The following is a 72,089-nucleotide window of genomic DNA, read 5'->3' on the forward strand; positions in this document are numbered from 1 at the left end:
TTGGATAGTGAGTTTGCACTAAGTGAAGCTGCTGAGTTTTAAAATTTAATTTGTATTTCTGTTAAACACTCTGTATCTTAACCTCGAGCCTCTTGTGGCGCAGAGTGGTAAGCGGCAGAAATGCTGTCTGAAACATCAAGGGACGGGAAGATGTGGGACCTAAGGGACCAAAAGGGGAAGGAAATAGAGGCCAATAAGGAAGAGGAGGGGAGGCATGTTTGCAGAGGTTGGTATGTATAAAATACAACAGCAGGAAATTAACCTTGAGGTGTCAAACGAAAACATCTGGGTTACATCAGGGCATATGAGCCACTGCAATGCGCCTGGAATTGCTTCCAACTCAGCCCGTACCATGCAGCGGGGGCAGACAGGGGATGAGCAGCCTGATGCCAGGGCCAGATCCTGCCGAGGGGGCGGCCGATCCAGTACGAAGGATTATTGTGGACCACAGAACCTCTGTCTCTGTGCCCTACCTGGGCTCTGCCTAGATACTTCCAACACTTGTCTAAGCACACCCAAGCACCATCAGGCTGGGGGAGTGGAATTGTGCAGCTGGGGGGATGGAAGGGTACAGTCCAGTGCTCTAGCTATGGTGGGGAGCACTGATACGTCACCCCCCACTTCCCCAGCGGTTCAAGCACAAGGATTTGCCCATTCACCCCCAGCCCCCATTAGTGCAGCTCGAGCCGCTGGTACTTTAACCATTGGGGTTGAAACTCGTGGCGGGAGCCCAGTCCCCACCACAGCAGCCGCACCATCCTCCATGATGGGTCCACCCACTGGAACCCCAAGATTTTCCCTCCAGGAAACTACCACTCCTACCCAGAGGGGGCACATTGCTTTGGCTTACTTCTTGGTACAGATTAACCTCTTTATCTTAGACTGGGGGCACCTTCTGATCAAAAGTGGATGCCGTTCGCACTCTAGGGACCAACCTGGAGGGAAAAGCGGCCGAGTGGGGGGTAGACCTCCATGAGTTGCAGGTCCTGAACTTGCCAATGTTCAGTGGTTCGGGGACACCCTCTGGGCCTCCTTCACTGACTCATCCCATGGGAAAAGGGCCCAGTTGGAACGCCAAAATCCATGCCAAAAGGGCTGGCCACTGGATGAACTCATTGGCGACCTCCACCCTCTCTTCAGTCGATTCTGTGCCCTAAACGACGGTGCAAAAGTGCAGGCCTTCAAGAGGGGCCTAGACTCGGTAATCCTGGATGAAACCTACTCCTGAGGGGCCCCTCCAGAGCAGGATCTAGATGCCTGGTTTCAAATGCCCGCCCAAGTGGAGGCAGACCAACGGGATTACAAATTCTGGAAGAGAGCAATGGGTTGTGGTCGAAGGGTGGCGAGGTCTATGTCCCGGCCTCCCGATGCAGAGAAATGCTGGAGGTCTGCCATGACAGCAACAGAGCGGGGCTTTTGGGGTTCACTAAAGCCTACCATCATCTTGTGTCTTTCAACTTTTTTACTTTATAATGGGGATTTTAATGGGGTTAATTGAGATTGTTATGGTATTTTACTGTTGTAACCTGCTACGAGACAGTTTCCCAGGAGTGGTGGAAAATAAAATAAAATCATGATAATTATAATAATAATAGTTAATACTAATAATGGGGTCTGTAAGAGACTATGGGATTCACTTTCACCTGTAATCAATCTTCTTTTGAAGAAGTTTGGTCACCCGGAGGTCATCATCATTCAGCTTGGCGGGAACAACATGACTACTATTTCAAGACTGGATTTGTCATTGATGGGCATGAAGGATTCGCTTCTCCTTCAGCAGCAGTGCCCAGGGACTTCTGTTTTATGGGCTGATTTGCTGGAACATCACTCTTGGAGGGGAGCCTTGTATTCCAGAAAGGCCGACCTGGCCACGCAAAAGGTTTGCAAGGCATTTGCTGCAACTTGGATGATGGATCACAGTGCAGCATTGAGCCAAAAATCATCTCTTGGCAGGAGGCCTTGTTCCGCTCAGATAGCATTACCTACCAGATTGGAGATTGGATTGGTGGTTGAGTGATGTTAGGGCAGTTTTATTGGGGGGCTGCATTGATAATGAGCATTGGCAGGAGCAGGGGTAGGCTGCCCAATCTTGGTGGTTTCGGTTTGGAGCTGGATACTTTGGGCTGGGCTTCACCTACTTTAAGGAGCCTCCAGCATTCTATGAGAAACGTGGGAATACACTCAGGCTGAGAGAGGGCTTAAATAACAGTGGAACTTTGAAGAATAAATATTTTAATTGGGGGCTCCAAGACACATTTCATAAGTGTGGGAGTCTCTTCATTTATATTCTTATCACCTTATAGTCCCTATTATTATATCACATGACTGTATTTAAATATTAGACCACCGAAGAAGGCAGCAAGAGGAGTTCAAACGTGTTTTTGTTGTTTTTTGTCATCTGTCCATGTGTCAATATGCTTTGGATTTGTGCTTAAGTGTGTGACTAATGGCGTTTTATAATTTCAGGTGTACACATTAATTATATGTGCACTTAAATTATAAACATTTGTATGTTAATGGAGAATATATTCTTCTGCTGCTCAACCTTTTAGGTTCCCAGCTGGTGTCCAGTTTCGGTTACTTTGTTCCCTCTTTTGTTGTTCCCTTTCTTTTTCTGTGGAAGTTACTAGTCTGCTGGATCAGGGGGATGCTATCGATATCGTTTCTAGATTACAGTAAGGTTTGATAAGGTTCCCCTTATTCGTGTTGTTCCCCTCGTGTTGACAAGTTGGTAAAATATGATATGGATCCTATTACTATTAGATCTATTGATAACTGGTCGACAGAACGCACCCAAAGTGTGCTTGTGAATGGTTCCTCAGTCTCTTAGAGCAGGGGTAGTCAAACTGCGGCCCTCCAGATGTCCATGGACTACATTTCCCAGGAGCCCCTGCCAGCGAATGCCTGTCTTAGAGAGAGGTGACAAGTGACTTAAGGATCTCTCTGGGGCCCTGTGTAGTTCAACATATTCATACATGATTTGGATGAAGGAATAGAGGGGGTGCTTATTAAATGTGCAGATGATACTAAACTGGAAAGGGTAGCAAACTCAGCAGAAGACAGAATCAGGATACAGGACAATCTTGACAGGCTGGAAAACTAGGCTAAAATGAATTTCAACAGTGAAAAAAGTATTTAGATAGGAAAAATCAAATGCATCATTATAGGATGGGAGAGACCTGTCTTGACAGTAGTATGTGCAAAAATGATCTAGGGGTCTTGGTAGGCCATACACTGAACAAGAGTCAGCAGAGTGACTCTTTAGCTAAAAAGGCAAACCAGATTTGGGGCTGCATCAAAAGGAGTATAGTGTCCAAGTAATGTGAAGTGATGGTAATCCTTTACTCTTGTCTGGTTAGGTGGAGCTTGACAGGCATTTTGCTCAGACCCCACAGGCAGGGTTTCTGGTAGAATAGGGAGCAATTCAAGGTACTGCAGTCTACCGACTGCAGGATGGGGAGGGGTGGTCTTCTGGATCCACCCCCATCTTTTGTTTGCCTGTGCTAATTTTAATAACAATAAAAGCTGTGGCCTCAGTTATGCCAAACTGAAAACTTTGTGTCTTGTTACCAGAAATGCACTTACACATGTGTCCTGCAACAAAGCTGTTCAGCTTTGGGGTATAGGCTTAGCAAGAGGTGGTAACACAGTGAAATGGGTAGTTTGCCAAGGTTTATGGGGTGATTAGTCTCTTAAGAACTCAAGGCAAGCAACAGGTATATAGTAAAAATGATGACATTCTTTATTGGAAGGAAAAAATAAAATAGGCAAAAATATATCTAGCACACAAGCAATCCGTCATATAAGGAAAACTAGAGAGGGAAAAGATGTTTCAGTATAATTATCAGTCTTGAAGAGTAGAGAGGCAGAGATCAGCAACATGAACCAGCATGAAGGGTGTTTCTAATGGGTCCCAAATCAGAAAGCACAAGGTGGCTGTGTGAAGCCACTGTTTATATATGTTTTGGGGGATGGGGCTACGTGATGTAGACCAGGTGAGCACAGGATGGAATTTTCCATGGAGCAGGATGATGGGCAGGTCCAGGGATGGGCATTAATGGGCTTATACATTAATGGGTCTAAGAAAGGGAGCCATCATGTCTCAATAGGTCTAGCTGCTCAGGTTGGGGGAGAGATTTCCCCTGGCAGAGAGGCCAAGCATGAGTCATATGTGAAAGACAAAGAGGATTGCCTGGGCCAACAGATTTTAACCAGGCCACTGAATCAACAATACAATGGAGTGGGGTAGAAGGAGGAAAGCCATTCCTAAACCAAGCTGTACCAACCTATAGTGAAGGACTAGCCAAAGAGGGGGGTCCAAGATGGAGCTATTCCCAGCAGTGTCTTGTATCGTTTTTGCAGGGTCTGGCTTTGGCACAAGCCTAGACTATTGAGCGGTACTACTGGCTGAGGAAAGACAGGGTGTCGGCCTGTGAGGAAGGGGTCCTGCCATGCTTAACAGTCTGTGTATCCTTTTTGCACCAGTTCTGTCCTTCACTTACCTAGCAATAACTTATCATGTGAAGCAGTGGTCCCCAACCTGCGGGCCGCGGCCTGGTGCCGGGCTGCGAAGGCCATGGCGCCGGGCTGCGGTTCCCTCTCCCCGCCCCCTCCCCGCAGTAAAAAACTTCCCAGGCCGCAAGCTTGCGGCCCAGGAAGCTTCTTACTGTGGGGGGGGGAGAGGGAATCAGGGCCGCGGCCGCGCATGCGCACATGCGCCATGTGTGGCCGAAATCGTGCATGCGCGGCACTTTCGCGATGCGCGGGCGGGGCAGTTGCCCTGCCGGTCCCCAGCCTAAAAAAGGTTGGGGACCACTGATGTGAAGGAAATGACGTGGAGCTTTTATGGGACTAAAAGGCTTCTTAGAAATCTTTTACATAAAGGAAATGAGCAAAATTAGCAGGAATTAGCAGGAATCAAGGAATTCAAATATGTATCATGCACAAACATATGACTGTATGGTACAACAGTTGTGCTGGGATTTCCTATATATATTTATTACCTTTTGTGAGAACTTATATGTGTTAATTCGTAGGAAAGGACTCATGACAACCCATGTTTGGGCTGCAGAAACTTTGTAGGTCATTAAACATTGTGTCAATTATCAATTATTGGTCTGAAGCAGCAGAACTGAGTCCCTTAAGACCACATAAGTTCTATTCTGGGTAGAAGCATCTTCAGATCAGATATCTGAAGAGATCCGCATACATAAGAAAGCCTATATCCAGAACTCCACTTTGTTGGTCTAAATGGTGCTTTGTTTTGTATGTTTTCAGTTATAAAGATGGGCATTCATTCTTTGTCGATCGCTTGCCCTGGATGCTGATGACCTTTCATTCTGTAATTGCAAACGGGCTGCAAACTGCTTCTGTAATGGCTTTTGGGGCTTGTTTTGCAGTGAGAAACAGAATCCAGGGAATGAGTTGAAACTTTCTGCTTGTCTGTTCCACCTGATTTTCTTGCAAAAGTACATTGTGGCCTTTCTAGTGTATATTTGCACACCATGAGAAGTTATCTCTGAAGGATACCTTGAAATCCTTGTGTTTTGATTTTTTGTTTTAAGAATTTCCATCAGTTTAGGATTTAGGCCTTGGGAGCAAAGGTGACTTAGCAAGAGCAGTAAGTTCAGTGGCTCACATATTAGTTGCAAAAGGCCTACCCCTGCAGCAGGAGGGAGAAGAAGGCCCAGAACTTGGCTGAGGGAAAACTGCAATTTTCTTTGTGGGCCTAAGCCAGGGCAGAACTCCAGAGCAGCAGCAAGTCAACTCCTGAAGTATCAGAGGAGAAGCAGCCGCCCTGCACTTCTGTAAGTTCTAGTTTGGACTTTCTTCTTCCAGTGTTCGTTAGGATTGGTTCTGTTCTGAGTGCCCTTTTTGAAGGACTCTGAAGATTTTGCTCCATTAATGTCGCTATGTTCACAGCCTTTGTGGTTTTGTTCCATTTTTAGTTTTGCAGTTCTGGGGTTGATGATAGATTAAATACAGTTATATTTAAAACTATTCAATGTCTGAAATGGTTTCTTTTCTTTTGAAGCAGTTTTGCTTCTTGTCAAGCCATGATGGAGCTAAAACAGTTCCGCAGGGCCTGCAAAAAGGAGCTCTTCTGCCAGGCATTTGGTTGAGACGAAGCGTGACAAACAGGGACTGAAGGACCCCTCCCAGAAATCCACCCATGTGTTCTGCTCTGGACCTGTTTGCATTGTTACAGTCCGTTACCTCTGTTATAGTTCTACTGGTAAGGCAGCAGACATGCACTCTGAAAGCTCTGCCCATGAGGCTGGGAGTTCGATCCCAGCAGCCGGCTCAAGGTTGACTCAGCCTTCCATCCTCCCGAGGTCGGTAAAATGAGTACCCAGCTTGCTGGGGGGTAAACGGTCATGACTGGGGAAGGCACTGGCAAACCACCCAGTATTGAGTCTGCCAAGAAAATGCTGGAGGGCGTCACCCCAAGGGTCAGACATGATCCGGTGCTTGCACAGGGGATACCTATTACTGTTTTCTATGCTTTATGTAAACTTCCCTGAGCCTCAGGGGAGGACGGTATATAAATACAACAAATATAGAGGTGCTGTCATTTATTGATTTGAGCCCTCCCCATTAGAAAGGGTTGCACATGTCCATATTTACTTTCTTTAAAGCCAGCTAAACCTTTAGAACAGTCCCTGTACCGTTTTGAAAATTAGCTGTTCTCTTGATAGTCACATTAAAAGACATCTCTGTGCAAAAGAATTCCTTTGAAAATGGGCAAAGAGTTTACTGTTGGAGACTAACTAAGCTGGGAATCACAAAATATTTCAGGTCCCCCCAACTGCACATTTTATTCTAATCCTCTTTTAAACCATTTTGTGCTTATGATTTTGGGACCCCAATCTGGAGCTTACAAAATGTTCCAAGAGAGAGGAGCATTTTTTTAAAGAACCAAAAATGAAAAGTCGCCTGTATTTAAATCCTCAGAGCTATAACAAATTTTGCATTTTGCAAAAAGAATGGCTAAGCCCTAGGCACTAATCTTTTCCTCCTTGGATTTCTCTTGAGCTATCTTGACCTTGATTCTTTCCCCTACTTGCCCTCCCTCTCTCCATGCTGAACTTTTGGGGTTCCTGTATCCCACCTTCTTCCTGAGACAGGCCTCTTCAGCATCCACCTGCCCTTGTGATAATCTCACGCTGTGCTTGTTCAGGCTGTGAAGGGGCTTGTAGTTTGATATCAGCAAGATGCACCACAATGACAATACAGATGGCTTTCTTTATAAGTGTAGCATCTAACGAAGCAGGAATTATTTGAGTCATTGCACATTGTTACTAGCAAGGTACACCCACCATTCACTGAGCTGGTAACAAATCAGAAGTCTGTACCACTTAGAGGAAAGCAGGGGATTGTTCCTGTTGGCAGCAGAGGAGAGGAACTGCAACAATTGTTTTAAACAGCTTGTAGAACGATACTGCCTACAGGAAAAGGAATTCAGAGTCAGATTAGTTCAGCAGTGGACTCAAATGCCTAAAGAGGTTGTGAGCCCCCCCTCCCCCGGCAATCTTCAAGCAGCAGCTGAGCAGAGACTTATTCTGGATGCTTGAGGCTAATCCTGCCCTGAGCAGGGGGTTGGTCTAGATGGCCTTCAGCCATGGAATGGGCTGCCCTCACTGGCAGTCTTCAAGCAGCGTCTGGACAGAGACTTATCCTGGGTGCTTTAGGCTGATCCTGCACTGAGCAGGGAGCAGGACTAGATAGCCTCACTGGCCCCTTCCCACTCTGGGATTCTGTGAGTCTAGTTCAGCCATGGAATGGGCTGCCTCAGGAGGTGGGGAGCTCCCCCTCACTGGTGTTCTTCAAGCAGCAGATGCACAGATCCTTCTCCTGGATGCTTGAGGCTGATCCTGAAGGGAGTGGGTGTAGAGGGCCTGAATGGCCCCCTCCAGCTCTGATTCTGGTTGATTAACGAACTTTGAAGGATTTATGGAGATATCCACACAATACTTTGGCTCATAATATTTTTAGGAAGGCTATTACAAAACCTTCAACTGAAGGTTTTTTGTTTGTTTGTTTTTTGCTTGATATTATAATTTTTAGGCTCTCAGTGTCTTGTTTACCACAAAATAAAAAAAGAATTAAAGTAACTGTTAGATGTGGTAAAAGCCGATCCAATGAGTTAACCGGGTATTGACTCAAATAGTGCTCTGAATTTCCCGTGGAAATCTTGACGCAGTTCTAATACAACAAGCCTTGGAAACTAAACTGTTGATCCCTAGCTGACATGTCAACATTTATCTTTTATAATTAAATTGTATGGAAACATCAGAATGTACAGCTTCATCAAATTCAGCCTCTTCCATTAAATTTTGCTCTCACACGAACTAATAGTGCTACTGTCCTGAAAGTACCTCCCATGGGAGGAATGCTCTCAGCTTTCACTATTCCAACCAAAAATATCAACGTGTCTCTTTGATATGAAATGCCATTTTTACACAACTCCTTTACAGGCTATTGTTAGTTTTAAGTAGTGTGTGTGCATGGAATCTAGCATGTTCCAGTAAGCCGCGGACCTGCAAGCAGAGGGTGTGACAGTGTGCATAATCGGGGAGGACCCTGGCGGTGGCCGACGGAAGCCCAAGTGCAAATAGCATACCGGTGAAGCTCAGCCAGCAGAACGGGGGCTGAAAGTCAGCGGGGGTCCAGGATGCAGGGGGGTTATTCCCCGACTGGGGGGGGATGGCCCATGGGGTAGTGGGGGCCGGCCGGCCGATGCCAGCAGCAGCAGCTGGCCTCCGCAGACAGCATGGCAGCTGCAAACTTTATTTAAAACGGTATAAAACAGTATAAAACATTGATTCAGGAACAAATAACGAGCACAGGGCAACTGGGGCAACAAAGAAGGGGGCGGCAGAGCTTGGCTCAAAACAAGGGGAAACAGGAAAACTGAACCAACAACAACAGCTCCCCCAAAGTCCAGCCCCAGGGAGGCAGCAGCAACATCCGGAGGACTCACATCGGGGCCGTGGAAGGGCCACCACCCTCAGTGTCTGTCGGGGCATCCCCTGTAAAAGTAGGAAGACAGGGACCCCGTTAGGGCTACGGACAGAGCAGGATGGCCGATGGGACCATGGCGGCAGCACAGCACAGCCGGGCCACTGGCCCGGGACCGCACACACGGCCGCATCCGCCATACCCACCCTCCTGCCACTGCAACATCCATGTGGGCGTCCCAGCCTCCGCCCACATTAAGTCAAGGAGTTCTCCATGTGACGGGGGCGCCGCCGGGTACTCTGCTGCGATGGCGCGTAGAGCACTGAAAAATCCTCCATGCAGCCTGGCAAACTTTACACGACACTGGAGGGGTGTCCTGGAGCAAGATATTCATAACAGTTGACCAGCTCGCTGGTCATCAGGCGGCATGAGTGGCCCAGTGACAGGCAGTGGAGCAAGCAAAGCTCCACTGCCTGGTACTGCCACCAAGCCCCCTCCCACTGCTCTCTCCAGGACCACAGCATGGTCAAAAGTGACCAGCCAAGTTCAGTCCCCGCCCCTTCCTACCACGCCTCCGTGGTGCCTGGTCTCACGATGGGAACGGGGCCTACCCCCTATGCATGCCGGACGGCCAGTGTCCCATGCATGCTGGGCTGTCGGGGTGAACCGCCCCCCCCCACCGTCACGCTGCCCCATAAATGCCGGCCTTGGCGTCCAGACCCTGCTGACAGCCGGGACGGGAGTCTGCGCAACAGATATCAGGGATAGAGATGGGAGCAACCATGGCGGCGCAGTGCCCTAGGTCGGAGACCCTCACAGCCGAGGGGGTGGATGGCAGGGCAGACGACCACCTAAAGCCCAGCTCCCCGGCGACGGCCAGCACGGGTTGCCACAACGAAGTGGACGTGTGGGGGGTAGGACAACATCCAGGAGGCCCTTCACATACCGCACAGGAAGTGTGATATGTTCAAGGGCATTGCGTGGGACCTCCAGGCATGCAGGTACTAGCGCAACGCCACGGAGTGCCGCACGAAAACCAAGGCTCTGCGGAAAGTGTATTTCAGAGTCCTGGAGCATAACAACCGCATGGGAGTGGAACTGGCCACATGCCCTCACTATAGGCATCTGGCCGAGGTTCTAGGAATGAGGAGTAGCCGGCAGCCACGACGGGTGGCCTAGAGTATCAGCCTGCGGTGAGTTCCCTGGCGGGCCAGGCTGGCCGACACTGCACAGCTGGAGTGGGGCCGGGAGGCAACGAGACCCGCGCCACAGGCAAGGAGGACATGGCAGAGTTCTGGCAGTTCGAGGACGCCCTGCTGGGAGGAGGACAACTGGGACCAGCGGAAGTGGGGCAACTTCATGGCCATGAACAGGGAGACCATGGCAGGCCCAGCTGCCTCCCTAGCAGTAGTGGCGGTGGCCCTGGAGCGCATCGCCGCGGCCCTAGAGAGGCTGGTTCCCGCAGTTGCCACCCCAGCCGCCAATGACAGGCCACCAGACACCTTCCCCACACAGCCCCCAGTTGTGGGGGAGACGGGTGCCCCGGATGCCATAGCCCCACAAGAGGATGAGGGTACTCACAGGGACCCCCTGCTCAGCGCAGGGGATGGGCCCCCTCTACCAGGGCCCGGCGAGGGATGCGGGCAGGACGCACAGTGCGATGGGACTGACCTGTCAGACTGTACCGGTCTAATAAACTGTAGCCACCCGTCAGTGGGGCCCCCGACTCGTGGTCCACATCTCTCCTTCACCTGGCGGCTCCTCGCGGCCTACGGTCGTACACGTAGGCAGCTATGGCGTCCCTGACACGTTGACCCTGCTGCCGTGTGTTTGCGTGCCGCTGCCGGGTGGCCAGCTCCTCCTCCCCAACCTCGATGGCCTCCCTGGGCAGCATCTCCAGGCAGAGCTCGTGGCTGTGTGCCTCACAGAAGTTATGTAGAATGATGTAGGCAATGATCACTGGGTTGACATTCTCAATGGCGGCCTGGAGGCGGGACAGCAGGCATCGCCAGCGAGCTTTCAGGTGGTTGAACGCCCACTCGACCATGTTGCGTGCACGGCTTAGCCGTCGGTTGAAGTATGCCTACTCCCTGTTTTTTTTGGGGGGGAGGCAGTATGGCTTCATCAGCCACCGGCGTTGGGGGTAGGCTCCATCAGCGACTATCAGGGCCGGCACACGGATGCCGCCAATGGTGACAGTGGGGTTCCCAGGCACATACGCCCCGTCGTCCATGGTTTGTGGCTCGAGCAGAAAAGGGATTCCAAGTTTAAAGAGACTCCAAGTTCCTTTCTGCTCCCTGCCAAACCCCCCAAAGCAGTTGAGTGATGCTCCTCACTGCTCAACTGTTTGGGATATCTTGTGCAGTTTAAAGGGACTGCAGAAGTCAGCTGAGTGGCAAGGAATGAGCAGACTTCTCAAGCCAAATTTAAAGAGACTGTGGTCCCTTGCAATGATTTTCACAGCGCCACAAACTGCTTCAGCTCGCAAACAAACTTCCTGATGTGGTTTGTGGCTCGGTTCATGGTTTGGCAACAAAACGAAGTGAACTACATTTTCCCATGATGCAGCACTGGTGTGACAGTGCTCCCCCCCCCCCGGGGACTCCTGCCAGTTGCTGGTGCTGAGCTGCATCATTTATTAACCATTTAGATATTAAACTAGCTATTACTGTAGGTCTTCTGCTCTTAGCCTTTAATCAATAAATCGGTTTTAGAGTAGCATTTGCAGGGCCACTGCAACACCGTTGGTTAACTCCTGGTTTGCATATTTTCAGTTGGATGCTTCAGTTTTTCCTCCTTCTCAGAAAACCCAAGGTCAGCCTGATGCTAATTCTGCTCAGCATTATATTATCCCTAAATAGTGCTTCTTGGGGAGAAATATGATGTCTCTTGAAACAATTTCAGGTTATAATCAGAAAACTCCATTTAATTTGTATTAGTGGTGGAATAATAATAGAATTAACTTTTATAATCTGCCAAGCATGAATTTTTCAGGGGAGCTATTGTAGGCAAACCCATGAAGGAGGAGATTAGAAGGGATGATTTATTGTGATTCCACCACTCTTAAAAATTAATGGTGTTTTCCAATATTTTTTATACCCATTGGAAAAATGTCTAAGTTTTGTCAGAGCTTTTGAGGACTGCCTATATGTTGTATTATCTATTTATTTAAGCAGGTATATATGCATGCATGAATTCTTTTTGGCAGCTAGGCTTTATTGAAATAGAATAAATATTTCTAATATTTCCATAAAAGTTATATTTTATTGTGCCAGTAAGACAAAGATCCGTACTCTACAATATCTCCTTTGAGTCTAGAAATATCACAGAGATCAGTTCACTAAAGAAAATGACTGCTTTGGAAGGCCCCTTCCCTCTAACCCTATCTAGGTGCAGGAGTAATGCTGTCTCCTCAGCTGTGGCAAATTAACAGTTCGGGTTTGATTAACCATTACACCAAACAGATGTGAAAACCAAATGACCTTAGAATGGCTGAGATAAGACACTGATGTCTCTGTTAAGTCCTGGGGGTTCCATTGTCCTTAGTGCCATAATAACTTGTAACTCAGCAGTTTCCCATTATAGTTTGTTTCTGGAATTCCTTTGCAATAAAACAGTTCCTAATTGGGGGGGGGGGGAGCTTAGAGAGGCATGCTTTGTGCTACAACTTTGGGGATAATTTCTTTACCCTTGCCTGTACAATTGAACAACTATTCATTGCTCCAGGCAGTTCACTTGTAGAAACTCTGTTCTGCTGCTTCTGCCTCTCTCCTCACGTGGAAGCATGCACACATGCACACACGCCCCCCCCCCCCCCGCATGTGATCTGACGGGGAGATTTTCTTCAAAGGAGAGACTTTTGACGAAGACTTCTTTCTGCCATCCCCTGCATGCTTTCCCACTGGAATAGGGGGATGGGAGCAGGGGCGGGATGAGGCAGGCGCCTTGCGCATTTGAGCCTCCATACCTGTCTTTGGCCGGTGGCTGCTCTCCATTAGATAGCGCTAAAATGTTGGTGAATCCCCTTTTGGGGATTCACCAACTAGTGCTTTAAAATGGAGGAAGTAGCCGGCCAGACGCTGCCCAGACGCTGGATGTTGGCAACGTCATGAGGAGGGGCCGAAATATAACGAGTACTTAAGGTAAGCATTACACCAGGGGTAGTCAAACTGCGGCCCTCCAGATGTCCATGGACTACAATTCCCAGAAGCCCCTGCCAGCATTCGCTGGCAGGGGCTTCTGGGAATTGTAGTCCATGGACATCTGGAGGGCCGCAGTTTGACTACCCCTGCCTTACACTATATTTAAAGGGTGTGGAAATGTTCCCAGCCCCACCAGCCAAGTTGCAAGGCAAAAACAGCAGGGGCGAGGGAAGGAGAGGCAAACAGTGTTTTCTCCTGCCTCCTCTGGTTTGAAGCAGGGAAGAGCCAGTGAGTGTGGAAGGCAGGGCACTCTTATCACAGATCTGATGCACGGCCCACTTGTAGTTTCTCAATGGACATGAAGACTAATGTGCAGATAAGCCCTGAGGTCACGTCATCCAGACAGACGAGCTCCCAGTGGTGAATAAGGAGAAAGGTCTGAGGCATTTGAAGGACACTGAAAAAGGGCAGATTTCCAAGCTGTGTCAAGGCATGTGTCTCCCACCCGTCCGGGAGCTGTTGAAGACAGGTGGTTGATTGCCTTACCCCAAGCCGTTCTCTCCAAGTGGCCTCTGCCGTAATTGGTTTAATAGATTAACACATTAGTTTGACAATCATGTGTCACAACCCCTTCGGTCCTGGCAAATAGCTTTTCTTCTGTCTTGTTCTCTTTTAGAAACATGATAGGAATCCTCTCCTTTGGCCTCTAAGACCTTGAGTCTCATTATCTCAAACAAGAGGAGTGAAATGGCATTAAGCTAATGAAGTATTTATTGACCCCATGCCATTAATCTCCACCACCTTGTGTGGAAGGACAAGAGCAAGTGGCGCTAAGTGGGGCATTTACTAAACTATCGATTGTTTTTGAGAGCTTCCTTTGTTGCAGTAGACCAGGGGTGGGCAAACTGCGGCTCTCCAGATGTCTATGGACTACAATTCCCATGAGCTCCCGCTGGCAGGGGCTCATGGGAATTGTAGGCCATGGACATCTGGAGAGCCGCAGTTTGCCCACCCCTGCACTAGACCCAGAGACACTGGACATCTAAAAAGAGCTCCACTGTATTGGAAGAAATAGCGATGGGACATTGCAAAAGTCATGCTCTTCTGAAAAGAATAGAGGATTTAATTTCATTTCTCTTGCAAAATGTGAAAAGACGTTTTTATTGAGCTGACAGTGGTTAGCACAGCGTCTTTCTATGCTTGCTAGTTTTCCTTGACGTTATATTGAAATGTAGCCGCCAGGGATTAAGTGCTACACTTTCATCTTTATGAGAAACTTCGGGTATTATTTGTATCTCCTGTTGTGATGGAAGGGGAGGAGGAGTGTGCCTATGCAAATCTGCAAACAGATTCTGGTAATTGGTCATGCACATGTAGATTTGTATCCGATACTTACTTGAAAGGAAAACAAAAGGAGGTATCAAGATACAGAACCTGGAGATGAAAGGCCTGCGGCTCTGGAGTTCACTACGGCAGCCATGTCAGAAGGTTCCTGTCGGATGTGAAGGCTGCACTGAGCAAATATGATGAGAGAATGAATGTGACCAGTAACTTGTGTGATTGAACTATCCTGTTTTATTGATCAAAAGTTGCAGAGCTTCATCCTGTGGCTGAAGAAATGTTATAGACCTTCTCATTGTATGACTAGTGCAGGTGGATCAAAGAGTGGAAAAAATCCTGAAGTCCATGTAGTCTTAACACTCAATGAGAGACAGTTTATAGAAAGGAAACCATGGCATTTTAAATGTCCCCTAAAATCACTGCAAATCCCACAAGCAACACACTGCCTGGGCCAAAAATAACACTAAAAGGGATGTCAGCCAGAGACAGGTCTAGACATGTAGTTTAGAAGTGTGGGAAAGACCAGCGGACCCACTGATGACCTTCTCTTCACCCCAGGGAGATGCATAATTAGGACAACGAGCATCCCAAGAACCTATTGCCTCACCTTGACTTAATTTAGTCAAATATCCAGTTTCACTTCCCGTCACCCATTTTTCCTGATTAAGCAGTACTTACCCAAGGGTCAGACATGACCCGGTGCTTGCACAGAGGATACCTTTACCTTTAACACTATTCACCAAACCTGGTAGCTTTTCCCATTCAGTACTCATCAAGCATCATCTAACCCAGGGGTAGTCAACCTGTGGTCCTCCAGATGTGCATGGACTACAATTCCCATGAGCCCCTGCCAGCATTGTAGTCCATGAACATCTGGAGGACCACAGGTTGACTACCCCTGATCTAACATAGTTCATCTCAGGTAAACCCATCATGATCATGATCCACCTCTGGACAATCCATCAAGGTATTCAGGTGGCTGATATATCAGACTGCGTTAGAGAGTATTTTGCTCTATATTGTTATCCTACTCCATAGTGTTCATAGAATCATAGAATCATAGAATCATAGAGTTGGAAGGGGCCATACAGGCCATCTAGTCCAACCCCCTGCTCAACGCAGGATTAGCCCTAAGCATCCAAAAGCATCCAAGAAAAGTGTGTATCCAACCTTTGCTTGAAGACTTCCAGTGAGGGGGAGCTCACCACTTCCTTAGGCAGCCTATTCCACTGCTGAACTACTCTGACTGTGAAAAACTTTTTCCTGATATCTAGCCTAAATCGTTGTACTTGAAGTTTAAACCCATTACTGCGCGTCCTCTCCTCTGCAGCCAGCAGAAACAGCATCCTGCCCTCCTCCAAGTGACAACCTTTCAAATACTTAGAGGGCTATCATGTCCCCTCTCAACCTCCTTTTCTCCAGGCTGAACATTCCCAAGTCCCTCAACCTATCTTCATAGGGCTTGGTCCCTTGGCCCCAGATCATCTTCGTCGCTCTCTTCTGTACCCTTTCAATTTTATCGACGTCCTTCTTGAAGTGAGGCCTCCAGAACTGCACACAGTACTCCAGGTGTGGTCTGACCAGTGCCGTATACAATGGGACTATGACATCTTGTGATTTTGATGTGATGCCTCTGTTGATACAGCCCAAAATGGCATTTGCCTTTTTTACCGCTGCATCACACTGCCTGCTCATGTTTAGTTTACAATCCACAAGTACCCCAAGTTCTCGTTCACACACAGTGCTACCTAGAAGCGTATCCCCCATCCAGTAGGCATGCTTTTCATTTTTCTGACCCAGATGCAGAACTTTACACTTATCTTTATTAAATTGCATCTTGTTCTCATTTGCCCATTTTCCATTGTGTTCAGATCTCGTTGAACTCTATCTCTATCTTCTGGAGTATTTGCCAGTCCTCCCAATTTGGTGTCATCTGCAAACTTGATGAGTAGTCCCTCCACCCCCTCATCTAGATCATTAATAAATATGTTAAAAAGTACCGGGCCAAGCACCGAGCCCTGAGGTACCCCGCTACTCACCTCTCTCCAGTCTGATGAAACACCATTGACAACAACTCTTTGAGTGCGGTTCTCTAACCAATTCCCTATCCACCTGACTATCTGAAAATCCAGATTGCAGTCCTTCAACTTATCCATCAGAACATCATGGGGAACCTTGTCAAAAGCTTTACTAAAATCCAAGTAAATGACATCAACTGAATTTCCCCGATCCAGCAAACCTGTTACTTGGTCAAAAAAGGAAACCAGGTTGGTCTGGCAGGACCTGTTGGAGACAAATCCATGCTGACTTCCTTGGATCACCAAATTGTCCTCCAGATGTTTGCAGATCACTCCCTTTAATATCTGCTCCATTATCTTCCCCACAACAGAGGTCAGACTCACTGGTCTGTAGTTTCCCGGGTCATCCTTCCTCCCTTTTTTGAAGATCGGAATAACATTTGCTCTCTTCCAGTCCCCCGGGACATCTCCAGTCCTTGAAGAGGTTCCGAAGATGATGGACAAGGGCTGTGCAAGTTCTCTGGAAAGTTCTTTGAGTACTCTCGGGTGCATTTCATCCGGACCAGGGGATTTGAACTCATCCAGTGCAGCTAAATGCCTCTCGACAACCTCTCTATCCATGTTAACCTGCCACCCAGACACTGTCCTTTGGCTATGACCATCTCTAGATGTGCCTAAACACTTTGACCTGTGGGAAAAAAACAGATGTAAAATAGGCACTAAGCCTTTCTGCTTTCTCTGCATCTTCCGTTAGAGTTTGTCCATCCGCACCCAACAGTGGGCCTATTGCCTCCTTTACTTTATGTTTGCTCCTCACATAACTGAAAAATCTTTTCTTGTTACAATGGGCTTCCCTGGCCAATCTTAGCTCACTCTCAGCTTTGGCCTTTCTGATGAGTGATCTACAGTGCCTAGTAACCTGTAGGTACTCTTCTTTAGAGCTCTGTCCTTCCCTCCATTTCCTGAACATTTCCCTTTTCTTTCTTAGTTCCTCTTGAAGTTCTCTGTTCATCCAAATAGGCTTCTTAGAGCTCCTGCAGTGTTTTCGTCTTTCTGGGATAGTCATTGATTGAGCATGCAATAGCTCCTGTTTGAGTAGCGCCCACCCTTCACATGCTCCCTTCCCTTCCAGCATTCTCGTCCATGGTATGACACTCATCATGTCTCTGAGTTTATTAAAGTTTGCCCTACGAAAATCCAACATCCGCGTCTGCCTACAAGCTTCCTTGGCTCCCCATCTCAAAAGGAATTCTATGAGGACATGGTCACTTCCCCCTAGGGTCCCCACCTCCTTCACCTCATCCACCAACTCTTGCCTGTTGGTCAGTATTAAGTCCAGTATGGCTGAACCTCTTGTGGGTTCATCTACCATTTGATAAATGAAATTGTCAGCCAGGCAGGTCAGAAACTTCTCGGACTTCCACTTGCTGTTGGGCCTCCTTCTCTCCTTCCCATGAAACACTGGTCATTTTGCTGCTGCCTTCCCAGATCGTCTTTCTTCAAGACTGGCAACTGTTTCCTTCCACAAAAACGCTTTCTCCCCTCTCCTCCCTGATTTCCTATTTGCTAGCCTTTTCAGAATGTCTGTATGTGTGTTTTGCCCTTTTCGTTTTATTTTAAATATTTATTTATAGTTGGATTTATATACCGCTGTTCGCCAAAAGGTCACACAGCGGTTCACAATAAAATATAAAATCAAAGTAAAATCACATAAAAACCCATAAATACCCCATTATTGCAATAAAAAAGCTGGCATTCTATTCTATAACTCTCCCCACTTTCCCCGCTTGTTCAGAGAGAGGTCGGGTGTTAATCCTGTAAGAGAGAGAGGAGAGAAAGACTGGCCAATGGATTAGGGATCTTGGATGGAACCCGGGCTCTGCCCTGGCCTCAACCATACGCCTGGCAGAAGAGCTCCGTCTTACAGGCCCTGCGGAAACATGGTAGTTGCGACAGGGCCCATAGCTCCTCCGGGAGCTCATTCCACCAGGTTGGGGCCAGGACCGAAAAGGCCCTGGCCCTGGTCGAGGCCAGGAGAATGTCCTGGGGGCCCGGGACAGTCAGTAGATTCATACCCGCAGAGCGGAGAGCCCTGCAGGGGGCATAAGCAACCAAACGGTCCTGCAGGTAAGTAGGACCCAAGCCACGTATGGCCTTAAAGGTTAATACCAACACCTTAAACTTGACCCGGAAACAGACTGGTAACCAATGGAGATGACGGAGTACCGGCTGAATATGGGCCCTCTAAGGTGTCCTAGTGAGTACCCTAGCTGCCGCATTTTGTACCAGCTGTAACTTCCGGATTAGAGTCAAGGGTAGGCCTGCGTAGAGCGAGTTACAGTAGTCTAGTCTGGAAGTGACCGTTGCGTGGATCACAGTGGCTAGGTGTTCCGAGGACAGGTAGGGCGCTAGTAGCCGGGCCTGGTGAAGATGAAAAAAAGCCGTCTGGGCTACTTTCGTGACTTGAGCCTCCATAGACAGGGAGGCATCAAAAGTCACTCCCAAGTTCCTGACCACTGGTGTAAATGTTAATTGTACACCATTCTGGCATGGGAGGCGTGCTTCCTGGTCCTGTCCTCTTCTGCCCAGCCACAGGACCTCCGTCTTGGAGGGGTTGAGTTTCAGGCAACTCTGCCTGAGCCATCCAGCCACTGCTTCCAAACAAGTGGCGAATGTATCTGGGGGGGAGTCCAGCCAGCCGTCCATTAGGAGATAGAGGTGGGTGTCATCTGCATATTGGTGGCACCCTAGCCCATAACCTCGAACCAACCAGAGGGTGCATGTAGATGTTGAACAACGTGGGGGAGAATACCGCCCCCTGCGGAACCCCCCAGGGGAGCTTGCAGGGATCCGATAGTTCATCCCCCACTGCCACCCTCTGCGTCCGGTTCCGGAAGAAGGAGGCCAGCCATTGCAGTGCAGTCCCACAAATTCCGGTCCCGACAAGGCAGTGAACCAATAGCTCATGGTCGACCACATCAAATGCGGCTGACACGTCTAATAACACAAGAATGGCGGACCCGCCTCGATCCAGCTGGCATTGGATATCATCATATATCGGATATCATATAAAAACCCTTTTCAGTGAATCAACTCTTCTTCTAAATAGTATGTGAAATTCTCTGTCAGAGCATGTACTATTGTGTTTGCCACAGGCACAGAGAGCATTAGACAGATTCATAGAGGATAGGTCTATCCGTGGCTACCAGCCATAGTGAATGAGGGGGACTTCCACATTCAGAAGGAGTAGCACTCTGGATACCAAGGCCAGAAGGAAACATCAGGGGAATGTCTCAGCTTTTATGCCCTGATGCTGGCCCTCCAGAGTACCTAGATGCTGGACTGTTCTGATCTAGATTATAATCCAGCATTGTAGAGAGTTAATAACGAAGAAGAATCAGCATTGAAGTAAGAGGTGTTAAGAGTTCATTGAGATTTCTAGTTTGGCCAGTTTATACTCATAGACTGAATTTTCTTATTACAGATTCCTCAATCCATATGAACAGCGGAGCATTTCACTTCAAGAATGTTTTGGTTCTTTGGAGAATTTTGTTTTGTTTTGAAGAGCTGATTCTCATGGGTCAAGGAATCTGTAATAAGTTGAGTTGAAGGAATGAATCTCGTGGTTTTTGTCAACAATTGCAAGGATTGTGCCTGGCTTCTTTGACAGGGGATTTTGCTTCTTTTATGCTAAAATTCCCTGTCATTCAAAGTGAGCCTGGGAGGTGTGGAGGAATACTCTTCCTGGAGAGGTCAGGGCCAGGGGGGACTTGGGACAGTTCTGCAGGGCCTGCAACCAGGCCAGTGGCTGAGGACAGAAACAAGGCCAACATTCTGCCCTCCCTCCCTAAAACATCAGCCAGGTTGTCAGCATTCTGCAAACTGACATCTGCACCGCCTGCCCCCTGGGGAATTGAAGGGGGTGGCCAGTTCAAGGTTGGGGAACTTCTGGAGCTTTGTGGATGGAGCCAGGGGAGGGCATCCATTTTCTCCAGGGGAACTGATCTTTGTGAGTGTGCTGTAACCTCACTCTTAGGAAAGGCTCTCCTGAAACTAATTGAGAATTAAAATAGAGGCAGGGTGAATTGCCTGGGGTGTCTGTTGATCCACAGAGCCAAGTGTGTATTTAGGGCAGCGTTTCAGAGCTACACTTCAAATGCGGAGCCTCAGAGCCAAACATGGATTTGTATCTAAGCAGCATTATCTTTTCAAAGTGCTTCAGAGGCTTTGTGTACTTTACTTTACATGGGATTTCATTTGTGTAAAATTGATTATCATGGAGTTCGTATTTCTGGTAATATTTGATTACAACACCCGAATTGGTATTCTCAGCACTCTTTTGGTGTTACTATATCCTCCAGGTGTGACAAGTGCCCTCCCCGTGACAGAGATCAGTTCATCTGGACAAAATGGGCAGCCCTGGCATGAGACCCCACTGAAGTCTCTCCCCTCACAAACTCCATCATCTCCAGGTTCCCTCCCCCAAATCTCTAGGGACACGCCAACCTGGTGCTGGCAACCCAGGTGAATGGACTGCTCCTGCTTCCCTCCTGCAGCCCATGAATCACCTGTCACGTGGCTGCAGGGGACTGCCACTTGCAGCTGTATGAAATCCATATTGGATGTCAGCTCTGTTTTAGCTACAATCGGCCATGAGTTGTTGAAGTCTTTATTGGAATAGCTGGCTACTAGAACAGGTTGCCATCAGGAACTAGGTGAATGGCAACCTGAGAAAAATGAATGGCACCAAAACTATGGAATTCCATCCTCAAGGAAATTTGTCTCTCCCTTTCTAATGTTTTCTGCCAGCAGGTATTGAGGGGTTTTTTTTTGGGGGGGGGGGTTGGCATTTCATGAGTGATTTTCATTTTTGTGTTTATGTCTATCTATATACATATATTTACATGCATTTTAATCTGTTCTAATGTTTTTGTTTGCCACATTGGGAATCCTACATTGGGTGCAAAGGTAATTAAAAAATGTTAATTTTTTAAAAAAAATTGTATACAGGTAGCAGTTTATATTCATCTTCATGGATTTTGTGCAGTCCCACATGAGGCAATGAGGCAGGCCTACCACAGAGAGGAGATAGCGGGCTATAGAGCTACAGAAAAAACACTCCAGGAGTGCTACCCTCTCGACCAGGGAGCGGAGAGTGACTTTCCCATCACGTGGTATGGGAGCTGTCAGCCCTCCTCCCTCAGTTCTTTTACCATGCTGCCTGCAAGAGTGGCCATCTTATTGGGGAGCTGTGAAAATTTACCTCAGAGATTCTGGTGGGAAAAAACCCCCTGTGGGGTCTCGCATAGGCCCTCCCTGGGGTACCCCTCTGGCAGCCGTTGTGCCTTGCCTCCTCTTGTTGGGATAAGAAAGACGCCTTTAGTCTGAATGCTGCTCCAACGTCAGTTTATTGTCTTCCACACCTCATGCCATGCGCTCCCTCCCCAACCCCCCCAACCCTTCCTCTTCCTCCCATTCATCCTTCCCCTGTGGCCCCTCCCCTCCTTATTAAGCCTCACTCCGCCCTCCTTCCTGTTTCCGTCTCCTCTGTCATGCTGCACCTTCTCCAGACGCTCAGGTAAGTAATTGTCTCTGTTTCTCTTGCAGGTACCTCGGGATACGGCCTCTTGGTCTGGCCCTTCCCTGGGCGGTGGGCCTTAGGGCTCTGCCATTGTGCTCTCCCACCCCCCACCCCCCCTCACGGGCTGACTGAGACATTCCGTCTAAGGGTTGCTGCCCCAGAGCTAATCTCCGGTAAGTATCCCCCTTTACAAGGTTTCCACTCCCTGCTACTACTACACTCCCCCTCCTTCACCCGGGTCCCTCCCCCCCACTTTTTCACAAGTCTGGCCAACCTGGCTGCCCGCAGTTTGCTGCCTCGGCAGCTGCCAAGGAAGCATCCCGGGCACCCTGTGTGCCGTCCTTGCTTCCCGCCCGGACAAAACCTTCTTTATTATTGAAAATATCAGAGAGCTGCACTTCTTAATGGCTCTTTTAAAGAAGTGTACCAAGTGTGGAGCCAAAATGGCTCAAAATGATGGCCCTTCCAGCTGCCTTTTATGTTTGGGTGAGGGACATAGAACAGGTTCCCGTCAGGCTTGTAAAAATATGACGCCCAAAACTAGAGACGGGAGAGCAACACACCTGAAGGCAGCCCTTCATGAGAAGGCACTTTTGGGGACCAGAAATGCAGATGACAGCCGGGCTTCCTCTCCTCCAGCCTGTCCTCCAACCCCATCTGCTTCCTCGATACCCCCTTCGAGTCAGCCCATTAAAAAGGAACGGGGGTCACGATAAATGGACAAAGTCTGAAGCACCCCAGAAACTGCTGAAAAAGAAATCTAAACAGTCCTTTGAAGAGTGGGCTGTTAAATCCCTGTGAAGTCCGGACACTGGCAGATGAAGCCAATCCCTGTCGCCATTGCCTCAGCCTTGAACCCCGTCGGTGGCGCCTGTTGCTTTGACTGGGACACTTCCTCAGGGACGAGCATGTTCTCAATGCCATTTGCACTGGGAGCGATCGAGGCATTATGTGTGATCTTGGCCACTGACCATTGGTTCCTGTCATTCTCAACACCAGCTGAATGTTGACACTCAGTTGGTGCTGATGGACCCTCTGGATGAGACTGAGCCCAAATCTGACAGAGTCCTATGCACTGGATGAGGACTCTCCTGATGAGACTTTCAGTGAGACTTTGATTCCACACTTCGACACATACAACCACCTGTGTGACCTCGGGATCGCTACAGCACTGATAAAAGCTGTTCTCATCAAGCAGTGATATTATAGAATCATTGAATCATAGAGTTGGAAGGGGTCACACGGCCATCTAGTCCAACCCCCTGCTCAACGCAGGATCAGCCCTAAGCATCCTAAAGCATCCAAGAAAAGTGTGTATCCAACCTTTGAAGTGTATCCCCCATCCAGTAGGCATGCTTTTCATTTTTTCTGAACCAGATGCAGAACTTTGCACTTTATTAAACCCATTACTGCGTGTCCTCTCCTCTGCAGCCAACAGAAACAGCATCCTGCCCTCCTCCAAGTGACAACCTTTCAAATACTTAAAGAGGGCTATCATGTCCCCTCTCAACCTCCTTTTCTCCAGGCTGAACATTCCCAAGTCCCTCAACCTATCTTCATAGGGCTTGGTCCCTTGGCCCCAGATCATCTTCGTCGCTCTCCTCTGTACCCTTTCAATTTTATCTACGTCCTTCTTGAAGTGAGGCCTCCAGAACTGCACACAGTACTCCAGGTGTGGTCTGACCAGTGCCGTATACAATGGGACTATGACATCTTGTGATTTTGATGTGATGCCCCTGTTGATACAGCCGAAAATGGCATTTGCCTTTTTTACCGCTGCATCACACTGCCTGCTCATGTTTAGTTTACAATCCACAAGTACCCCAAGGTCTCGTTCACACACAGTGTTACCTAGAAGCGTATCCCTCATCCAGTAGGTATGCTTTTCATTATTTTGACCCAGATGCAGAACTTTACACTTATCTTTATTAAATTGCATCTTGTTCTCATTTGCCCATTTTTCCATTGTGTTCAGATCTCGTTGAACTCTGTCTCTATCTTCTGGAGTATTTGCCAGTCCTCCCAATTTGGTGTCATCTGCAAACTTGATGAGTAGTCCCTCCACCCCCTCATCTAGATCATTAATAAAATATGTTAAAAAGTACCGGGCCGAGCACCGAGTCCTGAGGTACCCCGCTACTCACCTCTCTCCAGTCTGATGAAACACCATTGACAACAACTCTTTGAGTGCGGTTCTCTAGCCAATTTCCTATTCACCTAACTATCTGAAAATCCAGATTGCAGTCCTTCAACTTATCCATCAGAACATCATGGGGAACCTTGTCAAAAGCTTTACTAAAATCCAAGTAAATGACATCAACCGAATTTCCCCGATCCAGCAAGCCTGTTACTTGGTCAAAAAAGGAAACCAGGTTGTTCTGGCAGGACCTGTTGGAGACAAATCCATGCTGACTTCCTTGGATCACCAAATTGTCCTCCAGATGTTTGCAGATCACTCCCTTTAATATCTGCTCCCTTATCTTACCCACAACAGAGGTCAGACTCACTGGTCTGTAGTTTCCCGGGTCATCCTTCCTCCCTTTTTTGAAGATCGGAATACCATTTGCTCTCTTCCAGTCCTCCGGGACATCTCCAGTCCTTAAAGAGGTTCCGAAGATGATGGACAAGGGCTGTGCAAGTTCTCTGGAAAGTTCTTTGAGTACTCTCGGGTCCATTTCATCTGGACCAGGGGATTTAAACTCATCCAGTGCAGCTAAATGTCTCTCGACAACCTCTCTATCCATGTTAACCTGCCACCCAGACACTATCCTTTGGCTACGGCCATCTCTAGATGTGCCTAAACACTTTGACCTGTGGGAAAAAACAGATGTAAAATAGGCACTAAGCCTTTCTGCTTTCTCTACATCTTCCGTTAGAGTTTGTCCATCCGCACCCAACAGTGGGCCTATTGCCTCCTTTACTTTACGTTTGCTCCTCACATAACTGAAAACTCTTTTCTTGTTACAATGGGCTTCCCTGGCCAATCTTAGCTCACTCTCAGCTTTGGCCTTTCTGATGATTGATCTACAGTGCCTAGTAACCTGTAGGTACTCTTCTTTAGAGCTCTGTCCTTCCCTCCATTTCCTGAACATTTCCCTTTTCTTTCTTAGTTCCTCTTGAAGTTCTTTGTTCATCCAAATAGGCTTCTTAGACCTCCTGCAGTGTTTTCGTCTTTCTGGGATAGTCATTGATTGAGCATGCAATAGCTCTTGTTTGAGTAGCGCCCACCCTTCACATGCTCCCCTCCCTTCCAGCATTCTCGTCCATGGTATGACACTCATCATGTCTCTGAGTTTATTAAAGTTTGCCCTACGAAAATCTAACATCCGCATCTGGCTACAAGCTTCCTTGGCTCCCCATCTCAAAAGGAATTTTATGAGGACATGGTCACTTCCCCCTAGGGTCCCCACCTCCTTCACCTCATCCACCAACTCTTGCCTGTTGGTCAGTATTAAGTCCAGTATGGCTGAACCTCTTGTGGGTTCATCTACCATTTGATAAATGAAATTGTCAGCCAGGCAGGTCAGAAAGTTGCATGACTGAGGACACTTTGCAGAGTTTGTTTCCCAGCACACATCTGGGAAATTGAAGTCACCCATGATGACAAGGTCCTGCCGCTTGGCTATTTTCTCAAGCTGCTCACAAAGTGCAGCATCCACATCCTCTTGGATGCTTTAGGATGCTTAGGGCTAATCCTGCGTTGAGCAGGGGGTTGGACTAGATAGCCTGTATGGCCCCTTCCAACTCTATGATTCTGTGATTCTATGATTCTATGATTAAATTGCATCTTGTTCTCATTTGCCCATCTTTCCATTGTGTTCAGATCTCGTTGAACTCTGTCTCTATCTATGAAACACCATTGACAACAACTCTTTGAGTGCGGTTCTCTAGCCAATTCCCTATCCACCTAATTATCTGAAAATCCAGATTGCAGTCCTTCAATTTATCCATCAGAACATCATGGGGAACCTTGTCAAAAGCTTTACTAAAATCCAAGTAAATGACATCAACTGAATTTCCCCGATCCAGCAAACCTGTTACTTGGTCAAAAAAGGAAACTAGGTTGGTCTGGCAGGACCTGTTGGAGACAAATCCATGCTGACTTCCTTGGATCACCAAATTGTCCTCCAGATGTTTGCAGATCGCTCCCTTTAATGTCTGCTCCATTATCTTCCCCACAACAGAGGTCAGACTCACTGGTCTGTAGTTTCCCGGGTCATCCGATTATGTGCTTTGGATTAAGGGATAGACTCAATGATATGTCCCTTAGAGCGGTGGTCCCCAACCAACGGGCCTGGCACCTGGCCACGGCTCCCTCTCCCCGCCCCCCCCCCATAGTAAGAAACTTCCCAGGCCACAAGCAAATCGGCCGCAAAAGCCAATTAGCTTGCGGCCTGGCAAGTTTCTTTTTGTGGGGGGCGGGGAGGGAATCAGGGCCGCGCATGCGCATTTGCCACGCATGCACGTTTGCAGCCACGCATGGCGCAAACGCGCATTCGCGGCCCAGCCACGCATACACATTGCACATGTGCAGCTGCGCATGCACGGCCGGGCAATCGCCCTCCCCACTGCCGCCGCTCCGAGGCCTTAAAAAGGTTGCGGACCACTGCCTTGGAGGTTATTTTGCACTATTTACTTTTTCTAAAACATAATGGTTTAGCAATTTCATCAGTTAAAGTTAATTTAGCGGCTACTTCCTCATTGCATGAACTGATTAATGGGGTTTCTGTTTTTGCATCCCGTTACTGAAAAATTTTAATGAAAGGTCTACTTAATATGTATCCCCCTACATTACCTTCTCCTCCTCAATGGAGTTTGTCTTTAGTGTTATCACAATGAATGTATAAACCTTTTGAACCTTTGGCCACTATTGGCTTGTCTCTTCTTTCATATAAAGTGCTATTTTTAGTGGCTGTCATCCAGTTCCATGCAGACAAGGTAGACCTCCTGTAGACCTCCATTGAGTTCCTACCAAAAGCAGTTTCCAGTTTCCATCTGAATCAATCCATATCAAACCTGTTTTTTCCCCTAACCCATCCTCAAATCAGGAGTGGTCATTACATACCTTATGTTAGGAGGGCTTTAGTCTTTTACATGGATTTTACTATGTGTTTTCAGGCTCCCATAAAGGTAAACTGCTCCACCTGAGACACTGTATCACTGGATCGTGTCCACAATCCGAATGGCGTACTGCTGTGCAGGAGTCCAATGTCCATTGCAGTTTAAGGCGCTCTCTATACGATCTCAAGCAGCCTCAGCAGCCTTCCCAACTGGTGATATCTGCAAGGTGGCCACAGGGTCAGTACGGCCGACCTTCATTAGACATTATGCGATAGACACAGTGGGCAAAGTGGTGTTACAAACTCTCTTCCACTGATGATGCCCACACCCTCCTCCATGGTGAGTACTCTTGCCAGTCTCCGGTGTGGATGAAAACAAGGGTGCATTGACCTGTGATTGTTGTTCATCAAATGGGCTTCTGTGCAAGCACACGTTTCTCCCTCCTACCCCTCTGTGGGTGTGATGGCGGGAGAACGGAGGAAAGAGTGCTGGCTCCTCCCATACCATGTGACTTTAGGCGGGGATGTCACTCTCTTCTTCCTGGTTGGGAAGGGCAGCACTCCTGGGAGTGTTTTCTTTCTCTTTAGATCTGTAGCTCACTAGCTCCTCTCCATGGTAATCATGCATCATTGCAGGCCCATGTGGGACTGCGCAGAACACCATTCGATGAAGAACAATTACAGGGAAGTGCAACCCTGTTTTCTGCACAATCCTGATTTGTGAACTTTTTTAGGAAGGTGAAAAGTCCGTATTTTGAACTTTTATGCTACCTTCAATTTTAACTTGTAAGGGGCATTTTCCAAGGGGAAAGCTCTGTGCTCAAAGAAATTGCTCTGTCAACAACTACTCTCCCTTTCTTTCAGTTAGTGTCTTTTGGTCTTTGCCTTAGTGATGCTTTCAGGTTTTTCATCTATAATCGCTCTTCCTTATGGATGTTGATCAGTTATAACTTCAACTACATTCAAAACTTTTGCCTCTCCTCTAGGTACTCATATACAAACAATCATTATCAGAGCATTTTTGTACAGGTGACTTTAGTACATAAGAGATTTTGTTCAGAATGACTGATTCACTGTCTGTGCAGAGCTGGCATGGCACACTGTATGAATAACTGAAAATAGAAGGGTAATAATTGAGCTTCTAGTATTATGGAATACGGGTGTCATGGAGAAAAGTGGTGACAACAGATTTTTGTGCTTGCCAACAAGTAGCACAAATTGGAGTTGGACAAAATTCAAAAGCGATGAATGGATGGGATCTGTCAAGGTAACTGACCCATCTATTCATGGCAGAGGAACGAGATGAAGATTAGCTTCCTGGGCTGTGTGCCGAGGGCAGGAGAGAATCTGACAGCCAAATGGCACTTGGAAAATCAGAAGGGAATAAAAGGAAAGAGATGGGTGAACCGTGGAACAAAAGAGAGGGGAAAGCAGATAGCGAGGCATTCATGGACCTGACATCTGATGGGTACAAGCCAATAAGAACAATTGGATTAAGGGGAGTTATAAAATAGGTCTTTCCCCCTCTTTCTTAAGATAACCTATCCGCTCTCATGAAAATAAAAGTATTCAAATGTCATTTGATATTTTAGCTTTATATGTTATCAATGAGACTTTGTCTGAATTTCTGGCGTCATGAAATGCAACCAACGATCCATGACTAAGTGGATAAACAGGAGTAGTAGGGTTGTGTGCTTCAGCGTGGTTTGGCTTCCTTGGCGCTTACCGAAGCCCGAGGTGGCCAATTCTGTAGTGCGGAGAGAAGGGGTGGAGGTGGCGTACCAGCCGGCAGCCACATGCAGGTGCAGAGCTCTGTGCCTGTGTGCCGCCGCCACCCCTCCTCTCTGCGCCAGAGTCCTGGCCTCCTATGCGCCGCTTCGGGCTTCGGTGATCACTGAGGTGGCCAAACCGTGCCGAAGCACACAACCCTAGTCTGGAGTAACTCTACACAGGATTGCACTGCAAGATTGTCGGAACAGTGAAGGAACTTTCCGGTGAGGAAAGGATAGAGAATGTGAAGCTTCTCAAGACTGTTTACTGAAAGAGATGGGGTCCAATCCTGTCCTGAGTTACCCCAGCCTAACCCTACTGACCTTCGCCTGCAGTATGTGGGACTTCTCCAGAATGCTGATTGATGGAGATAGAGTGCAATCCTGTCCAGCATTACCCCAATTTAACTCTACTGAAATTTCAGGCCATGCCAGGTAGGGGAGACTGATGCAGTGGCTAGGCATAAGTACTATTTCCCCTTGCCCTGTGGTCCCAATCCGAGCGGGGAGGGGGGCGCCTCCATGCTTGGTTTTTAAGGACAGAACTCCCAGCATCATACTTAGATGAGCCTTAGACGATGTTTTAAAGCAGTGGTCCCCAACCTTTTTATCACCGGGGACCGGTCAACACTTGACAATTTTACTGAGGCCTGGGGGGGGGGTAGTCTTTTGCCAAGGGACGTCACCGCTGCCTGAGCCCCTGCTCCACTTGCTTTCCTGCTGGCGCCCCTGACTTCCCACCGCCTGCTGGGAGGTGCTGCCAGCAGCAGCTGCGCAGTGCCATGTTGAGGGGGAGCCCCAGCCATAGCCGCCGCTGAAGAGCACCAAAGGTGATCCGGCAGCAGAGAAGTAGGGCAGCCCATGAGACAACAGCCAGGGAGGAGGACGAGGAAGAGCCATGGCCCGGTACCGACTGATCCACGTACCAGTCCCGTGGGATTGAGGACCGCTGTTCTAGAATGTTGATGTCTAGTTTCATACTTGGACCAATGGCCACCGGCTGAAAGGTGCAAGCAGTGTGCTCCCCACCCTACAAAGGAAGCATCAGTGTACAGTAAGATTTCTTCCTCTTGGACCCCAATGAGAATTCCTCTGGATAAATTTGAGGGAGCAGCCTATGATGGAAGAGATCCCAAAACCAATCTCAGAACTGAAAAATGAGTGAGGCCTACACACTGATGAAAACCATAGCTGCCCCGGTCTCACATGCAGTCTGGCACAAGGTGTTACTGATATTGTAGATGCCATATGGCCAAGGCATCTCTGAATTCCCAAGTTACTGCTCCTTTGGGTTAAGGAGGAGAACAACGCAAATCTAGAATGGGGTAGAAAAACCATTCTCCTGTCCAAATCAAGGAATACTCCTATGAACTCTAAATAGCATGTAGGAATGAGGTGTGGCCAAGTGGGACAGATGGCCTGCACCACAAAGAACACGTTATTTCGGCTGTCCCTGGGAGATTGGCAGCAGCAGCGCATGCAGTCCCTGGCACACCAATACGTCACACCCATGTCGGCCACCAGGTGGAGCCCCAGAGAGCTCCTTACAGCAGTGCTTCTCAACCTGGGGGTCAGGACCCCTTTGGGGGTCGAACGATCCTTTCACAGGGGTCACGGCAGGGCAAGCAGCTAGGCCGGGAGGGGGGCGGCATCCACACAACAGCCTTGCGGGGTAGAATCATACAATCATACAATCATCCCCCTTTTTTGAAAATTGTGTAATTTGGTCTAGCAGTATCTCATTCAAGTCCTCTCACTGGCTTGGTGGTCTATAGCAAACCACCACAATAATACCACTCTCATTTCATACTGCTTTTATATTTACCCAAATACATTCAACCGAACTTTCATGCTCCGGTAACTGCATTTCTTCACAAGTATAAAGATTCTTAACATATATTGCTACACCTCCCCCCTTCTTTTCTTGTCTGTTCCTTTTGAATAGATTGTAACCCTTGATTCTAGTATTCAAATTGTGAGTATTATCCCACCAGGTTTCTGTGTTTCCTGGTAGATCGAGATAGAGTTTTAATCTGTCTGGAGCAGCGGAAAAGAGAGAGATCGGCATGGTGGGACAAGAGGCAGAACTGAACTGAGAAACCCCGGAAAAAAACCAATTTCTATACAATCCTGAACCATGGATCTTCACACCATTGGTCAGTTTTGGTTTAATTTCTGTGAAAGAACATGTGCATAATTTTATGGTTGGGGTCACCACAACAAGAGGAACTGTATTAAATGGTTGCGGCATTAGGAAAGTTGAGAAGCACTGCTCTAAAGCATAGAGCTCTGGAGAAATTATTCCCATATTTCTCTGTTTAAATGATATATAATTGACAATCAAATGATCATATGAGGAACCCTTTATTCTTGGGGTCATTATTAAAGAATTATTCCAACCTTTGCTCTATTATGCACGGGCGCTGAAACGGCAGCATGGAGTACACGGAGGAGGAAGAAGTGAAGCAAACCGCTTACGCACGGGACGGAACACAACAGTGGCAAAACCCAGAGTATCTGATTATGCACACGGCTACTCCGGAGCTGCTTCTGGTTGTGTCCTGGTCCCGGGAAGCTCCACTTTCTCCGCATCTCGCTAACGCGGCTTTTTTTGGCGGCATACGTTGACTCTGCGCCCGGTTCCCACCTGCAGCGTTCCTTAATGGTGATTTTAGCCGCCGCCATTCCAGCCCGAATGCGGACCTTCCACTCCGTGCATAATGGGCCATTGAGCGTGCCAAGGCAACATATTTGGTAAGCAGGGAAACATTAGAATCACAGTCTGGAGGGGAATGGAAGTGTGGAGCACTTAAAGCGTCCCTTGAAGGAGGGGTCAGGTGTGGGCAATATCACAGTGAGCGCCCCTCCCCACTGCACAGGTTCCCCTGGGGCATTTAAACATCGGCTACAGATGAGACATGGGGACACAACAGAAACCAACCATTTGGGAAAGCAAGGCTGGTCTCTTCATGGGGAATGGTTTCTGCCTGATTACATTGGAGGTCATCATTAATAACATCCAAAGAATTCTCTTTGCATCCTGAAAAATAAAAGCATCCCTCAGCTTTTGCCACATTTTAAACTTGTAACCGGTATAGATGAAAATCTTTTCCCTCCGCTGCCTTTTCCCATCTGGATGAGACAAAGGGCCTGAGAAGCCTCAGAGGAGTAGGGACTCCCCATAAACAAGTGGTCACAAGCGAATCTACCTTAAAGGCAAAATGGGACGTATTTACTATTTCCTTAGCCAAATAAATCGAAATGTTTTGGTCAGAACCTAAATAGTGGAAAATAGGGGGCTCATATTCTGAGGTGGCCCCTAGCATAAAACCTATACTTTGTTACTTACAAAGTATAATTCACAACACACAAGCATCTTCTCAAAACATTCCTCAGTGGTGGAGCAATAACAATCTTAAACAAACATATTTAAAAGCAGATGATTTAACTTTAAGACCAAATCATTCTATATGCATTTAAAAAGCTATAGAATCATAGAATCATAGAGTTGGAAGGGGCCATAAAGGCCATCTAGTCCAACCCCTGGTCACCGCAGGATCAGCCCTAAGCATCCTAAAGCATCCAAGAAAAGTGTGCATCCAACCTTTGCTTGAAGACTGCCAGTGAGGGGGAGCTCACCACCTCCTTAGGCAGCCTATTCCACTGCTGAACTACTCTGACTGTGAACATTTTTTTCCTGATATCTAGTCTATATCGTTGTTCTAGTTTAAACTCATTACTAAGTGTCCTTTCCTCTGCAGCCAATGGGAACAGCATCCTGCCCTCCTCCAAATGACCACCTTTCAAATACTTAAAGAGGGCTATCATGTCCCCTCTCAACCTCCTTTTCTCCAGGCTGAACTTTCCCAAGTCCCTCAACCTATCTTCATAGGGCTTGGTCCCTTGGCCCCAGATCACCTTGGTCGCTCTCCTCTGTACCCTTTCAATTTTATCGACATCCTTCTTGAAGTGAGGCCTCCAGAACTGCACACAGTACTCCAGGGGAGGTCTGACCAGTGCTGTATACAATGGGACTATGACATCTTGTGATTTTGATGTGATGCCTCTGTTGATACAGCCCAAAATGGCATTTGCCTTTTTTACCGCTGCATCACACTGCCTGCTCATGTTTAGTTTACAATCCACAAGTACCCCAAGGTCTCGTTCACACACAGTGTTACCTAGAAGCGTATCCCCCTCCAGTAGGCATGCTTTTCATTTTTCTGACCCAGATGCAGAACTTTACACTTATCTTTATTAAATTGCATCTTGTTCTCATTTGCCCGTTTTTCCATTGTGTTCAGATCTCGTTATCCAATAATCAAACGCTTTAGTTGCCTTGGTGTTGGCAGGCACAGCAAACAAATATATCAGCTGGTAGCTTAGAGTTACACAAAACAGGCAGACTCAACAGGGAGGGGAAAGAAAAGCAGACTCTAAGCTTGACAGCCCAGAGACAAAAGTGTGGTGTTAACCCTGAAGGAGCCGAACAGATGGCTTACTTCCAGAGAAGGCTTCTTAGAGACCGTTTATGCACTGGGAACTTCACTGCCCCAGCTTCCATGCAAGAACACAAACTGGGGGCGGGTGAGGCACACCAGGCCCAATGCTCCCCCGCGTGGGTGCAGGAAGAGGTGGGACAACCTGCCATGACTAAAACTCCAGCCTGCAGCCCAGCATGAAACTTCCAGTGCATAAACGGTCAGAGAGATACCAGACAAGCAGCATACAAAAGAACCTTATTCAAAACTAAAGAACATAAACACAGTAAACAAAAACGAGAGTACTGAAGACACCGATGGACACAGCAACAATTTCCCCTCAAACAGATTAGACAGATCAATGTGTAACTACGTTCACACACCAAGTTTGTCATACAAGCATTTAATCATTTAGTTCCATTGGATATCTTAATTGTACTGCAAGGAAAGGACCGGTAAGGAAAGAAACCTCTTCTCATCCCCCCCCCCCAACCCCCCACTCCCTCCTCCCTCTTGAGAATTTAAAACGCAATTTTCTCTGGCCTTCCCCCCCCCCCTTCCCTCCCTTCCAGGCACAAAAAACCTTGAGAGATGGGGGGGGGGTGAGATCACTGTTTAACACTCGGGTGAAACTTCAGGACTATAGACAAGCCCCTTGGGGTTCACTGAACCCAATTCTTGATGTCCCACCAGGCATAAGACATCAATGGATAGACATCTGAAATATTTTTAGTATATTATCATAACTAATTTGCATTCTTAAATACTTTGGACAACTGAACAAATAGAACATACCAGCCTTGGTAACATTCCAAAATACAATGAAGAACAGTTTTCTGGGCCTTCTTTTACAAAACAGTTCGGTACACTAAGCTTATCCTTAAAAGGTAAAGGTATCCCCTGTGCCAGCACCGAGTCATGTCTGACCCTTGGGGTGACGCCCTCCAGCGTTTTCATGGCAGACTCAATACGGGGTGGTTTGCCAGTGCCTTCCCCAGTCATTACCGTTTACCCCCCCAGCAAGCTGGGTACTCATTTTACCGACCTCGGAAGGATTACAGAACAATAATGAAAAAAATATTATTTCACGCTCCTATACATCAAGCAGTTGGAATGCTAGGAGTTCTGCAGGCTGCCCATGGAGGCCGGCAACCAAGAAGTGTCTTCTAGGCAGCGGGAACAAATCCCTGCCGAATTCCCCTAATCACCCCTAACTCCTTCTCCCCACCCCCCACCCCCACCACCCCTCTTCCATCTCAGGCCAACAGCTCCTGGTTGGTGACTCCTTCTGCCTGCCCTGAGGACCTCTCCTGTCCTCAGCACAGGGCTCTCCAAGGCTCCTTCCTGCCTCTGCCTCACGGGCTGCAGGGTTGCCATGGGGATGGCCCAAACCAGCCTCGCATCACAATCCGTCTGGAGGGACATCCTGCCTCCCAAAACTGGTGGGGGCATTTGCACCAGTACTCTGGAGCTGGAGAGATGTGGCACCTTAAGACGAATGGTGAGTCCAGCTTGGAAGATTTCCGAAACACATAATTGTAGAATTGTAGAATGAGAGAGTTGGAAGGGACCTCCTGGGTCATCTAGTCCAACCCCCTGCACTATGCAATAACACAATACACAATACCTTTATTAGCATAAAGCAGATTAGCAACATGAACAGAGATAGTCAGGATACATCAAGCAGTTTAAGTTTAAAAACTGAAGACAAAAAGTCAGCCGTAATAAAGGTGACATTGGCATCCTTATCACTCAAGAAAAATTGGCAGATCAGGTCTTTTGAATGATTTGTCCATTTGGGTATAAGCGGTATAACGTGCCTTCGCTGGACAATAAACAAGGGACAATCCAGTAAGATATGCTGCATGGTGTCAGGAGTGTTCAATTCACAGGGACATAGTCTATTTTTGAAAGGAATCTTGGCAAATCTCCCTTGTAATACTTTGGATGGAAAGACACTGAGCCAAGCAAGCGAAAACGCTCTGCAATAAAGGGGATTTGCCAAGTTATAGAAATAAGCCGGCATTATCCCATGCTTCACTTGGAGACCAAGAGCATGGGGAGAGCATCGGGACAGAGGGATGGACTTTTTGGAATTCCTGATCGAGGAGCCTTTGTTTAATTTGGCGCGTAATGGAAGATTCATTCAGAGATAAGATGTAATTGTAGTCAATGCCAATTTGTTGGAGTGTAGTCAGGATGGTAGAGAACCATTTAAATTTGAAAGAGTCTCTCAATAAACAGGCCAATAGACTATCTGATTGAACCCTAAAATGCAGTTTTAGCAGTATTTGAAGGTAAAAATCCAGGCCTTAGTTTCGAGAAGATTATGGCCGATTTCGAGACATAAGGAGGAGTAAGGAACACAATTTGGAGTTCCCAAAATCTGCCGGAAAAAGGCAGGCTGTAACCTTTCCAATTTTTTGTTAAAAGCTGAGATCCACAGAGGGATGCCGTATAAAATTTGGGGGAGAATTTTTGAGTCAAACACACGACAGGCAGCTGGGACAAACTGATTACCTTTGGGGAAGAAAAAACGGTTTAGATGGCTAGTAGAACATTTAGCCTGCAAAATAATTCTATTGCTATGTTTGGTCCAGTGCAAATTATGTTGGAAGGTGATTCCTAAGTATTTGAACCATTTGACCTGCTCAGTTTGATGACCACCAATACGCCAGTTTAAGGGGGGGCCCTTTTGTGCAAAGACCATCACTTTGGTTTTTTCGAAGTTAATCGATAGGTCATTAAGTTGGCAACATTTATAGAAAGCGTTGATATATCTATTCAGGCCAATTCTGGAATAGGAAAGCAAGACTGTATCATCAGCATATAGAAGAAGTGGGACTGGCAGTTTCTCTGGTTTGGGAGGATGACCATTGATGAGTCTTAGGGTTTTTGGAAGGTCGTGCAAAAAAAGGTTAAATGAATGAGGAGCAATGAGGACACAGCCTTGTTTAACTCCTCTCAGGATGGGGATTTGGGTAGTTAGATGACCCTGCTGATTCTCTTCCTAGCTGGATGAAATTGAAAACCTTATCCAGCAACTAAAACTAGGCAAATCCCCAGGCCCCGCTGGACTACCAGCTGAGTTTTTTAAACTAAACTCTAACTGGTGGAAACCACTTCTGGCTATCCTTTTTACAGCTACTGACCATTTAAAAAAAAGGTGGTTCTAGCTCTCCAGTAAATTATCGTCCTATTAGCCTTCTACGTATCGCCAGTAAAATGTACGCCAAACATCTAGAACTTAAGCTACTGGATTGGGTGACTTCAAATGACCTAATAGGTCCCGAACAAATTGGCTTCACTAAAAATTGTTCTACTCTAGACTACTGTTTAGCCCTCTATTCTCCTGCACTATGCAGGACACTCCCAACTGTCTCGCTCACCCACTGTCACCTGCCACCCCCTCAAACCTTCTCAGAATCAGCCTCTCCGTCAGAGGGCTCTCCAGCCTCTGCTTAAACATTTCCAAAGATGGAGAACCCACCACCTCCTGGGGAAGCCTGTTCCACTGAGAAACCATTCTGTCACGAACTTCTTTTGAAGGTTTAGATGGAATTTAGAATCCTAGAGTAGGAAGGGACCTCCTGGGTCATCTAGTCCAACGCCAAGCACTATGAAGGACACTCCCAACCCTCTCGCTCACCCACTGTCACCTGCCACCCCCTCAAACCTTCACAGAATCAGCCTCTCCGTCAGATGGCTCTCCAGCCTCTGTTTAAACATTTCCAAAGATGGAGAACCCACCACCTCCTGGGGAAGCCTGTTCCACTGAGAAACCATTCTGTCACGAACTTCTTTTGAAGGTTTAGATGGAATTTAGAATCCTAGAGTGGGAAGGGACCTCCTGGGTCATCTAGTCCAACGCCCTGCACTATGAAGGACACTCCCAACCCTCTCGCTCACCCACTGTCACCTGCCACCCCCTCAAACCTTCACAGAATCAGCCTCTCCGTCAGATGGCTCTCCAGCCTCTGCTTAAACATTTCCAAAGATGGAGAACCCACCACCTCCCGGGGAAGCCTGTTCCACTGAGAAACCATTCTGTCACGAACTTCTTTTGAAGGTTTAGATGGAATTTAGAATCCTAGAGTGGGAAGGGACCTCCTGGGTCATCTAGTCCAACCCCCTGCACTATGCAGGACACTCCCAACCGTCTCGCTCACCCACTGTCACCTGCCACCCCCTCAAACCTTCTCAGAATCAGCCTCTCCGTCAGATGGCTCTCCAGCCTCTGTTTAAACATTTCCAAAGATGGAGAACCCACCACCTCCTGGGGAAGCCTGTCCCACTGAGAAACCATTCTGTCACGAACTTCTTTTGAAGGTTTAGATGGAATTTAGAATCCTAGAGTAGGAAGGGACCTCCTGGGTCATCTAGTCCAACGCCCTGCACTATGAAGGACACTCCCAACCCTCTCGCTCACCCACTGTCACCTGCCACCCCCTCAAACCTTCTCAGAATCAACCTCTCCGTCAGATGGCTCTCCAGCCTCTGTTTAAACATTTCCAAAGATGGAGAACCCACCACCTCCCGGGGAAGCCTGTTCCACTGAGAAACCATTCTGTCACAAACTTCTTTTGAAGGTTTAGGTGGAATTTAGAATCCTAGAGTGGGAAGGGACCTCCTGGGTCATCTAGTCCAACCCCCTGCACTATGCAGGACACTCCCAACCGTCTCGCTCACCCACTGTCACCTGCCACCCCCTCAAACCTTCTCAGAATCAGCCTCTCCGTCAGATGGCTCTCCAGCCTCTGCTTAAACATTTCCAAAGATGGAGAACCAACCACCTCCCGGGGAAGCCTGTTCCACTGAGAAACCATTCTGTCACGAACTTCTTTTGAAGGTTTAGATGGAATTTAGAATCCTAGAGTGGGAAGGGACCTCCTGGGTCATCTAGTCCAACCCCCTGCACTATGCAGGACACTCCCAACCGTCTCGCTCACCCACTGTCACCTGCCACCCCCTCAAACCTTCTCAGAATCAGCCTCTCCGTCAGATGGCTCTCCAGCCTCTGTTTAAACATTTCCACAGATGGAGAACCCACCACCTCCCGGGGAAGCCTGTTCCACTGAGAAACCATTCTGTCACGAACTTCTTTTGAAGGTTTAGATGGAATTTAGAATCCTAGAGTAGGAAGGGACCTCCTGGGTCATCTAGTCCAACGCCCTGCACTATGAAGGACACTCCCAACCCTCTCGCTCACCCACTGTCACCTGCCACCCCCTCAAACCTTCACAGAATCAGCCTCTCCGTCAGATGGCTCTCCAGCCTCTGTTTAAACATTTCCACAGATGGAGAACCCACCACCTCCCGGGGAAGCCTGTTCCACTGAGAAACCATTCTGTCACGAACTTCTTTTGAAGGTTTAGATGGAATTTAGAATCCTAGAGTGGGAAGGGACCTCCTGGGTCATCTAGTCCAACCCCCTGCACTATGCAGGACACTCCCAACCGTCTCGCTCACCCACTGTCACCTGCCACCCCCTCAAACCTTCTCAGAATCAGCCTCTCCGTCAGATGGCTCTCCAGCCTCTGCTTAAACATTTCCAAAGATGGATAACCCACCACCTCCTGGGGAAGCCTGTTCCACTGAGAAACCATTCTGTCACGAACTTCTTTTGAAGGTTTAGATGGAATTTAGAATCCTAGAGTGGGAAGGGACCTCCTGGGTCATCTAGTCCAACGCCCTGCACTATGAAGGACACTCCCAACCCTCTCGCTCACCCACTGTCACCTGCCACCCCCTCAAACCTTCACAGAATCAGCCTCTCCGTCAGATGGCTCTCCAGCCTCTGTTTAAACATTTCCAAAGATGGAGAACCCACCACCTCCCGAGGAAGCCTATTCCACCGAGAAACCGCCCTGTCAGGAACTTCTTCCAGATTTTAGACGGAATTTCTTTTGCATTAATTTCATCACATTGTTTCCAGTATGTCCCTCTGGGACAAGAGAGAACAACTCTGTTCCATCCTCTACATGGCAGCCTTTTAAATACTTGAAGATGGTTATCAGATCCCCTCTCAATCGTCTCCTCTCGAGGCTAAACAGACCAAGCTCCCCCAACCTTTCCTCATATGTCTTGGTCTCCAAACCCTTCACCATCTTTGTTGCCTCCAAGTGAGGCTGAACCAGAGCAGAGTAAAGCGGTTCCATCACCTCCCCCATCCTATATTGGTGTAGACGGCTATTCCTACCTAAATGCAGAACTTTACATTTACTTTGGAGGCTAAGACCACATTTACAATTCATGTAAGACCAGCCAAAGGTCTTACATGAATCTCCACTAATCTCTTGGCTACAGAGGTCTGAGAGCTCTTTCGGGTCTCAGTTAATTCCTTGCTTAGAGTCTCTCAGGTCAGGTGTGGGATCATTAGCAAGCTCAGTTCTCATCCAACTCCACTCTTTTCCAGAAAATGTCCAATTCCTTCTGGAAGGAAGAAGGTGTTATATATACGGCGTAAACACCCCCCCGGACGGAGCACCTGGCCGCCTGCCCCCAATTTTAAAGACCAACGGTAAGCGTTTCCAGCTGCCATAGACACACGGGAACCCCATGCCCTGGGGAGTGAAGTTTTCAGAGCACCTGCCCCAGCACAAGAACCCCCCCCCGAATGGGCCCAGGATGGATTGTGACTGAAGGGGGGGGGTCAGGAAGGGGGGGGTTCTGCTGAGGACTGAAAGAGCAGACAGGCTTAGCTTGACATGCTTAGAGCCAATAGACAGCTGCAGCCAAAGACCCACATGGTCTCCCTGTAGAGATGACCTCTCAAGAACGCACCCAGGAAAGGGGCCAGCACTTTCCCTGGAGGGGAGGGGGAGAGGGAGAGCTCAGAGTGCCCCCAGGAAACCCCAAAGGGTTCTCTTTCCACCCCCCACATGAGCAGGACACCAGGGAGGGGGTGTGCCCCAAATGAGAGGGCATCTGGGGTACGGAGCTGGCCAGAGCCACAAGCTCCCTCTGAGGCCCTAACTCAGCCTGAGGTCCTCCCGCTGCCCCACAGGGGCTCAGCAACAAGAACGGGATGTCACAAGGACCTGCAGGGGCTGCTGAGATTCCCGCAGTGCAAAAGGCAGAGGGTTGGGGCCACTCGGGGTTTCTTGACTGTGCCCAAGGGAAGAGCCCTGGGAAGAGCTTGGGAGGCTCGTTTTGTCCAGGGACCCCGTTAATTTTGGTGTTCTTGTTTTTAATTTCCAGTGGCGGCCAGGAAGAAGAACACCCCGCGGATGGAGGATCGGGGTGTGGACTGCACTAAGCTGGCGGGGGGTGGGAAGGCGGGCCCTGGCTCAAAGCGGGTCTGTTTTCCACAGCTCGACAGCGAGCCAGGGCCCCCCGCCCCCCCTCCAGCAGCAGCCACACCCCCAGGAAGACCTCCGCTCTTCCCCCCACTGGACAACACCGCCCTGGTGGCTAGACACCAGGGCCTGAGGGGGAAGAGCGGCACCCTCCATCCGCGGCAGGGAGCTCCACTTCCGGGGAGGCAAAGAAGGTGGTAGGCAGGAGGAGGTAAGTACTTTTAGCTGGCCAGAGCCACCAGTTCCCTCCAAGGCCTTAATCCAGCCTGAGGTCCTCCTGCATTCGCTGGCAGGGGCTCATGGGAATTGTAGTCCATGGACATCTGGAGGACCACAGGTTGACTACCCCTGCAATAAGGCACTGAAGGCTTCTTGGCCATCTCTTTTCCTTGAGGCCCTCCCCACCGGCCCAGCCACATCAGTATGGGTTCTTGTAATAACTAGGTATGTGGAAATAGTATGAGAACATTTTCTTGACCAAAATTAATGCAAACCTAATGCTATGGAAAGAAGCCCTAAGTCTAGAGCAGTGGTTTGAACCAAACAAGCCACTTTCTATGACGTCTGACTGGTAGTCGCTCTCTACCTGTATTGAATGAGATGCTGGGGTTTGCGCCCGAAACCTTCCTCATGAAAAATAGGTGTTTTGCCACTGATCCACAAGGTCTTCCTGAACAAAAGGGAGAGAGGAATGCTGTTGCATCCTAGTCACGTCTCTGGCAGGGAGAAAAGCAGGGTACAAATATTTAAATAGATATAAAAATAAACACTCTTTTACTGATTTTTTATTTTAAGGTTGCGCCTCCTTCTGGTGAAGTTCCAAGATGGGACATTCCTGAAAATTCGGGAGAAAAGCCTGGGGAGGACAGAGTTTGGAGAATGGAGAATGAAGCAGGGATTTGATTCCACTGAATCCACCCTCAAAAATGGCCATTTCCTCGAAGTGAACGGATTTCTGTAATGTGGGAGATGACTTGTATTACTGACCGAACTCTGCCCCTACCTGGAAGACGGCAACCCTAGGAACTCTTGACACCAACTCTCTTTTTGGACTCAGCCTAACTTCATCTATGCCTGCACAGCTAATTTCCTCCTCCTGGTTCAGACCACGAAGCAAGGAGGGCCAGTTCAATCCTGCATAGACAGATTGTGATGAGAATGTTGGAATATGCAAGATGTGAAGCGTACATGATAGGACAGAATCTGAAGAGTGTCCTGTAGGGGGCATCAGAGAAGATATGTATTTAGCATAACTAGAACAGGAACTGCCTGATGTTTTTCAAATAATCTCCTCCAGTGTCCTGATTGGCTCTTTTGGAGACTTCCTTCTCCTTTGAGTACACCTTCTCACTGCTTACCTCCAAAACAAACTAGATTAAGATCACAGCACTATTAGGACTCCTTCTCTTCTTTCTGTATAACCATTTGATTCTTTTAAGTCATCTAGTGCTGTGCCCTGTTTGCACATTTAAAGGTAAAGGTGAAGGTATCCCCTGTGCAAACACTGAGTCATGTCCGACCCGTGGGGTGACACCCTCTAGCGTTTTCATGGCAGACTCAATACGGGGTGGTTTGCCAGTGCCTTCCCCAGTCATTACCGCAGGGGTAGTCAAAGTGCGGCCCTCCAGATGTCCATGGACTACAATTCCCACGAGCCCCTGCCAGCATTCGCTGGCAGGGGCTCGTGGGAATTGTAGTCCATGGACATCTGGAGGGCCGCACTTTGACTACCCCTGCATTACCGTTTACCCCCCAGCAAGCTGGGTACTCATTTAAACTCTGCCAAAAGAGAAGAGGTTTTTACCTGCACTGCCATACATTAACGATTCAGAGAACAGGGAGAAATATACAACTGAAGCAAGAAAACAAGTTGTCAGATGATGAAGGAATGGAACTTGTGGGAATGGCTTATTACTTAACTTGGCTGTGATGGGCTGGTAAGCTACAAGCACATAGGCTGGAAATTTAAACGGACTAGCACTGCTGAGACTTTTCAACAGTTAAAGGGGGAGACCTGAACAAGCCTCTGGGGGAAGTATGAAAATTAAGGAAATTACATGTTGTTTTCATTTTTAAAAAATTCAAGAAACTTACTGAAAAATCCATGCAAGATATAGAATTTGTAGGGACTGTAAGGATTCTGAAGTGTGATTAGTGAAGTGCCGTCTTCTGCACCAAAGGCAGGCATCACGCAGAAACGGGAAGTCAATGAGCATGTTGGTTGGGTGGCTGTGTCCTCACTGGATGACTGTTTTTAAAAAGGAACCCAATTGTACCATCCCCCCATACCTTTGTTGCTGCCTATGCCCCTGAAGAGCCTTATGCTGAGCCAATACCCACTGGCTAGTGTCCCCTGGCCTGAAGGAAGCACATCTGGCCTCAACCAGGACCAGGTTGTTCTCTGTCCTGACTCCCGCTTGGTGGAACGAGCTTCCAGAAGAGATCCAGGCCCTGGCACAGTTCCACAGGGCCTGTAGAAGGGAGTTCTTCTGCCAAGCTTTTGGCTGGGGCCAATGAATTAATAACGTATAGTGGGCCTCCCATGAGAGCTCCTCTGTGGACTGTCCAATGAGTAGATCTGTGGAAACACCGTGGGAAAACGTTCAAATAAAATGGCAACTGGGAGTGAGAGTCTTTAAGAACCTCCCCTTAGAGCTTTAATTGGCCGCACCAGCCTGAAACTGACCAATGACAATGGTGGGGGTGCAACTGGGGAGGGGAGAATCCAACAGTGATGCTGCCTCTGCTCCTCACAAAAGACTGTGTGATAGGCATGCATTTCTCACAAAAGGCAGAGAGAATCCACTCTCAGATATGCTGGGGGATAAGTGGAGTGACTCCATAGTGGATCCTGAATGTCAACTGTTGTTCAAATCAGTGCCGATTGCAGATTGATTTTTTTTTAAGCTAACCAAGATGGGAGAGCTTCAAAAGCTCGGTGCTTATTCAGCCCAGCTTGCTTTATCACTGAAGTGGATACAACTGCTAAAACTGCAATACAGAAATATCCTCATCCTAATGCCTAATAATTCAGCTTTGCAGAAAGGACAACGAATGATCTGGGGGAGTGGTCACGGAAACAGACGCTTTAACAGGGCCTTCGTTTCTGCAGAGGGATAGTTTGTCCCAGAGATCACTTGGAACAAGATGGCTGCAGGCACCAACCAACAACCACAGAGTCTCCATCCACTTGCTTTCTCCTGGAGGAGGGCCACAAACCCATGTCTGTATCCAAGGCACGTAGGCAGACACTGGAGGGCACACGCAAGGCTGGAGGTTGGCTCTCGGCAGGCTGTCTGTTCCCAGCCTAGGTCTGGGTTTAAAACAATACTTAGTAATAACTGGCTCTGTTCAGACTCGGGGCCAGGCCCCCTGCCCTTGGGGCTAGAGGTGGGTGGGAGGGGCAGAGGGACTCCTGGGTATTTCTCCGGCTTCCATTTTATGCACCAAACACTTTTAAATGTGAAAGCCCTAATACATTTTCATGAATGTCAAATGTGGCCTTTTTCACTGTGGTTAATATTTTAGGCAGTGGCACCAGAGCATAGGAGTCCATTGAAATATGATTATTATTTAAGACGTAGCTGAGAGATTTGCATTTAGATTTGCTGGGGTGGTGATACAGCAGGGTCTGTTCTGCCTTTCGGTGTGCAGGGCTAGTCTTGGCTGTTCCAGTGAAGGCAGCCCTCCCAGGACAATTTATTAGCCCAGAGTTATTTATTAGCCCAGCTATGCCAGGAACCCTGAAGCAAAGCGTTGCTTTCTGTCCTCTTTGAACAAAAAGTACTGCAAAGCCGTACCTTGTAGGATTACCGGGTCCCTCCTGGCAACCAGCAGGGGATAGGGGACTCACCACGAGGAGTCGGAAGGCCCATCCGACATGCACTGATGTGTTTATGTCACTGCCCACATGACCTGGAAGAGACATCATCACACCTGAGACATTAGGGTGATGCTCTAGTATTTGGGCAAACACTATGGTAAATTTGGGTCCAACCATAGAGATTTTGCCGAAATACCAGAGCAACTACCCAATATCCCAGTTGCAATGGTGTCCCTTCTGGGTCATGTGGACAGTGATGTAGACACTGGTGGAGGGCATGGAATTGGGGTAACTGTGGGTGGGCAGGTAGTTGTGAATTTCCTGCATTGTGCAGGGGGTTGGACTAGATGACCCTGGAGCTGCCTTCCAACTCTATGATTCTGGGATTCTTCATGGATCTCCCTCTTTTGTGATGCAGATTCCCCTTTGCTGGTCAGCTGTTGTCTAGAGGGAAGGTAGGGCCTGGCAGTGGGGACCCCTGCCTACACCAGGGAGTCTGGCAACCCTACTGCCTCGGCATCCAGTTGCCACAAACTCATTGTATCAAAGAATAAACTGGCTGGTTCCTATTGAGATAATGAGAGCCCTCAGTAGGCCCACCCACACTTGAGATAGTTCCCCCAAAGCAAAGGGGGAGAAACCCAAAACTCTTCCTAATAAGTGATCAAAGGTATTTTAAATGTTTTTAATGTATTTAAAAATCTTCCCAAGCAATACCTCTGGAAGCCACTTCAGAGGTTCTTTTCCTGCTCCCTTTGCCCCATCTGCGCCTTCCCTTTAATTCCAGTAGCTACAAAGAGTCAAAGGCAATTAAATCCAGTCCAACAGTGTCAAATTCCTTAATAACTGAAAGACTCCGCCCTTCCCATCCTTTCTGGTTTGTTGTGCTTATTAAGATACATTGTTATAATGGGCACCTAATCATTCAGGTCATCTCACAACATTGTGAATACTGGCACATTTGAAGCTATTAATTATTAGAGATAACATTGAAAAACTGAAGTAATTGAATCCTACAAGTATATCTAGAATGTGAAGTATAAAGTTGGTATTCAATAGACTGAAATTGCTTTTGCTCAATAGATGAGATTTATCAGAGTTAAAAGAAAATAATGCTATCGCTCCATTATTTAAATAAGCTTTTCCTTTTATGACTTTTCCTGCTGGAAAACAGTCACAATCAAATGCAAAAAGGAAGATTTTGTTTTAATTATAAATACCTGTTGTAAAGCACAGTGGCACTCAGATTCTCAGAGTAGTTTCACCATTCCCTTCCTGGCTGCTTCTGTCCTTCCTTTTCACTTCCTGGTTGGACCACTTACCAGTTGATGTCCAGAGTTCATATCTATATTGAGATCCAAATAAAGGTTTAGAAGGCTTCTCCCAGAAGCCATCAAATAAAAAAATCGTTACCATATTAGAATGGGTTCCTCACCTCCTAAAGATGTTCCTTGTGAAGGTTATTTACAGCCATTAGTGATACCCATTTCCCCATGATCTCATTAGGAGCCCACAATCAGGAGAAGACAGGCTCTTGAATTGTTATTTCAGCCTAACACTGCTTTGAAGGAACTAAAAGGGCATGATAAAATTCAAGGCAATCATCTATTAGTATTATTATTATCATCATCATCACCATCATCATCATCATGTATATTTCCCGCCACTCCCTTACAGCTCGTGGCGGGTCACAGTGTCTTAAAACCCTGTTAAAACCCCATTAAAAGACATAAAAATGCCCCCAACATGGCGGAAAAAGAAAACCCCCACCCCACCCCCACTGCTAGAGGGGAGGAGAAGGAGGTCCCAACGATATTCGCTTCAAAACCACCCGGGGGGGGGTGTAGATCTACCTTGCCGACCCCAGCCGCAACCCTATACCTGGTGGAAGAGCTCCGTCACTGAAAGATCCTGCAGGGCTCTTCCACACATGTGTGGAATGTGAACGGAATTAGTTCACTGGATTCAGGTTAAAAACCCTTTTCTAAAAGAAAAGAGTACATGACAATATAGTTGGGTCTGTGGAACTTGCTATGGTCAGTAGTCTTCTCAGCCTTAGCCCTGACAATCAACCCAAATCAAGGGTAATAAGCTTCCTTCCATTTCAGACCGTGTGGAAGTGCTTTCAGATACCTGGCAATGTAGAAATTCAGCTTTCCTCATGCAATTTCAAAAGAAGAGGAAAAGCTGTTTGTTTTTTGTATGCTGCTTTTTACTACCTGAAGGTGTCTCAAAGTGGCCTACAATTGCTTTCCCATCCTCTCTACACCACAGACACCCTGTGAGGGAAGTGAGGCCAAGAGAGCTCTAAGATAACTATTACTGGCCCAAGGACACCAAGTCGGCAGCATGTGGAGAAGGAATGGGGAATCAAACCAAGTTCTCCAGATAAGAGGTCACCATTCTTAACCGCTACACAAACCTGGCTCTCAGTAGGGTAAGGCAGGTCAAGGGCATTCTGCCTGTTCTGGAGAGAAGCTTAGCCTTGAGAGAGACACACTGGTTAACATCATAAAACACATAATGACCTTTGGGGCCTCGCAATATCAGGCCAATGAATGCTCCTGCCTGTATTGTCCTGCTGCCTGAGTGGCCGCTCCCCCCTCCCCAATCAGGCTCCCGCAGCTAACCGTGACGTCCAGCCACTCCACTCCCTTTGCCCCAGGCCGCTGACGGAGCTGGCGGGAGCCTGGGGAGAGAGCTGCCAGGGTTGCAGGGGCCCTTCCGGTTGGGCTGGTCTCATCTGGTCTCCTCTCTCAGGGCCCCCCTGCCTCAGTTCTGCAGGCACAGACCGGGCCTGAGGGGCCATTAGGGATCCCAAGCTGTGCTAACAAAGATGCCAGCGGGTTTTGTGAACACGTTCGCAAATATTCCCTGCACTTTTCCTGATAGAATATGGAGTTTCCATAATCCCCCCACCCCCTGTGCTTCTGGCCCTTCGGGTCCCTTGAGGGGGTCTGATTCCTTCATGTCTCCCTCCCGGAAGGCCTGCCCAGCAAGGAGCCGCCCACAGAAGTGGCCCCTGCAGAATAAAATGGCCCCTGAGAAGCCCGAAGGGGCTCTGAAGCCCTGGGAGCTGGTCTCAGGGAGGCTCCCTGCAACAGGCGGCGAGCAGGGCCAATGAGAACGTGGGGAACGGAGGGTCAGCCAATCGGAGGGAGAGCCCTCTAAGGCCCGGCATTCTGCGGGGAAATCCCTCCGCTTGCGGGTGCCTGGAAAGAATTAAATGTTGGACCTATTTTGGCAGGATGAAACAGCTGGGGGAGGGAGAAGAGCAGTTAAAGTTAAAGTTAGATGGATAAGGAATGGCGGCCTCTCACTTGCAGAGGGAGGTTTGATTCCCCACTGGCAGCCAGCTGGGTGACCTTGGGACACTCCCAGTACTCTCAGAGCTCTCTCAGCCCCACTGCCCTGACAGGGTGTCCATATTGCCCCTGGGCCACAGCAAGGCCTATTCTCCCACAGTCTGCATTGTGATGAAGAATATCCTCCTCTGAACAATGCACACAACAACCACGCCACACTTCCCATTGTCAGTCCACTTCTAAAACCTACAAAGTCTCCTAGTGCCTGTCTGTGCCACACCCTCTGCAACCACCTGCCCAGCCATGCAACCACAACCCAAGCAACACACTCATGCACCCACATGTCCTTCCAAAATCAAGAACTCCTGACTTACTTTTACCCCCCCCCCCCACTCAAGCGGCTGCTGTATTCCTGGATGCAACATGCTTTGCCTCTAGTTCGGGGGTTCTAAGGCTGTGGACCAGCGGTGGTGGGGAGGGCGATTGTGCGGCCGCGCATGCACGAAACTGCCGCACATGCGTGTTCACGGCCGCTTCCCTCCCCCCCACTTCCCTCTCCCCCCCCTAGAAAAAGAAGCTTGCCGGGCAGCAATTTGCTTGCGGGCTGGGAAGTTTCTTACTGCGGGGGGTGGGGGGTGGGGAGAGGGAGCCGCGGCCCAGTGCCCGGGCCTTCGCAGTCCGGCACTGAGCCCTGGCAAGAAACATACACCACTGCAACACTTGCTAACCGACATCTGGACATATTGTGACAAGGTACATTGACATTCCTCCCCTCCTTTTTTTTGTATTTCATAGAATAATAGAATAATTATTCTAGACCCATCTAGACTAGAATAATTATTCTAGTCCTAGACCCATCCCAGTCAGGCTTCCGGCCTGGCCATGGGGTAGAGACAGCGCTAGTCTCCCTGACGGACGACCTCCGTCACCAGTTGGATCGAGGCGGGTCGGCGCTGCTGATATTATTAGACCTCTCAGCGGCGTTCGACACAGTTGATCACGAGCTTCTAGCTCGCCGCCTCATCGATGCTGGAATACAAGGGACAGCCCTTCAATGGCTGATCTCCTTCCTCCAGGATCGTGGACAGAGGGTTGCAATAGGAGAGAAAACATCAGACCGCCGGCAACTTACTTGTGGAGTCCCACAAGGAGCTGTCCTCTCTCCTATCCTATTCAACATCTTCATGCGCCCTCTCGCACAACTGGTACGGACGTTTGGGCTGGGTTGCCATCAACCTGATGGATGGCCGCCCTGACTCTCCCACAGAAGCATTAGCCAGCTGCCTAGAAGCAGTGACGAGATGGCTCAAGCAGAGTCGTCTGAAGCTCAATCCTTCAAAGACGGAGGTCCTGTGGCTAGGTAGGAAGGGCCCATGCGAGGAAGCGCGCCTGCCTACCCTGGATGGAATGCAGCTCTCTACAGCTCACTCCGCCAGGAACCTAGGCATGATTCTGGACGCCTCCCTCACAATGGAGGCCCAGATCACAAAGGTAGCGCGGCTGGCATTCTACCATCTCCGCCAAGCCAAGCTACTAGCGCCCTACCTGGCCCCGGAACACCTAGCCACAGTGATCCATGCGACAGTCACCTCTAGACTGGACTTTTGTAACTCGCTCTATGGAGGCCTGCCCTTAGCCCTGACCCGGAAACTACAACTAGTTCAAAATGCAGCAGCCAGGATCCTCACGGCAACACCGTGGAGGTCCCATATCCGGCCTATTCTCCATCAGCTGCAATGGCTACCAGTTGAATTCCGGATCAGACTAAAGGTCCTGGTAATTACCTTCAAGGCCATACGCGGTCAGGGCCCAGTGTACCTGAGGGACCGCCTCCCTGCCTATGCCCCTAAAAGAGCTCTGCGCTCCACCGCCACCAACCGGCTAATGGACCCTGGCCCTAAAGAAGTCCGCCTGGTCTCGACCAGGGCCAGAGCATTCTCTGTTCTGGCCCCTACCTGGTGGAACGAGCTCCCAGAGGAGATCAGGGCACTGACGGAGCTTAAACAGTTCCGCAGGGCCTGCAAAAAGGAGCTCCTCCGCCAGGCATTTGGCCAAGACCAGATGTAATCTACAGCGACCAAGGGCTCCTGCTCCCCCCCACCCCCACCCTCAGAATCCCATCAACAAGCCCTGGACCTGTTTGTATTATGATTGTTTATTGTTATACTGTGTTGTGTTTGGTTGCAATTGTTGGTTATTGATGTACATGTTCTACAGACTGTTTTATGCATGGTTCTCTGTTATAATGTAAACCGCCCTGAGCCTCCGGGGAGGGCGGTATAGAAGTATGATAAATAAATAAATAAATAAATAAATAAATAAATAAATAAATAAAATAGAATAAAATAGAATAAAATAGAATAAAATAGAATAAAATAGAATAAAATAGAATAATAGAGTTGGAAGGGACCTCATGTGTCATCTAGGCCAACCCCCTGCTCAACGCAGGACACTCACATCCCAGTCGCTCATCTATTGTAACCTGCCACCCCTTTGCCTTCACAGAATCAGCCTCTCCGTCAGATGGCTATCTAGCCTCTATTTAAAAATTTCCAAAGATGGAGAACCCACCACCTCCCGAGAAACCGCTCTGTCAGGAACTTCTTCCGGATGTTTAGATGGAATTTCTGTTTAATCAATTTCATCCCATTCATTCTGGTCTGTCCCTCTGGGGCAAGAGAGAACAATTCTGCTCCATCCTCCATATGGCTCCCTTTTAAATACTTGATGGCGATCAGATCCCCTCTCAGTCCTCTCCTCTCTAGCAGACCAAGCTCCCTGAAACTTCCCTCATACGTCTTGGTCTCCAAACCCCTCACCATCTTTGTTGCCCTCCTCTGGACACGTTCCAGTTTGTCTACATCCCTCTTCAACTGGGGTATCCAAAACTGAACACAGGACTCCAAGGGAGGCCGAACCAGAGCAGAGTAAAGCGGTACCATCACCTCCCGTGATCTGGACACAATACTCCGTTTGATACAGCCCCAAATCCCATTTGCCTTTTTAGCCACTGAATCACACTGTTGACTCATTCATGTGCCTTCCTCTTCACAGACACCTTGGTCTCCCTTGTTGGTAAGGCTGCCAACAATCCAAACAATCAATTTTATACAGGAGAACTAATCCCTGTAATCTCAAAATAAACTGTAATTCTGGGGGGTTCCAGGCCCCGTCTGGAATCTGGTCTCTCTACCCCCCTTCTAAGTACTCACCACAGCTGGCCCTGCTTAGCTACCATTCACTGGCTCATCTGGGCTGTTCGGGCTGCTCAGTGGTGTAAGGGAATAACTATTTGCAGTTTTGTGGAAACAGCCAGGTGCTGCTGCAGAGGCCCTATGTAAACACAGCTGGCCTAGGACAGGGATAGTCATGGGAATTGTAGTCCATGGACATCAGGAGGGCAGCAGTTTGACTACCCCTGGCCTAGGGGAACAAATGCTAGTTCTTGGGGTCACTGCAGGTGAGGCAAAGGTAAAACCTCCTTCCCCTTACATTGTAGCCTCAGTCCAAATTGGGACGCTATGAATCTCAGCCAGCTTGGTATAATGGTTAGGAACGGCAACCTCTAATCTGGAAACCCAAGTTTGATTCCCTGCTCCTCCACATGCAGCCAGCTGGGTGACCTTGGGCCAGTCACAGTCCTGTAAGAGCTGTTCTCACAGATCTGTTCTCTTAGAGCTCTCTCAGCCCCTCCGGCTTCACAGGGTGTTGTGGGGAAAGGAAGGGAAGGTGACAGCCAGCTGCTTTGAGATTCCTTTGGGTACTGGAAAGTAGAGGAAAACACTGGGAACTCTTTTCACATAATTTCATGTAGTCAAGCAAGGGGAGGCCCGAAAGGCAGTTCAAGCTGCACTTGAGCATGTTTTCCCCTTATTTCTTAAACAAAGAACCGCTTTAAGAAAAAAGAATGCAGTTGGGAGGACGAGATGCCGTTTAATTTTTCCTGGTCGCTTTTTGAATTATTGAAGGCTGTTGGCAGAGCTGAAATATGCATAGAGCACCAAAGCCGCAGGCTGCTTAAAAGAACAAAATAGTTTTATTGTGGAAAGAGAAATACCTTTGCATAGAAAGAGAGAGAAGAGAGAGTCCTGGAGTCTGTTTCTGACTGACTGAGCGGGAGGCAAGCAGGGAGGAAGTGTGCTCAAAGGAGCCGGAAGTCTCCAACACGTGGGTCACTGCACTCCTTCCAGAATCAGTTTGTTGGGTTGCCACAGCATCTGCGACAATCTGATTCTCAGAATTTTTTTATAAATGAATGAAAGCCCTACCCCATTCTGATGAATGAAAGCCCTACCCCATTCTGATGAATGAAAGCCCTACCCCATTCTGATGAATGAAAGCCCTACCCCATTCTGATGAATGAAAGCCCTACCCCATTCCAACCCCATTCTGATGACGAAACCCTGTTTGGGCCATGCACACCTACATATCTTGCATATTCTAACAAAGGGTTCATATTTGCAACTTCTAAAAGTTTGATGTTGCCTAAATGGAGGTCAGTCTATAGCCTTGAATACCAGAAGGGTGCATGACATCCGAATGTCAAGTAATCAAGAGCAAAATGCTCATAGCAATGTTGCACAGAAACCTGGCTTTAAGGTATTGTATAGCTTGTTAATTCTCAGACTGTTAATCTCCTCTGACCTCCATTTCTCAGTGCTGCACGGTTATTTTTATAATTTTTATAATATTATTATTATTTTCCACAATTTTCCTTTTATCAGTCAATCAATCAGTTTTATTTTCGGTCATAGACCATCCAATAAAAACTATAAATGCAAATTAAAATCAGTCAGTTATGAAATGAATAACAATTTACATGGATAAGACAAATGTATACAAATACACTACAAGGATTGAATATAAGTTAATATGTAGGATTGGACCAGCTGTTCTTTACTTTTGTAGCTACCCAAGCAAAATTAGCGATTGTTTTTGTTAGCTTATTTGTAGCTGACAGTATTAATTTGAGGCGCTGCTTCCTCAGAGCTCTGGGCCATTCTGTAAGCACTGATGTCAATGAGCCTGTACATATGTTATTATCTCTAACAGAACTTTGCTGTTAAAATAACAGCCTAAGGTGTTATTTTAAGGTGAGCCCTGGGCGTGAGCAGTCTCAGGCAGGGCCCAATCAGGATGCCCAGCCTTCCCTGTCACTTTAGAATAGCGCTGGGGCCGGGGGCTGGCTCCCGGCCGCAGATCCATTTTAGGTCCTTGGGAAGGCTGGGGGGGGGGCGCATCTTTCCTCCCCCTCAGCCTTCCCTGTGACTTAGGCCCTCTCCATGCCTCTACAGCCTTGCCCCCCCCCTCCCTCTCGCTAGCACTCACTGCATTTTGGCATGCAACAGGCTTTACGGCTAGTGTTATTATAAAGCTTACACTCAAAAAGGACATGCTCAGTTGTTTCTACTTGTCCTTTCTGGCAAATACACGTGCCTGCCTCTACCAGTAGCCCTTTAAGCGTTCCTTCTAAGTAAGCGGAGGGGGGGGGAGTGTTATAGCAGGTAAGAGTAAATGTTCTTCTATGTTCAGCATTTGTGGGACAGTCTTATTGAGGAGACCTTTTCCAAAGAGTGGGTCAAGATCTTATTGAGCTCATGCTGCTTTTCTTCTTCTATTACCCTGGCCTTTATTGAGACCGGCTTTTGGGAGCGTGGCTTACCCGGCTGGGTAGGTAGGGGCTCCCTGCCAGGCGGCTGGGGGGCCGAATGAGGTGGGTGCCCATCGTTCACCTGCCAAGCCGCTTCCCGGGGCATTGGATCCTGGGGGCAAGGGCCTGCCCACCCAGCTGAGTGGGGGAAAGCTCCCAGGGTACCTCCAGGGCCAAACGTGAGCAGCCAGACGGCTGAAGGGGGCTCTGTGTCTCATGCCAGGCTGTGGCCTTGTTAACGCCAGAAGGGAGCCGTGTCCTGCTTGCCAACATGCTGCCTGCCAATCAGTTAATCCCCCATTTCCCATAACATTGTTCTCCTGCGTCATACTTCATATTACAAAAGAAATACCGATCAGATGTCCAAGTGTTTTTCTTTAACAGTGAGGGATTTGAATTGGGGCCTCCGCACAGGAGGATCGGCAGTTAAAACTTGCCTCCTCCTTGTAGACAGTGGTGTTATGCCAGCTGAAAGGGGCTTCACTTGACGGTTTCTGTCACCAGAAAGATTGACGCCTTCCCTTCCTAGCTGTGGGCCCAAACCAAACCCCATCGGCTTTTTAAGAAGTTAGCAAATCTTTGGGTCAGAAGTGCCCTTTCTGCCATATATTTAGTAGTTAGTGGGGAATATAGATGTAGGCATGCTTACCAATGTATATTGCTTTCATTGGCTGTTCTGTTCATTCTCTACTTTCACGCACACATCTATCCAGGCTGGGGCCCTTGGTAAGAACCTGTTGATTTCACACCGTTCCGTTTGTTTTGGCTTTCATGTTCACCCGCCGAATCCTGGATTCCAGCAGGAGGGGGTGTGAAGCTGATGTTTTACTCTTATAGGCCAGTTCTGGCAACGTATTGATTTGGTTTACTTGCTTGCTTTCAAATGAATCAGTCTTTTGCACCAAGCCAAGGATTCATTATTTGGCAATCTGGAGAAACCTCACAGTTTGGGGAGGTAAGTTTAAGAATATAATGTGTAGTGGGCCTCTGAGAAGTATTTGTGGCAGGCCATTGGAGGGCCAAGGGTTTTGAACATCACCCTCTGGCAACACCACGCACATTGCTTGTTCTATTGAAAATTGTATGATGTTACTATAGATTGTTGTAATGTTCCATGTATATTTATGCAATGTTCCATGTAATTCTATGTTCAGAATTTGTGTCCAAGAGCTGCAAAGAATGGGCGGTATAAAAATCCAAAAAAATAGGTAGGTAGGTAGATGATAGATAGATAGATAGATAGATAGATAGATAGATAGATAGATAGATAGATAGATAGATAGATAGATAGATAGATAGATAGATAGATAGATAGATAGATAGATAGATAGATAGATAGATAGATAGATAGATAGATAGATAGATAGATAGATAGATAGATAGATAGATAGATAGATAGATAGATAGATAGAATGCCATACTGTCTCTGATAGGGGGACACGGCCAATGGGATGTTTGAAATCTTCTGTCTCCGTGCCGCTGTTTTGTCGCTCCCATTCCGGTCTAGACAGTGGAGTTCATTTGGGGAGAAACAGACTTTTAAACATGTACCTGTCAGTGTGATGCTGAAACATAAAAAGGGTGGGGATCCCTGGGGGCTTCTTGTGCAAAAGCTTCACAGTTCTAACTAAAGTATTTTGTTTACTTCTTCTCAAAGCCCATCTCTATGGTTTGGAAGACACCAGGCTGACAGCCTGACACGGTGCATTAAATTCAACTTGTTCTTGCTAGTGAGAGAAGCATAGCACTCACTAATTCTTTTTTATCGTTAATGCATTTCAACATATTCTTGTAATATATATTTTTTAAATAAGCAAATATTTCCTTGATGTTTTTGAAGCCAGAGAATTACTTGCTTTTAACTGAATAAAATATTGGGAAAATAATGGGGAAAGAACTAGGAGATGGCAATGTAATATTTAGATCTAATATATCAGATCCAGATCTTGATGAACAGAGGAATTATTACTGGAACTGAGGAATCATAAGAACATCAAAGAAGTCTTGCTGGATCAGGCCAGTGGCCCATCCGACCTAACACACAGTGGCCAAAACTCAGGTACCACCAGGAAGTCCACCAGCGGGGCTAGAACTTCAGAAGCTCTCCCACTGTGGCCCCCAAGCACCAAGGAGCCAGAGCATTCCTGCCCCAGATGGAGTATACCATCCATACCTTGTGACTAATAGCCACTGGTGGACCAATGCTCCAGATGTTTATCCAATCCCTCTCCCCTTGAAACTGTCTATGCTTGTAGCTGAGGCAGTGGTCCACGTGTTAATGACTCTTTGGGTAAAGAAGTACTTCCGGAAGGACACCTATCGGGGGCAGCCCAACCAGGAAGGCCAGCTCATAGGGAACCAAAAGTAAAAGGATTCAGATGCCTTTATACTAACGCCCGAAGGCAATAAGAAAGAATAGCTGGAACTTCTCATGCTGATGGAAAGGTATGATTTAGTAGGCAACACAGAAACTTGGTGAAATGATTCTCATGACTGGAATGTAATAGTGGATGGATATGAACTGTTCAGAAAAAACAGAATAGATGGAAGAGGTGGAGGAGTGGCACTGTATGTGAGGAAAGGGCTTACCTGTCAGGAAATTCTAGTGAAGGAGAGCATATCTACAGTGGAAAGCATCTGGGTGAAAATAAGCGAGGGGAAAACAAACAGTGTGGTGGTTGGTGTCTGCTACCGTCCGCATGACCAATGAGAGGATGTGGATGCTGCACTTTGTGAGCAGCTTGAGAAAATATCCAAGCGTCAGGACCTTGTCATCATGGGTGACTTCAATTTCTCAGATGTGTGCTGGGAAACAAACTCTGCGAAGCGTCCTCAGTCATGCAAGTTTATGACCTGCCTGGCTGACATTTTCATTTATCAAATGGTAGATGAACCCACAAGAGGTTCAGCCATACTGGACTTAATACTGACCAACAGGCAAGAGTTGGTGGATGAGGTGAAGGAGGTGGGGACCCTAGGGGGAAGTGACCATGTCCTCATAGAATTCCTTTTGAGATGGGGAGCCAAGGAAGCTTGTAGCCAGACACGGATGTTGGATTTTCGTAGGGCAAACTTTAATAAACTCAGAGACATGATGAGTGTCATACCATGGACGAGAATGCTGGAAGGGAAGGGAGCATGTGAAGGGTGGGCGCTACTCAAACAAGAGCTATTGCATGCTCAATCAATGACTATCCCAGAAAGACGAAAAGACTGCAGGAGCTCTAAGAAGCCTATTTGGATGAACAGAGAACTTCAAGAGGAACTAAGAAAGAAAAGGAAAATGTTCAGGAAATGGAGGGAAGGACAGAGCTCTAAAAATGAGTACCGACAGGTTACTAGGCACTGTAGATCAATCATCAGAAAGGCCAAAGCTGAGAGTGAGCTAAGATTGGCCAGGGAAGCCCATTGTAACAAGAAAAGATTTTTCAGTTATGTGAGGAATAAACGAAAAAAAATTTCACAGTCAGAGTAGTTCAGCAGTGCAATAGGCTGCCTAAGGAGGTGGTGAGCTCCGCCTCACTGGCAGTCTTCAAGCAAAGGTTGGATACACACTTTTCTTGGGTGCTTTAGGATGCTTTGGGCTGATCCTGCGTTGAGCAGGGGGTTGGACTAGATGGCCTGTATGGCCCCTTCCAACTCTATGATTCTATGATCAGTGCTAGGCCTATTAATCTCATTGAGTCCCACAAATTCTTGTATTGTGAGAGTCATTATTTTTAAGTTGTGTCTACTGTGCTATTTAAAGAACTGCCTGCCAAGCAGAACTGCAGCACAGACAAGGCAGGGAGAATTAGGTTGTGTGCAAATGCGCCAGGGCCATAAGTGACTGATGCTGTCCTGTACTATTAGGAAGGAACAAAGTGAAGCAACCTTCCAAGCAGGCATGAACAATTGATAGACTGACTAACAGGTCTCCAAAAATTGGATTTCTGTTTACAAGGGATGAACAAGGTGGTATCTGAACAGCTAGGTGTCAAGACATCCCTAATATTTTTTTAAAAATTGGGTTTTATATCCCTCTTTTCATTATGTGAAGGTCTCAAAGGGGCTTACAATCACCTGCCCTTCCTCTCCCAACAACAGACACTCTGTGAGGGAGGTGGGGCTGAGAGAGCTCTGACAACAGCTCTGACAGGACTGTGACCAGCCCAAGATCACCCAGCTGGCTGCATGGGGAGGAGTCAGGACTCAAACTCAACTCACCAGATTAGAGTCTGCTGCTCTTATCCGCGACACCAATGCAGTGTATGAAGGCATCATGACAGTAAACAATGATTTCCAGTCTTGTTTAAAATGCATCATGTCAGTGTGCCCCAAACTCTATCCCTGCACTGCTGCTTCTAGAACAATGTGGTCCCCAACTTGCTTTGAAGATTCACGCCACTTCCTTTCATTATTCCCTCTGCCCTTTCCTGTGACCAATGTTGTCCTCATCTTTGTCCATAGAGTGGTATTTGAAATATATACAAATTTGAAGCTATAGGTTGGAAGAGAACAGGGGAAGACTGGAGGGGGGAGGGAGCAGGTGCATCCAGGAAGCGACGGGTCAGCCATGCCAGTAGACCTGGTATCTGCCATCAAGCATATGATTGTCATTATGACAATCTTTTACGCTGTTTGTTCTGCCCTTGAAATTATTCTTTCTTTCCACATGGAAATTATTCTTTCTTTCCACATGGTTATGATCCCAGTTTCACAGTGCTTGACAGGAAATTTAACCCCAAATCCACACGTTCACTACAGTCTTCGTGTGAGCGTAACTCCCATTTTTACGAAGCTTCCTAACCCCATTAAGAAGCCTAATGTAACATGACCACCCGTCTCACAAATGGCCGGACTGCCCCGGGTTCCCCCCAAATCTCACGCGTCCCATCCGTGGTCTCCAATGTCCCGCTGGTCGCCCCCTCCCCTGTCTCCACAGCGGGGGGCGTCCGATTTGGGAGCCGCTGATGGGGACAAGTAGGGCGGAGGGAGGGAGAGAGGGGGTCCTGAAGTGGTCGGCCGGCTCCCCCTGCAATCCACCGCAGGTCCCACGGGGCTCGCTCAACTCCTTCCCGCACAGTTCACAGGTGCGGCAGAGCAGCTCCACTCATCATCCGGACGTTGAGAGCAGCAGGGCTCCTTTCCGCCTCCCAGCTGGGGGCCCGGCAGCGGGAGAGAGGCACCGCTGCCATGATGCCCTGATGCCCCCACTGCTGGGCGCTGCTCGCGGTGAGCATGGGGCTCCTGGCTGCGCCAGGCGCCGAGAGCGGGTGTGCCCATTGGGCCGCTGCTGCCTGGGCCGGAGCCTGGTGTGCGTGAGCACCAGCTGGAGACTTTGGACTGCTGCCACAACTACCGGGATCCCTGCCCAGGTGTGTCTCTCTTCCACCAGTGGGTGGGAGTGGGGAGGCAAGGCGAGACCGCTCCCTCTGCTCAGGAGACAACCCCAAGACGGGCAGGAACTCCGCAAGACGTGCCAGGCCGCCAGGCGACCAGATTTTTAAAATGGTAATGCGAGACCCGAGGGGGGTGGCAGAGGATGCCCTTCCAGCGAAGACCACCCGTGCCTCCCCCTCCCGTGTCCCGCTTTAACATTTTTAAAAATCTGGTCACATTAGCCTAATGCCCTCTGTATTTTAATGCCTCTCTTATTTGGAATAATTGATTTGAACAAGTAGATTGTACTGTAATTTAAGAAAGGTATTGGTTTCTTAACCTTGCTATGTAGGCTGACCATCATTCTCAACAATCCCTCAGAAAGGCCGAATGCCCTCTGGATTTTAATTTATCTCTTCATTGAAATAACTGATTTGAACAAGTAGACTATGACTAGTATAATGCTGTTTAATGTGGAATAGTATATGTGTGTGCGTGTGTGCGTGTGTGTATATGTATGTATGTACGTATGTGTAAGAATACATACGTCAAAGAATATGAAACCCCAAGTTACTTCCTTAATTTGGAGGTCAGGCAGGAGGCAAAAGGGCAAGATCTCAGCTAACTGCTGTCAGCCATTGACTATCCATTTGGCCCTTATTCTCCTTGTGTAGGTATTTGCATTTTTGCATTGTGGCCAAATGCCTCCTCCCCCTCCCCCCAATTCAGTCTCAGGTGAATACAAAGAAATCCTAATTGCTGTCTTTTCCGATGTATCTCTGGAATCTGGGCAATGTCATTATGCTGTATCCTAATTTGCCCTCTCCCTCCATCTATAAGTCTGAGCTGATTATTTTCATTCCATGACACTGTATCTGAGGAAGAGTGCATGCCCACGAAAACCCATACCCTGAATAAAATTTTGTTGGTCTTAAAGGTACCCCTGGACTCTTGTTTTGGTGAATTTAACAGAGATATCATGGTGCAGTGGGTATGAACAGTGGACTCTAATCTGGAGAACCAGGTTTGATTCCCCACTCCTTCCCAAGCAGCCAGCTGGGTGACCTTGGGCTAGTCGCAGTTCTCTCAGAGCTCTCTCAGCCCCACCTAGCTCACAAATTTCCTGTTGCAGAGAGATGAAGGGTACGTGATTGTAAGCCATTTTAAGACTACTTTGGGTAGTGAAAAGCCAGATACAAAACCCAACTCTTCTTTTTCTTTATCTTCTTCTTTTCTATCAATGAGGGGGACCAAAAAAAATTAGTCCTATGATTCTGGGGAACCAGGGTGTAAATTGCACGGAGCTTTTATTCCAGCCCCAGATCGATTCAGTCCCTGCCCTCTACACAGAATGCGATTTCCAGTTGGATTTGGAGCGATTTTAATTTTCCTTCTGCAGCAAGAAGGATTGATTCGGAGTGACTCTACCTTTATTGTGCCATATCTCAGACTGCTTTTAATCCTCAATATCCATTTGGAAAAGAAAGCTCCCTGGTAGAGAACCTCTGATAGGCCACACCTGGTCACGTGACACGCTTGCCTTAAAGGAGAAGCCCCTAACTTCTCTCAACTTCTATTGGTCCTGGATTTTTCCTCCCTCCTCTGCCTTTTTCGATCCTCTCCCCCTCCCCTCCAAGAAAACACCATAACTGCTGACTCCTACCCAACACGATCAACCTAGCTGGAGAGCAGCAATGTCTGCAACTTTCACACCTGGTAGACAAGTCCACGGGTGGTCAAGCCACCTGCCACTGACCCCACTCTCAATATCCCTAAGGATTCCTACAAGGGCCCACTCGCCCTCTAACCCCGTCCTTTCTTAAAGCAGCCTCAGTCAATGCTCCCCAGTAGTTAGTTTGTTGCTGTCCTTAGGTGCGAAGTCGTGTCCGACCCATCGCGACCCCATGGACAATGATCCTCCAGGCCTTCCTGTCCTCTGCCATTCCCCAGAGTAGTTAGTTTAGGAAAGGCAAAAACAAAGAAACAGGCAAAAACACTCAGCTTCCCGGCAGCTCTGTCCTGGTTTCTTCCTCTCAGCACAATAATCGCCCTATGTCTAACCTCCGCTTTAAACCAAGCTTCAGGCCTGGTTGAAGGATCTGTGGGGCCCAAAGCACCAGAGTCAGAGCGGGGCCCTTGTCAGTTCTTGTTAGGTTCTGCCAAGTCATTTCTGACTCATGGTGACCTTATGAACAAAGGCCCACCATCCAGCTCTGCCTGCAGTCACTTTTGAAAAGTTTTTGTAAGGTCTTATGTCTTTAAGACCAACAAACCTACCTGCACTGCCTTGGCAGTGGGCACCCCTGAATGTAGGGGTCAACATGCTTAGGATCACACGGCATCCTTCTACACAGAGCCATGGGGCAGAACAAGCTGGGCCAAAGAAACACCTTTCAGATCAGGGGTAGTCAAACTGCGGCCCTCCAGATGTCCATGGACTACAATTCCCAGGAGCCCCCTGCCATGGACTACAATTCCCAGGAGCCCCCTGCCAGCATTCGCTGGCAGGGGCTCCTGGGAATTGTAGTCCATGGACATCTGGAGGGCCGCAGTTGGACTACCCCTGTTTCAGATGAACAGCATACTATTCAAGGTAGACGCTTTCATGTGACTGCACCTTTTGTCAGATACGGGGGGGGGGGGGAGGGTTTCAGTCTGAAATTTGCTGTCAAATTTGCCATGAGTGAAGCTAACCCCTTCAATTCTTTTGCTGCTTCAGAGGGAAGCAATAGGTGAAAGGAGGGAAAGAGGGCAGCCATGTTGGTCCGAAGTAACACAACAAAGATAGAGTCCAGGAGCACCTTTAAGAACAACAAAGATTAATTCAAGGTGGGAGCTTTCAGGGCAAGCACTCTTCCTAAAAGAACAACCATCATAACTGTGGAAATAAAAGACAAAAGCAAATTGGGGCAAATTAGTAAACTGTGTCATAATATCCACATTCATCCTTCAACACCAGGGTGACCCTGGAAACAAATGCCTTGGGGGGCATTTGTCCTACCTCCCAATCTCCCAGCACTTGTGCATACCACTTTTGCTTACTCCCTACTCCTAGATGCAATGTAGCCATTACTTGCTGCTGAAACAGCACTGAGGGAAGCAAGAGGAGACAGCAGCACCTCAAGGAAGAAGCTTACTCATGAGAAGACCTCCAGCCTGCTTGCTTCTAGCAGCAAGGAAGGCATCTGACATGTGGGTGGCCAACTTGGGCTCTACATATTGCTCCCCAGGAAAGCACAAATCTTAAGTGTGTGTGTGCATCCAGTCAGAAGCTGAAGGTAGTAAACCTGTCTGTTTGTATTGTCTCCTATCGGCTACCATAAAAACTGGTTTGGAGAGGGCTGCAATCCCTCGGGGTCTTTTATCTTCCTCCTCTCAGCACTGGGAAGTCAGTGGCCCAGGAGGGAGGCCGCTGGAGGGCAGGGCCTGTTGTGTGTGTGCAATGTGTGCTGTGTGTTAAACTGGCCATGCAAAGCTTTGTGAGAAAGACAGAACTTCTTATTCACCAAGAAATGCCTTTTTTTTCATTCCCTTGCACCTGCCTGGCTCATCCTTTATGTCTTCTGCCCTTATCAATCAAGACTAAAAATGGAAGAAAAGAGAATTTAGCCTTAAAAAAAAAATTCCTCTTAAGTTCATATTCACTCTTCAACTTCTCTTCAGAATGCCACACTTCAGTAATTTGGACTTCTGCTTCAGTGGCCTTTCCAGGGGTGTATTATCAAAATAAATCTGAGCCAATCATTGAACCTCCTCGCTATTTACTGAGGCCCTTCCACCCACAATCCAAAATTGCTAATAATGAAAAACTTCCCACTTGTTTGAACTCCCCATTCCTCAGAATTTACTCAGCCAGGAAACTTGGTGTGGGAGTTGCTTAATGGTTAATGAAGGTTAGAGACCTAAGAGAAAAAGTAATCCACAGTTGAAAAATACTCACTGCAAAAGAAATTGTTGAGTAAAACTGAATCAATCTCAGCAAAACCTTATGTCTGATTGTCTGGGCATGGTGACTCTGGAGGCCAGCACGGACACCCACTGGCCCCCGAATGGAGGCCCAACACCCCGAGAATGACCCCCAGAGGCAGCAGAACTACCCTGGGGAAATTGGCAGAAGCCACAGTTACTGGTGCCAAGAGGTCCCTGGACATTGCCCATATGCTGGCCACAGTGTGTTGGACAGCCAAACTTTGGGGAACAGTGCCTGGCAAGGGAAGGGACCCTGGGGCTTTGGCCAGTGATACCCTGAGGGAATGGCTCGACCAGTGGGCAACCTGCAGCTCAGCTGGGCGAAGCAAGAGGTCCACGGACACTGAGAATGAGCAACACCCCACTGGGACAAAGCTGGGAGAAGGCAGAAGTAGAAGGATCCATTCCTGACTAAGTGGGTCATGCTAATAGGGGAGCCAGGGAGGATGATGTTCAGGGGGGAAGCAAAAGGGGAGAGAGCAAGGAGGATTAACTCAAGGGTGAGGCCCAAGGGAGGGGGATACATTGAGCAGTGGAAAGGGAGATGGGGTGGTGTGTAAAACCTCAGATGAAACAAAGGAGTGACTGAGCAGTGAAGGGGAACCTCGGCTGAGCAAATGAAGGCCCCCACAAGGACCAGGAAGAAGAGCCAGAAGAACCAACGGAGGGCTTGGGGAGCAAGAGAGCTCTGATGATGGAACCCCCTCCCCTCGCCCCCTCAGATGGCACAAAAGGGCCAGCCTCACCCCTAGGACATGGGGCACAATGGCAGAGGGCACCAGGCCATCCGGAAAATGGCCAGCCCTCACACTGATAATGGAAAAACGGAATTAATGCAAGAGCCACGTGCAAGGGGTAACCACTAAGGGGAGCCCCATAACAATCAGATTCATATTTAACTCATCTCGTTAGTCATTATAAAATTCTGAGTTTCTTTCAAAACAGATTAAAGCTGACTGTATTGGGAAGTGAGTCATTTCACACAGTAAAGCCTCCTCCCGAGAAATTATCAAAATCAAGAGATCCTCTATTGTTTAAAGAAGTATATGCATTTTAAAATAGCCCAGGCACTTAATTTTACCACAAAATCTGGGCAAATTTATAGACTCGCATTTAAGCTGAGGATGGGAAACGCAGCGGGCTACTGGTAAATTTACAGGGTGGCCTAAGTGCTTAATCCATGCTTCATCATCACAGGCTTTCCCATCCGCCCCCCCCCCCCCACAACAAATATAGAAAAGCCAAGAGGATGAATAGCTGCTGGTTTTTGTATCCCGTATCTCACTAACCAAAGGAGTCTCAAAGAGGCTTACAATTGCCTTCCCTTCCTCTCTTGATGCCAGACACCCTGAGAGAGCACTGACAGAACTGCTCTGTGAGAACAGCTCTGGCAGGAGAGCCAAACAGTGCCCCCCAGGCCAGCAAATCAGAGCAGAACAATAGTACCCAAAGTTGGCAACCTACTACATGAAAGAAAGAACTGTAAAACTGAAAGCTGAAAGAATTGTAAAAAATCAACTTTTAAAAGAAACACAGCCCCAAGAAGAAAAGGCAAACAATGCTGCCCCTCAGTGAAGAAACACTGAAGAAACAGTAAATCCCAAAGCACCCCCAAAACCCACCCCAACCACAGAAACCAAAAGAACAGTTGGGCAGAAGTGATTAGGAAAAGAAGGGGAAAAAATATCAGAACCCCTCAGTCAAACCATTGATGTCCTACAAGCTGCCAGAGTAGGCTCAGCTTTCAAAATATTTGCAGAAGGCAATGGTTAGCTGGGAGAAATTAGCTCACTTGCAAAGAGCTTAGTTTTTAAGATCTTTGCAGAAGGCAAAGGTTAACTGGAGGCCATTGGCTCACTTACAAAGAGCTTAGGTTGCAGATGCAATGCTGTGATTGGCTGGCTGGGGACAGGCTGTTAATCAATTACCCGCATATAAGCCGAGGAGGTTTTTTAAGTGCTAAAAACTGTGCTGGAAAACTTGGCTTATATGCGAGTATATATGGTAAATGCTACTATTACTTCTTGGTTCACTGCAGTGTACAGAAAAAGGTGTGCTACATGATAGGAGCAAATGTGAAGTAACTCTCTAAGTTCTGGGACATACGAATATGACACAAACAGTTTTCAAGATTGCCCTAACTTCACTGTATTAATTTAACAGTAATTTATGACTATAAAGGCAAGCTAACGAGGGGGGGGGGGAGTCACAAAATTAATCTCTTCTCAGCCAGAGTTACTCTTCTCCTTTATCTCGGGCCTCAGCTAACGCATTCCCCACTCTTTCATTTTTCCCCTGATTCCCTCTTTTAGAATTCCTTTTTGCTTCCTTCTTTTGATACTTTTCAAAAGATCTCCTCCCTTTATGCTTTGACTCATCCTTCATCAGACTGAACAATACGAGGAAGAGCAAAGGCTTCTGGGGAGAAGATCACAGGAGATGTTGCTTAGTCAGTGCTGGGGACAGACCGAGAGAAAGGAAAGTGGGAAGCGAGTAGGCTTTGCAGTCCCTGTCATAATAAGGGTGGGCATCTTGCTTGAAGATCCGCCTAAATGGTGGGGTTTGGTTCTTTGTCTGTGAAGAAGGCAAGTTCAGCAGAAACTTTTCTTCCTCTGGGTTTTTGAAGATTGGTTTTTATTTGCTTGTTAGATGTTGAACACTTTTCTATTAAATAAAAAAAATTCTATTAAATAAACACACATTTATAGGGTTTCATGAAACAGTGCATAAATTAAGGATTTATTTATTCAGATATTCATTTTCTTAGCGATGGGAACCCGAAATGGAACACTGCCTCATTCTCCCTGTCTTCATTTTATCATTGGCCAAGGTCACCTGGCAGGTTTTCAAGCAGATGGACTTGGGTCTGAGATATTTTGAACTTAGTATTTTAATTCTAAACTTTATACTAGAGGTAAGGATGAACCTGAAAAATTGAGGTTTGTAGGGGTTGATGGGTTGGGGGACATCATGAACCTCAAATCCAAACTTACACCAACCCCATTGTGTTTGCGGACCAATTTGATTCATTGGGTTTGTGATGTGGTAGGTTGTCTCCTGGTGTGCTGGAGAAACAAACTTCACTGTGGAGCCCCCTGAGTGCATCACCTCAAGGTGGACACCGTTTCTGGGCATGGCCGCCCCTTTCCTCTTTGCCACCTCTGTGTGATAGAGAGCCAGGGGGGATGTGCTTTTGCTTCTGCGGCACACATGGGGTTGCCAACTCCACCTTAGAAAATCCCTGGCAATTTGGGGGATGGAGCCTGGGGAGGGCAGAGTTGAGGGAGGGGAGGGGAGGGGAGGGACGTTGGCAACTTATAACATCATACATTCCCCCCCCTCCAGAGCAGCGGCTTGCTCCCCGGGAACGGATCCCTGTCCTCTGGGGATCAATAGTCTGGAACTTCCAGAAGATCTCAAGGCTCCACCCTATCGAAAACGATTGCTGCGTAGAAGCTGGCTGGAAGTGCTGTGCTCACCGCAATAGGGCTGTGCTGTGGTTGGTTTCACAAACTCCGTCTGCTTTTACAGAAGCCCATCACTTTCAAAACAACCTATGGATGTCTTCTATAGATAGTGAGAGAAGGAACGGATATAGCTTTTGAGAGAAGGTGCCCTTCTTATGCCCCCCACAGGGTACTTCACGCTGCGGGTGTTAGTCTACTGGAGGTTCCTGGCCCAAACACCTGGCCTTGATCCCAGGGCCTCTTCGGCCCTGGCCCCAACCGGGTGGAATGAGCTCCGAGGAGAGCTGAGGACCCTAACACAGAGCTATCAGAGTTCCACAGGGCTTGCGAAAGAGGGCTCTTCTGCCAGGTCTTTGGTTGAGGCCAGAGCCAGGAACAACGGTGGACCCTCCTCAAATTATGCATTAACATCCAGCATACCCAAATGTGGGGGGGGGGGTGGATGGCTGCAAGGAAGGGGAGGGATTATACCACCCATCTTGTTTTATCCTTTTTAATCTATGTTTTGTTGCCTGTTGCTGCTACTGCAGCAGCTGCCATAGGCAAGGAGGCCCAGGGGACTGAAATGGCACTTACCAAGTTAACTCCTCTTGTCAGGGAAGGATCAGTGGGCAGCCTTAAAGGGGGAGGAAGGCAAGCCATGCAGAAGGAGTTTGCTGGGAGTTTTTCCATGCATAAAGCGGTTAAGAGATGCTGCAATCTGGCACTTGGTTAATGCACATTTAAGTGCTGCTGGAGTAAATGGGTATATATATATTAGTATATTAAAAACTAAAAGGAAGCCAGATACTGAGGCAAAGAGGGACAAGTTGGCTGTGCTGCTCCCATAAGCAAGAATGGAATTGGTTGCCATGGTTGCCTGTAAGGTAAAGTGGCATGGGATTGGCGTTTCCATTGTCACCGAACAGCCCCAATCCAGGAGTGCCAGCCAGCTAACTCCACGGCCCCAACACACTGTCCAGCCAGCCAAAGGAAAATAGACCCACTTGGGCTTGTGCATTTGTGGGGTGTGTGGCCTCACAAACACCAATTCACAAACACCAACCTTGTCATTTTCATGGGTTTTTCAAGTTTGTCTCCAGGTTTGTGCCCATCTTGACACCACGGATGTTTGGTTAGATGTACTTTCTCTTATAGGTTTAAGGAAAGCAGAGAGCATTTCACTCCATGGAGTTTGTTTTAGGAAAGTGGTTAATGATTGTAGCTTTTGAGTCCCAAATGCAACTCCAAAGTAAATCTCTAGTTCATGTTCTATAAATTGTTATCAAAACTGGGTCGTTAACTACCTAGGTGTATGTTGTCATTTCAGTTTGTGTGCTGAGGAGCCTTTGGGTGTCTTCCTCAGACTTCTCTGTGTGTTGTAGAAGATCCTAGGCAGTATTCTCAGATACACGTATGACTTGTACAGGAAGTAATCCATGCTGACCCATCCTCTCTGCATAACTTCAGTTTGCTGGGAATTTGGAACTGGGGAACACATTGCTTGGCAGGAAGTCACAGTTCCCCATCTTCTCTTTTGAGGAAATTATTTTTGATCTTCTGAGGAATCTCATGGGCTTTCAGTTGAAAAATTCCTTAGTTAGATGGGCTGTTTGAGGCCTTGCAACTGTAAGTCTCATGCCCTGTTTGAACCATCCTTCAGTTTATAAATTAAATTGGCCCATTCATTTTGGTTCTGCAGTCCACTTTCCACCTGTTTGGCAACGCCGATCATGAGATAAAGCTGCAGCTTCTTTGTTGTTCTAGGAACGGCATATACTGAATTATTCAATAAATTAATAAGAAAGACTGTAGACTCGTGCCAGCAATTGTATCTTGTTATACAACTGGGAAAAAAGGAATGAATTGCTCAATATATATGCCATAGACATTTCTAGTAATGTTGGCAGTTCTTAAATAACCAAGGGAACAGAGGAAAAACTCACAGGCAGAAGGTGAAGAATAGTTACATGGGTGAAGGAAAGGTTGTTTTTGGAAGAGCCTTTTCGGTAATAACTATGACAGGGAATGACTTGTCTATATTTACTTTAGCTTCAAATGCTTGTAAATCATTCTTCCAGAGCAGTGCATGCTGCTGTCCTTCCCTTCCGGAGACTGCTTGAATGGTGGGCATTTGAAAAGATGCCACTTTATGACCTCTTCTTTAAAATCTGCACCTACTGGCTTAAGGCAATTCACTGGTGGTGAAAAGTGATGTCAAGTTATGGGGATCCCTAGCGGGCTTTCCAAGGGAAGAAACATCCAGAGGTGGTTTGCCATTGCTTGCCTCCCCATCACAAGACTCGTATTCCTTGAAGGTCTAGTCAAGGCTTAGCCTCCAAGAGCTGATGGTATCAGGCTAGCCTGGCCTGTCTAGGTCAGGATGAGTCCAAGCTAGAGTCCCTGTTTCCTGAGCATTAGGAACTTCTGGCCCTGACCTGGACGGCACAGCCTAGCGCCATTTTGTCAGGTCTTGGAAAGTTAGCAGGGTTGGCCCTGGTCAGTATTTGGATGGGAGACCATGAAGGAGGCAGGCAGTGGCAAGCCACCTTGTTCATCTCTTGGCTTGATAGCCTTACAGCAGGGGTAGTCAAACTGTGGCCCTCCAGGTGTCCATGGACTACAATTCCCAGGAGCCCCTGCCAGTGAACGCTGGCAGGGGCTCCTGGGAATTGTAGTCCATGGACATCTGGAGGGCCGCAGTTTGACTACCCCTGCCTTACAGAGTCACCATAAGTACGTTGGGTAGTTTCCACCAAATGGGTACTTCTGCTCTTGCAAGGGTGGCAGTAATATTGCTCATTTTCCTTCCTCAGTGCATGCCTTTCTGTGATATCCCATACTTCTCCAGAACATCTTCTAGTACCCAGTATCTGTTGCTGCTGCCGACTGTACAGTGCAGGAAAGGGGATATTGAGAGCCAGCGTGGTATAGTGGTTAAGAGCAGTGGCTTCTAATCTGGCAAGCCAGGCTTGATTCCCCCTCCTCCACATGAAGCAAGCCCTGATTGCTATATATTCCCTGTCATGTAAGAAGATCATAGTCTGAGGAAGGGTGCTTGCACTCAAAAGCTCCCGCCTTGAATAAATCTTTGTTGGTCTTAAAGGTGCCCCTGCTGGACTCTGATTTTATTGTACTACTTCAGATCAACACGGCTACTCATTTGAATCTATTGTTGTGGGGAGAGGAAGGGAAGATGATTGTAAGCCACTTTGAGACTCCTGTGGACAGTGAAAAGTGTGGTATAAAAGCCAACTCTTCTTATGGTTGGAAACAGCTTACAGGTTTTTTGATCCCCCTCAACATTTTTTTCATTGCTCTATACCAGGGGTAGTCAAACTGCGGCCCTCCAGATGTCCATGGACTACAATTCCCAGGAGCCCCTGCCAGCGAATGCTGGCAGGGGGCTCATGGTAATTGTAGTCCATGGACATCTGGAGGGCCGCAGTTTGACTACCCCTGGTCTAGAGATTCCAGCGTTGGACTGCTGAGTGGCCACCTGAGGCCTGTCCCCCACTCTTGGCCTATCCTGCCCCCCAGAGTTATTGTTGCGGTGATAAACTGGCACATAAGGTGTTTTCCCATACATCTTACACAACTATCTGATTCTCACAACTTTTTTTCTTTGCAAGCTTAGCTTTGGCAAAGGAATTCCTCCCACACTTTGTTTTAGCCTTCATGATGGCAAGATCCACTCCCTGATGACATGCTTCATATTAAAAAGGCGCATCATTCAGTGGCCTGTTGGCATCACAAATGCCTGGTTTCAGTCAACGTAGTTAGCAGTCATTATGGAGCTGAACTGAAACTGCAAATCTTCCTGATTAAGTGTCCTAATTAAGCCCATTTTGCATCTCAACTTCATTCAAGCTAACAGATGCCACAAATGCTTTAACACGATTTCTGGAATCTTTTGGAATAAATGCATACAATATATGCACTTAACCCATTTATCAGAAGGATATGAAGTACGTGTTACTCCCACAGTGAACTATCACAAAAATCAACAATTAGACAACAACTTGAAGGAGGTTCCTTCAGGGATATTGCAGACCCTTTTACCCAATTCTTTCTTTCTTTCTTTCTTTCTTTCTTTCTTTCTTTCTTTCTTTCTTTCTTTCTTTCTTTCTTTCTTTACTGAATATAACAGATTGTAACAAAACACTGTAACAGATTCATTGTGACAACAAATCTCAGCTATTTACATGAACCTGTGGGGGGTCAGCATGGCTCAAATCATAGAGGGAGGTGTTTGGGGGCCCAACAGATGTTGTTGAATCAGCTGGCCTCAAGCAAACGCCTAGTGGAGGAGCTCCCTTTTGCAGGCCCTTCGGAATTGTGGTAGTTCACGAAGGGCCCTGATCTCTTCAGAGAGCTCATTCCACCAGGTGGGAGTCAGAACTGAGAATGTTCCGGCCCTGGCTGAGGTCCGGCGTGTTTCTTTGGGGCCAGGGATCACCAGCCAGTTGGTGGTGGCAGACTGTAGGGCTCTTTGGGGGGTATAGGCAGGGAGATGGTCTCTCAGGTATACTGGGCCCAGACCATGTATGTTCTTGAAGGTGATAACCAAAACCTTAAGCCTGATCAGGAATTCAACTGGGAGCCAGGGGAGTTGTTGACGTACAGGCAGCATGTGGCATCACCACAGTATATTTTTTTAGGATCCTGCCCACGGCATTTTGGACCAGTTACAGTTTCTGGGTCAAGGTTAAGGGAAAGCCTGTATAGAGTGAGTTGCTGAAGACTAATCTAGAGGTGACTGTCGCATGGATCACTGTGGCTTGATATTCTGGAGCCAAACAGCTACAACTTCTCTAAGCATGAGGTCAGCTGTGCACATGTTGAAAGATCTTTGTTGAACCCAATGGAGTTCCACCTCAATAAGCACTAACTCTTTTCTTGAAAAAGATTCCAGTGAATTTCCTGTTTTGTCATCCAGCTGTCACTTTCCAATTCTCAGGTTTGGTAGGGTGGTTGTGTGAGCTCTGGATCACAGGCAGAGCACAGCAATAGGCATCTGCAAGGAGGAGGAGAGGTGGACTGTTTTCAATATGGTCCAAATCAATTCAGACCAAATAGATGCGAGCTATAGTGTAATTTTGATTCAGCTAAATTGATTTGGCACCATTGAAACCAATGGCACCATTCAGGAATTTTCCCCTTTTCCAGGCTGTAGGGGTGGTTTTAAGTTAGAGAACCTAACATTGCAGCATAGCTTCAGGAGCCTCTCCTCAAAAGAATCCCCAAATTACAAAATGATTGGACCAGAGGGTCCAATGGCTCTGAGCCATTTAAACCCCTGCATTCTGCTTCTTGTCACTCAGCTGTTTGACTTAAATGATTCAGAGCCATTTAAACTCCTCCTGTTTGCTCCACACCACCTTTAAATGGCTCTGAGCTTTTTCATCCTGACTCCCCCTTTCTGGTCCTCAAGAAAGCATCAGGGAGCAGAAAGCAGAAGATTAAATGGATCAGAGCTTTAAGCCTTTCCAAGCCAAATAATCCCCTATTGTTAGCCCCAACGGGCAAGAGGTATTGCTAACTATACAGTTCCCATCTTCAAAGCAGAAGCAGTTTTATGGGGTGTTTTGAGGTCAAGAAAATGGTGCTAGGATAGGGTTACATCTCCCTTTGCCAAATTATTATTTTACATAGCTTGGATTTTAATTTCTAGTCTAGATCTGTCGGGAGCCTCTTGTGGCGCAGAGTGGTAAGGCAGCAGAAATGTTGTCTGAAATCTCTGCCCATAAGGCTGAGAGTTCGATCCCAGCAGCCGGCTCAAGGTTGACTCAGCCTTCCATCCTTCTGAGGTCGGTAAAATGAGTACCCAGCTTGCGGGGGGGTAAACGGTAATGACTGGGGAAGGCACTGGCAAACCACCCCG

General features: G+C 47.7%; 2 long non-coding RNA genes across 3 annotated transcripts; one reads left to right on the plus strand and one right to left on the minus strand.

The window, feature by feature from the left end:
* Positions 1–5,709: 5,709 nt before the first annotated feature.
* LOC143844289 (uncharacterized) lies at positions 5,710–42,245 on the plus strand. 2 transcript variants are annotated; one of them, XR_013233926.1, is made up of 6 exons: positions 5,710–5,807; positions 30,887–31,028; positions 34,614–34,854; positions 39,769–39,873; positions 40,554–40,862; positions 41,447–42,245. It is a non-coding gene; the product is annotated as an uncharacterized LOC143844289 (long non-coding RNA). The 2 variants fall into 2 exon arrangements; XR_013233925.1 differs by lacking the exon at positions 5,710–5,807 and adding an exon at positions 27,379–27,443.
* LOC143844290 (uncharacterized) lies at positions 27,130–48,987 on the minus strand. Its single transcript, XR_013233927.1, has 4 exons — positions 48,912–48,987; positions 45,695–45,819; positions 41,238–41,367; positions 27,130–27,323 (listed from the first exon to the last, which is right to left on the minus strand). It is a non-coding gene; the product is annotated as an uncharacterized LOC143844290 (long non-coding RNA).
* Between the last annotated feature and the right edge of the window lie 23,102 nt (positions 48,988–72,089).

The sequence above is a fragment of the Paroedura picta genome, chromosome 9 (genome assembly GCF_049243985.1).
Source record: "Paroedura picta isolate Pp20150507F chromosome 9, Ppicta_v3.0, whole genome shotgun sequence".
Classification (NCBI taxonomy): Eukaryota; Metazoa; Chordata; class Lepidosauria; order Squamata; family Gekkonidae; genus Paroedura; species Paroedura picta.